General features: G+C 36.8%; 1 protein-coding gene across 1 annotated transcript; it reads right to left on the bottom strand.

Annotated features, from left to right (window-relative positions):
- Positions 1-14044: 14044 nt before the first annotated feature.
- Positions 14045-48876, bottom strand: ALDH1A1 (aldehyde dehydrogenase 1 family member A1; the record flags this gene model as incomplete). The annotated part of the gene is made up of 13 exons (XM_082012763.1): positions 48781-48876; positions 40322-40426; positions 35994-36134; positions 32691-32820; positions 31580-31641; positions 29439-29567; positions 25941-26054; positions 24177-24279; positions 23426-23610; positions 20204-20368; positions 18109-18266; positions 16465-16539; positions 14045-14117 (listed from the first exon to the last, which is right to left on the bottom strand). The coding sequence occupies exons 1-13, from the start codon at positions 48868-48870 to the stop codon at positions 14045-14047; spliced, it is 1530 nt and encodes a 509-aa protein (XP_081868889.1). The 5' UTR covers positions 48871-48876.
- Between the last annotated feature and the right edge of the window lie 23213 nt (positions 48877-72089).

The raw sequence follows: 72089 nt of genomic DNA, 5'->3' as shown, positions 1-72089 counted from the left end.
GAATGTCAGAAGTTTGCTGATGCAATATTTGGACTAATGCCAATAGCACAAGCTTTGCTGTGTTGTGGCTATGTAAAAGGAACAGAGACAAAGAACTTAACAGACCATCTGAAATAGCGCATGGGAAAATTCAGTGAAAAACCAATCTTTCAGACATTTGTGTGTTTTTCACATTTAATAACTGGCAGGATAGTATAACTGTTTTGGAGTAAGTTTGTTTCTGTTTTTAAAAGCAGCATTGCCGAGTCGTATAGTGTAACCCATAGGTATTTTGCAGGTCAAAATAGTCCATCTGTTCTCTCATTTTAAACAAGACAATATTTAATACCCCTTCAAAAAAACAGCTTTAATCATTATTTGTAAGCACATAGAAAAGGCAAACTGCAAACTCACAGGATCACAGAATAGTTTGGGTTGGAAGGGACCTTTAAAGGTCATCTAGTCCAACCCCCCTGCCATGAGCAGGCACATCTTCAACTACATCAGGTTGCTCAAAGCCCCATCCAAACTGACCTGGAATGTTTCCAGGGATGAGGCATCTACCACCTCTCTGGGCAACCTGTGCCAGTGTTTCACTACTTTCACTGTGAAAAATTTCCTTCTCTGTCTAGTCTGAATCTATCCTCTTTCAGTTTAAAACCATTACCCTTGTCCTATTGCTACAGGCCCTGCTAAAAAGTCTGTCCCCATCTTTCTTATAAGCTGCCTTCAAGTACTGAAAGGCTGCAATAAGGTCTTCCTGGAGCATTCTCTTCACCACGTGTAGGACCCCGCATTTGTCTTTGTTGAACTTCATGAGGTTCACATGGGCCCATTCCTCGAGCTTGTCCAGATCCCTCTGGATGGCATCCTGTCCCTCAGGCATGTCAACTGCACCACTCAGCTTGGTGTTGTCTGCAGACTTGTGAGGGTGCACTTGATCCCACTGTCTGTGTCATTGATGAAGATATTAAAAAGTATTTGTCCCAAAACGGCCCCTGGATGGTCACCACTTGTCACCCATGTGGACATTGAGCCATTGACCACTACCCTCTGGATGTGACCATCCTGCCAATTCCTCATCCACCCAACAGTCCACCCATCAAATCCCTACCTCTCCAATTGAGAGAGAAGGGTGTTGTGGGGGACCATGTCAAAGGCCTTTCAGAAGTCCAGACAGATGACATCCATAGCTCTTCGCTTGTCCACGGATGTAGTCACTCCACCATAGAAGGCCAGTAGATTGGTCGAGCAGGACTTGCCCTTGGGGGCCCATGCTGATTGCCTCGAGTCACCTCCCTGTCCTCCATGGGCCTTAGCATAGCTTCTAGGAGAATCTGTTCCAGGATCTTCCCAGGCACAGAGGTGAGGCTGACGCATCAGTAGTTCCAGGGTCCTCTTTGCTAGCCTTTTAAAAAATGGGTGCAATGTTTCCCTTTCCCCAGTCTCCAGGGCCTTCACCTGACTGCCATAACTTTTCAAATACCATGGAGAGTGGCTTGGCAATGACATCAGCCAATTCCCTCAGGACTCCGGGATGCATCTCATCAGGTCCTATAGACTTGTGCACGTTCAGGTTCCTCAGGTGGTCTCAAACCTGATCTTCACTTACAGTGGGAGGGACTTTGCTCCTCCAGTCCTTGTCTTGCAGGCCATACCCTTGAGAGGTGTGGGAAGAGTGACTGCCCGTGAAGACTGAGGCAAAGAAGTTGTTGAGTATCTCAGCCTTCTCCTCATCCGTTGTTATCACTCTGCCAGTCTCGCTTATCAAGTTGTCTACGCCTTCTTTGACTTTCCTTTTCTGTCTGACATACCTGTAGAAGACTTTCTTATTGTTCTTTGCATCCCTTGCCAAGTTCAGCTACAGCAACTACTTGGCCTTCCTGACTCCATGCCTAAACAACTGGGCAGCGTCCCTGTAATCATCCCAGGATACCTGTTCCTGCTTCCACCTCCCGTGCATTTCCTTCCTGTCCTTCAGTTTGACCAGCAGGTCTCAACTCATCCATGCAGGTCTCTTGCCTTTTTTTCCTGCTTCCTCATATCTGAGCATTGAGAGCTCTTGCGCTCTATGGAAAGTGCAAAGTTCATTAGAGTAAGTTTTCATTTCAGGAGCCTGTATTCGGGAGGGCAAAATAATACCCTCTGTCTTATGTGTCTTATTTAAAGCAATTGAGTAACACTTTTACGTTTTGCTGGATAAATACATAAATCTGTGTTAATATTCAGATAGAAAAGCCTTATCCAGAATAATTTGGGAAATGTTTTTGTAAAGCAAAGATATTTGGACAAGCTGTAAATTGTTATTCCCTTGGTGCAGGTAGCAAAGAGCTCTGCAAAGGATCCAGCAGTATACCATGTCATGGAGCATTTGTAATGGCCCAAACACCACAATAATGAGATATTACCTGCAGAGCTATGAGTAAAGAGAAAGTCACAGCCTTTATAATCTGCCACAGAATAAGGTGGAAGGAGAGGTGGTCCTGCCTCGTACAAACTGCCCACATAGGTAAGTGAAACACAGCTTCAAAAAATGACAGCTGTGTCATTCGTTGCAGGAAGTTACAGGTACTTCTCCCTTCTTTTCCACATCATGGGTGAACAGGATCAAGGATACCTCAGGCTACACATTTTGGTTCCCTAACACAAAACAAGCATGAAGGTGCAGGAAGGATTTTCTTTCCAATGCAATATAAGGCAGAGGGGTAGCCAAGTTCCGAGCACAGCAGTGGTATATCCAGTCCCCACTTTGTACTTCAGTTAACTATAACAAATAAATGTACAGCTGCAAACAATACTTCCCATAGACAACCTCTAGCATTGTACTAGAAAATTCAAGTATCACCTTAACTCCAGCTACCACTGTGCAATGTGGAGTAAGTTCTTTCTGTCCCCTAGGAGTCACAGGCAAACTAAAATAGTAGGGGAATCTCACAGCGAGAAATAAAGAAAGCTAATTCCAGGGAAGTATGAATATGAGAACCAGCATCATCAGGATAATTTTTTTTCACTGTATTCATAGATAGCATTATTCTATTACTTCTGCAGGATTATTTTTCTGTGATGTTTTATGATGTGCCAAAGATACATAGCAGAGTCACTCATGCTACATTTCACGTGATTGGGACTGTCTCTGTACATGTGGTGAACTTTCTGCTGTTCCACTTGCAACAAAGCATCCTTGTGCCAGAGGTTGAGTCAGAATGACTCCAGAGCCTAGTGAGTATAGGGACTATTCCCTGCAAATGCAGGAATCTGGCCCCTAGTCTGTGCTATGCTTAGTTGTCCCATTACTCTTGACTATTTTGCAACTATTAGCTCAGTGCTTAGGATACAAGATTTTGCAGAATTAATTTCAATGTTCTTAATATGTCCACTTGGATACTGAGAACTCAGGACTCCTCCTGGAAATGTTCACGGACAGCAGGTGTCTTCCAGTTAGACCGCAGCCTTGAGCAAGGTAACTTTTATGCTATTTTGTCACTCACCTAGGTGTTCACAGCTGTGTTCTAGGAGGGATTTCAATGAAGATTAAATTGAAAAAAAAAAAGTTTTTTTTTTTAAAAAAATTTAACTCAATTGTACTGTAGTTCTACACATAATTTATATGGGATTGTGGCATAAAAAGTATGATTTTCTCCCAGGCAGATAATGAAATAAAGAATATTTCAGTCCTAGGTTAAAATAGAATCCTTCCTGGTTCTGTGGTAACTATATTATTATCATTCATGTGTTTCTTATTTCACTAACAGAAGAAGCAAGTTAAAGTAATGTGCCATCACCTCCTCGAGGCTAGGAACATTTCCTTTATATAAATCTTTCTGGAGTTATTCTTGTGACAGATTATTTTTCTTCATATATAAATATATTTTTCTTTGTTGAGGAAGTGTTTGTATTGCATTATGGCAAAGGAAAAATATATTTACTGTGAAGAGACAAGACCCATCTGTCACAAATATCATAGTAGTGGGATCAGATTTCACAGATAAGCCATTGTTCAAAGCCTTCTTGAGATCCACATTAATAATTACGTCCATCAAAGATTGATCTGAATGACATCCTACCCATCAGTAGGTTATCTGTGAATGACTCCACTCTTTTACACATCTATTTCTTAAGTATTGACAGTATTGACAAGAAAAGAGAAAATATAAAGAACTGAAACATAAATTAAGTTAAATAAAGTAGTTCCTCTAATCTGGCTACATAGATTCTCAAATGGCTTCTCCTTTGCTAACTATAAGGTATCGCTGTAGAAGTTATGGGTGTCTGAGAGCCACATGGTGGCTTTTCTGCCCTATGTATCTGCATTTCTTTTAATTATAATCTTACCTGTGAATTCTCTGAATCTGTCTGAGTTTGTTCCATGTAATTTTTTTTCACAATTCTAAATTCTTCAAATATATGCTGATCTCTAGCTTTCTGGGATATGTATTCCTTAAGGAAATATATGAGTAAGAACTATAAAGCTTAGGAGCTGGACTTCTTAGAAGATGACTGAAAAATATTATGTGATAGAATGTTTAATTTATTGTCACTTTCAAATGTTGTAACCAAAAGTTCATTCTTACAAATGCTAAAATGTTGCAGCTACCTTAATTTTCCAGCCTATTACATAATATGAGACATTTTCTTTCTATCACTGCATAAGGTTCAATATGTTTTTCTGCATCAAATCCCTGTTGACTTTTCTGCTAGCATATCTTTTCCATGGGCATATGTATTTTCTCCTTACTCAGTAAAGATTCTTAATTTACTTTGCATCTTTGCTCCTGATATTTTTTTTTTGAGTTTTATTTTTAAAGATAAAATCTTGTCCACGTTATTCACTGGAGTCCCTCTACCTTCATCTGATTATTATGAACAAGAATTGACCTTAGCATTATGGATTTTGCCAGGTGGTTGTGCAAATATACATTGCCACTCACACTCACAGACTTGTGCATCGGTACTTCAGAGCAGCAAGTTTTCTCACAGAGAGCACAATGACTAAAAAGTAAACAGATATTTTCTGTTTAATCATGTAATGTCTTATTTATACAATGAGAATTTTAGTTTTAAATATTTAACTTGTTTCTGGATTCTCTCAACCGGTGTGCTCTTTTTTCTGTCTTCACATTTGTTATACATTTCCGTGGTTGAATACCATTATTAAAAGTCTCACCTTCAAAATAATTTATTCTATGAAGCATTCAAGAGAAAGACTAGTTTTAAAGGTGTCCATTTGGTTTGTTTAAAAATTGAAGAGCTAAAATGCATCTTTCAGATACGACATGCTTTTGGAAGTTAAAGCAGTAACATCATGCAAGCAGCCATGAGGCAGTAAAGCACCAGCCCGCAACGAATAACTGATTCTTCTCTTCAGAGCATAGCAATGCTCACAGGAGGTGTTTACCTGAATCACATGGATGTCCGGAGCTGTCAAAACTAATGCTAGTGGCAGCTGACATGTGTAGAAATCTTCAGTTTAACAAGGCTCTTTGTGGGTGAGACTGAAATTTTTTATAGGCTATACAGTGTTCAGGCTGGTCTCTGTCGTCGACAAGTCAGTGCCAGCATAGGCAGTGCCAAGTGCTTGATTTAACGGTCAAAAATGATATCACTCTCTGCTAGATTTGGGGCTTATGGAAAGTTTCAGTCTTTTAGGAATCGATTGCTTTAATACACAGCTAGCTTCTCCCATACAGCTCTTCATATGACGTGAAGGAACTCTTAATGAGCTGTGAATCTCTTCTTTCCAGCTGCAATAGCGACATAAAACCACAGAAAGATCTGAGTCAAACTGATTCACCCCACTCTTCTCCCAGGCAGCTGCTTGTGTACTAGGGAGGTAAGCACAAAAGGAGGCACTGAAATTGCTATGACCTTGATCTGGACAGGTATGTTTGCTGTGAAGGAGAAAGCATATATATTTTTCTTCCTATATGTCAAGTATGTAAAAGTTTTTAATTGTCATAATCTCCTTTTATGAAATAAAATTCTGCCACATTCTTGTAAATATACCTTGTGTAATAATATCTTGTAGATACACTCCATAATACAATGACTTACATATAAACTTATATTTGTGTATCAGTTGCGCAGGGCTACTACTTAAATGTTGTTTTTTGTAAGCAAAGTATTTACAGAAAAAAATAAGAATGAAGCAAATAGGAAGTAAATATGTGCAACAAATAAATCTCATAAAAAATTAGTCATTTGGCTAAATAAAGTTTGAAAAGTGTCCCAGTGTCTGTAAAACCACATACTTAAGCAGCCTTATTTCTAGCAGTGAATAAACCAGTGGAGGTTAACTATTCAGCCTACATATTCACGGAGGCAGGGAAAAGTGACAGATAAAATGTTGAAGGTTTTGCAAGGGCTCCCTTGTTTGGTGGTGACTAGTGCATCACATCCAGAAAATAAAACAATAGTATGTGATTCCTGAGAAAAAGATGTATTGTCAGACATGATCTGTCTTGTATTGGTGAATAATGTAATGCATGGACATTTTTCCTTTTGTTAAAGATAATTAAGACCTCTCTGAAGAGGAGTACAGTGACACAGTGCAGGCTGAGGAAATATATTGTGAATGAAACACACACACCTTGCTCTTCTGAGAGTAAGGTTTATGTTCCTAGGATACTTTCTCATGGAGATTAATCTCTCCTTAGTGTTAATGGCACCAATTGTTTGCTTCTGCTTGTTTGCTGAGATCTAGAGAGAAACATAATGAAACCTAACCTTTCCATCAACAAATCAGCAAAATACAAGGAATGAAACATGCTTTTTATTAGACTGTGAAGTTTCTTTAGCTCTATGGAGAGTCTTGTTATTTAAAACCCATTTCTATAGTACCATGGCTAATTGTCCATTTAAATAACTCCACAATTGTATTTTTCAATCATATTGAAATTATTTATTATGGCATTCAACATGGAAATCTCGTATTAAACACCTCCGTTATATAGGTGTTAACAGAGAGGTAGCCATGGAGCACAGGGGACTAAGTGCATCAAAGGAAGGAGGCTGAAGTAGTAGAAACCTTGCCGCTTTTCCCATTGCACATTAGATGCCCTAAGGGGAGACTAACAGAGAAGATACATGTTTTGGTTTTTCTCTGAGAATGGAATTTGGTTATGTGAGCTGGGGGTACTCCTGTTCTCTACTCCCTTACTGTTACTTTGACTGTGATTGTTCCCCCTCAAGCCTGAGAACAGGCAGCCAGCAGGTGGCATGGAGAAGGCGCTTTGTAACCAAGAGCTTTTTTGTTGTTCTGCTGTTTAACTTGCTCTTGTATAAGATTCCACCTCCTTCTAATCATGTTTTGCCTTTAGATTCCTGAAGCACAACAGCATTAATGGTGAGCGCTTGTATAGCCTTCCTCCTTCAGATTGAATCTCCCTCATGACATGTGGGTATGTGGAGCTGACTTCAGATTAATTCTGCTAGCTAAAGCTAACCTGTGCCCAAGGCCTCCCATATTCAACAAACAGGATCCCTTTATTACTCAGGACATTAAAAAATAAATATGTACATTTATTTTAGAAAATTTTGACTTAGTACACATAGAAGAAATAGAAGACTGATTTTCCCTGGAAATTCACCACTAGGAGAAAACAATAGGTTAAGAATATTGAATAATAATTAGTATATTAATATTGAATAAGTAATTTTCAATGAGTGTTTACTATATATATCCATCGTAATCCTCTGCTGGATAAATATCTGTAGACAGATTATGGTTTTCTTGTGTTAATTCATCATCCAAATGTATGCATTGTCATTTTCCCCTGTAGTTTGAACTTGACCAATGTGCAGTATGTGGGCCCATGCACTGTGTTGAAAATAAGTGCTCAGCTGATTGATGATGAGGGTTTATAGAATATAACTTGCATGGATTATTTTCCTTGAGGATTTCTGGGGATGGAGAAGGCCACAGAATCTTGTGTCTTTTAAAGATTGTCATCAACACAGTGGATAAGCAGGGTCAAACATTCTCTATGTGAGAGTCAGCTTTCTAACAGGCACAATGCTTAGCAATATGTGCTGTTTGTTCATAATAAGAGTTCTAAAATATGTGTTGATGTGTCTATGCATGGGACGTATTTATAGTCCAAATACAATGTTCACATGACACATTTCTTCCTTCAGACTCATACAAAGTCTTGGTTCTTGAATATAGTTAATTGTGGACAGTGTTACTTACTGTCACTTGGTTCACTTATTTGCCTGTCAGACATTCTTCTCCTCCAAGGGCAATAAATCTCTAATCTTGCTCAAATTTTGCCAGGCTCATTCTTACTGTCTCCACACGGTGTGCTCCTCTGTCCTAAACATGGTCACTATGTGTAATAAGGAACTTTATTCAAAATGAATGTAGAATTCATATTACTGGAGTCACCAACATGCAAGGACCCCATAGGTAATGCTTTAACAGCTTGTACCATTTGGCAAGGTATGATGATACAAAGGCATTATCCTGTTTGCCACAGCTGGGTTTGTACTATATGGATCATGCTATATTATGAAAGCTTCTTAATAGTCCATGAAAAAGGTACTGGTGGCTAAGGGATTTTTCTGCACTGACGGTAAGAGAATGGTGCCCAGTTGCAGTGGCTTGTTTAATAACTTGAAATGCTTGTCAGAGTTTGTCAAATTGCTCTTTATGTCCAGACTCATCATGGACTGGTGTGTATTAAGCATTTGTAATTGTCAAGCTATTATTCAGTTGTAATCTTATACTCCACATAAAACTATAAGCAATGTGATGATATAAACTAAAATAATAAAACAAACCCTCTCCTTGCTGCTGCCTTTTCTAGCTTGCTTGTTTCTAAACAACCCTTAGTACCAATAACTTTTCTTGGAAGAGTTAGCTACTTCTATTCTGCTCCCATCAAGGAAAATCATACTGTGTTTTGGTTAATACTTCTCCCAAATCTCTCTGCAATCCTGCTAGTCACGTGTAAAAGCAGCTGTGGTCTCTTTCTCTTGCATGGCTAGTTTATTATACTGTGTATGAATCATCTTTGTTGCTTCCCTTTGAGGACTGTTTCATGAGTTGGATTTTCAACAGTCAAACCACCCGATACTCAGTTCTGTTTATTGGATCTTTATGCCTGTCCAATTTTTTATGCAGCAAGGGATTTATGTCCTTCCTACAAGACTATGCAGCATTTTATTTAACTGAGTCAGTTTATGTTGTGCTTCCAGATCTTTAACTTTTGTTTCCAGAGCAGTATATTCATCAAGTCACTGTTTTTCTCTCAGCACAGCAAAGGTTATAATTCAGTCCTTAGGGCCTCCCACTAAGTTCACAGGGAGCTATTATTCCCAAATTTTCAGAGACACTGTTTTTGCTGCTTTATTTTAAAGTGGACTTTTCCTAATAAGGAGTTATTTACATCTCACTTTTCAGTAGGGGAATAGATGGAAGACAACATGAACACCAAGACAACTGGAGCATGACTTGAATGAGGAGAGGGAGCACAGAAGTATCAGGCAGGACAAATACAATCTGACAGCAAGCATGATGATGGAAGGGCTGGAGAAAGGACACTTCATCTATTAAAGCCCTTCATGTTAACTTTTACAGAATTATAATGAGGTCTTACAGTGAGATCTTACAGAATATCAAGGTCATCCTCAGCTTTGCTTTCATTTCTCGTCATACTCCTTATAATTCTGGTATTGCTCCCTTCCTTTCTCCTTTTTCTTGCACTTGTCTTCTCCGCTCTTGTCTTTTGTGTCCCAGTTGGAATATCCCACTCTCCTCCCCCCAAGCCCTTTGGCCTGCCAAGATCTCACATCTTTTAAATTCCTTCCTAAAACCTACTTCATCAGGGAATTTTCACTCCTTATCCATGCCAGATGCCTTTCTTGCTCTGAATATTTTTTCCATATCTTCTCTTGTCTGTCTTAAGACCTGGATATCTGGCAGTTGAGGATTATCAGTAATTTTCTTTCTTGAGACAGAATAAGAATTCCTTACCATTTTGACTGAAATAGCCTGAGGGTCCCTCTATCCCACTCTTGCCATTCAACAGCTTCCCCTCTCTTAAAAAGAAAAACAGTGGGGCAAGGGCAGGGGAGGGGCAGGGATGGCCTCCCTGACAGAAAAACAATGGCTTTAAGGACCCCAAGTTTCTTGGACTTGCTTTTCTATATGGTATAAAATTGCCTGAAAAAAACAACTTTCCAACAAAGATGAAAAACATCCCTTTGGTCATACTTTTACGAAAATTAAAGGTATGCACTCACAGAATTCAATAGTGTTAAGGGGATAGAAAGGTAGTTCACTGTAAAAAGAAATAGTCCCATTCAAATCTGCTGTGATTTTGCTGTGGATTATTTACTCAGGCACCCACTGTGTGGAGAACTATACGAAAAATATCACCGTTTCAATCCAAACATAAAGTATAAATCTAGTAATTGCTGCTGACTGTAGCAGTCAGTTTTCAGGTGCTTTGAAAGTAACTACAGCAAGTTTACTTCTCTTGTTAATTTTTATTCTCTGTAAAATGCTGACTGCTACTTCACTAACGTTATAGGCAATATTTACATAGAGATCAACTATTGCTCTTCTCATGTTTCATCCCAGTAAATTTCAATGGTGCTGTTTTGGCATGTAACAGGAGTAACATGATAGTGATTCAAGCCCAGGAAGAAAAGGCCTCCTTAATTACCTGTGCAATGTTCGCGGAGTTTAAGTCCTCTTTTTTTCCTGCCCAGACTGCATGATCTTAAGCCACCATACCCATGTGCAGGTATAACTCAAAGACATAGCAAAGATATTTTACTGTCATATGTTGTCTTTAATACTATGAGCACAGTTACAAACACTCTTAATTGTGAAAGGACATTTATTGTACTTGCACAGAGATCATATTATTACTAATACTGTGTGCGTTGTGGAGAGAAATCCATTCCTGACCTTGACTCTGAGTTACTAACCAGGTTGTTGAGGAACAAATGGGACCATGTGCTGAAATTCTTCTGGGTTGGACACTTTTGCTATGCACTGTGAACTGATGTGCTCTTATAAGGTACACCGACTATGCAATTTATTGAGCCCTCGTTTGCCTCCTTCAAACACATCTCAAGTGCTTTAGGCAAACACACATATATTGAATTCCTTAAACTTACTAGATGCCAAAAGGTGTATCTCTTTACATTGGCACTCTTGGGAACAACTTCAGTGTGTCATCAGATTAACCCAAAGCTGTACTTGGCTCTGATGAAAAAGTTGGGTGTTTCACCTTGGTTGAATAAGAGTCTTTGTTTTCTTTTGCTCTTCTCTCCCTCTCTCTCTCTCTTACTTGTATAATGTACGTATGGAAACACCTCTCTAAGCCAAGGCTTTTGAAAAAATGAGAGCTTAAAGTCACTACTAGATGCTACATATTTATCACATTGAAACACGTAAATCAACAAAACAAGACCATTGCCAGCTTTCTTGTACCTGTAAATAAGAGAAAGACACTATCAAACAAGAACTGAAATAGATTTATAATATCATTGAGAACAGTATTAAAATATTTTAGGCATTGTAAAGAAGAATACATATATGCATGCAAGCGTTGAGTTGATCCTTGTCTTATACCACTCTATGCTGGGGTTTCCCTTTCCCTGGGTTATATTTCAAAATCATTCTTTGCTTGTGCTTGCAGCAGCATAATCTGGTAGTACCGAATTTGCAGTCCTATGCTGCCAAAGGACATTGTGAGGAAATGTGAACCAACTGCCCACATAGTGCACATTCAGAGAGGAGTTGCTTCAGACTAGCCCTAGCCTGCTTCTAAGACCTGAATGGTTATTAGTATTAGTAGTTGAACCATACCAGACACAGGCCAAGTGTGTGTATTCCGGCCTAGTGTCATCGAAAAGGCACCCAGTTTTGCTCCCCTGGTTCACTCTTCCATGTGAATGAAAGCAGGTAAGTGGGGATGGTCAGGAATATAATTTCAGAAGCGCACTCCTGGTCCAAACCAAAATGCAAATACAGACTTACTGTTATTTGGCTTATTTGTTCTCCTTTGAGACTTCTACTATTGACTTCAGTAAAAGCAGAATTTGGACAGTAGAGATTTATGAAGACCCATACCTGCTCTACATACTACTTTTGGTCTCTTTTAACGTAGTTAATCTTTCATTGTATTCAGGTTTTCTCTAACACTGTATTCATTACCACTTCACGAGTATTTCTGAGTGTTTTGGCATTCTTTTCTTCTCTGCATTTTATTTCTTTAGGATTTTTGTTTTCTTTTCACTTTATTTGGCATTTAGTTTGATTTCTGTGCTTTATTCTGTACACTTTCCTCTGCTGAACAATCTCTGCTAATTATTGCCACGGTACATTTTTACTTTAGGTTTGCTCTTCCTTCTTTTCACTTTTCTATTATTTTGTTACGTGTTTCTTGATATGGGACCAGGATTGGGTTTGTTTGGCAATTATCGCTAATGAAATTATTTCAGAGGGCAAATGTATGAGATCTGTAGTTGACACCTTTCAAGAACAGGTAATGTAGAGGTTGGTGGAAAGATAGACAAATCTTATGTCCAGTTCTTAACTTCATGAAAAAAGGCATCCAGAGAAGAGTTGTAAGGTGAAAGCCTGATCTGGGTTTTGTTTTAATCATCTTATAAAAAAAAAAAAAAAAATTGACAAGCGTATCCAAATGAACAAAACCTCTTTCCTTTCAACACTGTGCAAATTCTCCATACTTGCTGCTTAAAAATATGTGGTGTGCTATGTTCTCACAAATGGGCAGAACTTGTACGTAAGGTTGTAATTAAGGCTAAACATGAGGCTGACCCTCTCTAACAAGAGATGAATTGTGACTCTGGATTCAGCCCAGAGAAAGTATGATATGTAATTACTGTACTTGGAGTCTGTAGACCACTATCTCAGAGCTTATCTGGTGGCTGCTGATGGTGAGTGGCCGTCGGAGGGTGCTGATAGCTGCTCTGGCAGAGAGTTGTGAAGCACTGAAGGTGCACAGACAGAGAGACCTGAGAGGTTGTGACCAGCTTGGGACATGTATGTCTGCAGAGTGCCTTTATGAGAATAAGCAACTTTATGAAAAAGAGAGGTTGAGGAAAAAAGATGAAAAGAAGCAATGGACTAGAGGAGGAAAGAGGAGGGAGGAAAACTTGCAAGTTACATGCAGGTATATGAGTACAGGAAAAATGGTGCAGGTATAAATCACAAAGGAGATTGCCTGCCCTCACCACCCCTTCTCTAGTTTCTCTTCAATATTTCTTGCTTGTTTTCTGTTAAGACTTTTTAATATACTTATCACCACAAAGCCAAGGGCTGGCTCTTTGCAAATTGTCCAGTGTTCTGTGTGTTCATATACTTCCATTTAGAATACTGCCAAAGAATTAGGGACTTTAGTCTCCATACGGCAAATATAGTATACTTCTGAAGACGCATTGAGACAGTAGTGCTTCTTTAAGAATATAAAATATGTGCTGCCTAGTGCCCTTGGGGTAAACCAGTGTAATAGAAAAGACTAATGAAAGGAGGAATATTAGGTTTTGAACGTGTTTTTTAATATTGTTTAATATTATCCCGATTACATTTGTGTAGAATGATGAACAAATTCAGTAGTCTAAGAAATTTATCTAGAAGTCCATTATTTTTGAAGGACACAGGAAAACATCTATTTGCTAACTACCCATAAGTGCTTTTGTTAAGGCCACAAAGAAAAGAAAATGCAAAGAGAGCTTGCCATCTAACATTTAGAAGAGCACATAAATTCAAACTGTACCTGTAGGATATACTGAAAAAGGAATACTTTCATACCACTAGAGACCTTCGATTGAAAATAAAAAATAGTTCTTTCTGAACATGAATTTCAAAATTAGTTAGCTATGTAACAGACATTAAAGTTTCCTTTTCTCAGTTAGTCATATTACAATTTTCTACATTATTCTTCATATTGTTAATGTAAGGAAGTATCTCTTATACGGTCAGAAAGCAAAAAAAGTTAATGAATAATCTGGGATATAAAACTTTTCAGAATTCAGATAACCTTTACGGATTAATTTGAAGCTGTTAAATTCTGCACCTCAAGCAGCATTATGAGTTCTTCTGTGGGATTTTGATTGTGACAGTCTTAACTTCTGTGTATTCATGAAGTCCATATTCTCCCCTAGATAAAAGAGAACCAAGAGCAATATTTATGCTAATGCTTTTTATATGAGTTATGTCCTGGATGGGATTTTCGGTGGTGCTGTGCAATTGGTCAGATATATTACAAGTATACTGGACATATTCAGAGGACATCTGTGCAGCTAGACTGCTGCTGGAAGCCTTTTGAAAAGCTACAGCAACTGTATCCTGAGAAAAGTGGTAGAGAGCATTTCATTTCTGTGCAAAAGAATGGCATTTAATCAGTTTAGTGCATTTCTAAACTGTGGTTCTGTGCAGCAAATCAGGCACGTTAGGTCTTCACAAGCATGCTCAACAAGATATTTGCAAAGACCTTCCCCTGATGTCAAGAGTTTTCTCCAGAGTCAAAGAAGAGATGTTTCATCTCAAGTAAATGGGGTACAAAATTAATCCACTATGAAATCTCCCAGACGGTGACAAGCACTTAAATCTTACTGACATGTTTTTAGCATGATTCCACCTTTATGTTTTACATGATGAGATAAACTTTGCTTGTGGGCCTAGATGTTTGACACCTGACTCAGTGAAACTATTTAGACATAATTGATTGTTTTATAGAAAAATCAGTTAGTTTTGCTAGGTTTGCCTAGCATAATGTTAGCTAGTTCTCACTGCCATCTTACTAGATACATATGTATGCAAAACAGAAATCTGTGCTCAGGATTTTCGTTCTGTGGGAAAATGTTTACTGATTCTCTTCATTTTGGAAGAGATATTCTGTTAGTACGTGACATTCAGTAGTTTAATTCATAATGGTATTATAATTCCAAGAATTATACAGGGAATTTTATTCTGGGATTCAAGGAAAACAATTACTTGACACGCTGACTTCTTGATTTTTTCAGTGCAGTTGTTTCACACATATTTCTGCCTCTCTTAAAATTGATTGACACATGTTTATAAAACTTTTTTTCCATGACAGACTTCTATCTGGTGCTAATTCCTTCCTTGCCATTTAGCACAAATATATTTATTGGTCCACTACATATGATTTTGAACAAAGCATTAGGAAAAACTTCATTTGTACAAAAGCTTAACTCCTTCAAAATGCACTGCAATAGAGAATATTAATCTTTATGATAGCCTATTATTGCTTTCCTGTTATTTCTAGCAAATAAGTCCCCAATATATTTCAGCAAAAGGCTGTAATTCAGAATTGATGATCTCCTAATTTTTGGCACTCAGCAAATGCGAAACAGTCCTTGATAGTAATGGCCTAGATTATTGTTTTTTTTTCATTTTGACATTTTCTAAAGCTCTCAGTCTTGGCATAACTCTGTTTGCTTTGAAGTCAGTGGGAACTTTGCCATCAAGAGCAGATTGAGTCCAGTGATGAGCAAGCATGAAAACCCTAGCCTTTAGCTCTTAAAAAAAAAAAGAAAAAAAAAGAGAAAATTAAGCTCTGAAGCACTTCACCTGCACATATATTTTTAATTACTTCCATTATTCATTAAAAGTACTATGCATTTGACTTAATAAAAGGGAAAAGTTACACATTTTGATTTTTATTAATTCCTTTAAAAGTAATGTTGTTTCCAGATATATGGCATTTTTAACAAAGGACTGCTTGTGATTTACGTTCCCAAAAAACCCGGAATACATAATCCTACATAATATTATGAACATGTATATATATCAAATGTTTCATGATGTAACACTTGCTAATATGATTCTCTTGCTAATATGAAGATCAGGATGAATAGAGGCAAGAAAGGACATGATTCAAACTGAAACTGGACTAAACCTTAGAAGTTTGAAAGAATTTGATTTGCTTATAACTTCTGTATACTCCTCCATATCTAGTTTGGGAAAAGACCAAAGGTCTGAAGAATACAGAACACTATTTTTGTCATAACTATTGATCAAGTTGAAACGTACTGTAAAAACATTGTTGTTACAAGACTTTTAAATGGAAAACTCTTGTTTAAATCACAGATTTTGAAACGTCTTCTGTTTTCAAAAACTTAGCATTTAAAGGGGATTACACAAACAATATACATCTATAGCTTCATGTAAATGACACTTTCTATATATACGCAAAAACTGTAAACCATAAACACAATGATCAGTTTTGCACATCAGTAGACTGCAAGATACTAAAAACTGTCATTTTGAAAAAGTGCATATCTAAGTAATTTTCTTATTTGTTTTTACAGAGGAGTTCTTTGCTTGAAATTATATCTGAAAACGTGAAGCCTCTAAACACTACATAGACCAATTTGACAAAATTTCAAACTGGACATCCTAGTTATGAATGTTTAAAGTTGTAGTTTGGAATTTCATTTTGCAATTCCTGTGAATCTACATTTTAAAAAGTATTTACTTACATTTCTCGTCCATTTCCTGACATCTTAAATCCTCCAAAAGGACACTGAGCAGATATTGCACTATAACAATTAACCCTGGAAGAATAGAAGAATTACTTCTGATAGTGTGAAATTTTTTTTTTCAATTCTGAAAAATAAGTGTTTTTTGTTGTCTGTAAAAAAACTATGGTGATATTCACAAACTATATCTGAGAAACATATTTGCAAAAATATGTAGACTTCATAGTTCAGAGAAATAAAACATTACCAGAAACTACATTTACAATCAGGGTTCTGTCACTCATCAAGGGTCTTCAAGCAGAGTGAGAGTCCTATCTTTCTCTGAGAGTTATGATAAAATTCCTTCCTAACTAGTGCATAAACTCTAAACCCAAAGACTAGTCATATTTCCAATAGGTAAATTCAGGTACATTTCCAATAGGTAAATTCAAGATCACTTCAGTATATATTTAGGAAGTTTTGTTTGGTTCTACTAAATGTTTAACCATATTCTGTATTGTGTTTGAGAACAAAAATACAATGACGAGTAAGAAAGGAATTTCACAGAGGAATTTGTAGTATGAAGAGCTTCGGCAAAATGTGCTTTCTGCTCCCTAGCTGAGAAGCTCTTTTTGTCTCACAGCATTGTCAAATCAGATATTCTCTATTTTCATATCTTATAATTTCTCCTGCTGCCAGTCTACTGATTTCAGCAAAAGAGTTTCTGCTCATAGTTACGGATTCCTAGACAAACCAGAAATCACATAAGAGTAAAACCCAAAGATTTCACTTTTATTTTAAACATTCTTCCATTTAAAGAATACCAACTGCTAAGTCAAAACTGTTAATTTATTTTAGAAAGTGTATGGTTTTAGGTCACAAGACCTGTGCACGAATTTGTGCTGCTTGCAAGTTCATTCAGATGAAATGTAAATTGGACACAGGTTTTCTGTTTGAGTAAAATCGGTTGTTCTCATTCTGATGCATTGAGGTAACTGTAGGGAAATGCAGGTCTCTGTCAGTGGTAGCCATCAGACTCAGTCTGCTTTTCCACCAAGCTTTCACTCTTGCATGTCTCAGCCTTGGCCTTTCCAGTTCCATGTTTCATGTAGGTTGCCTTTTTCCATTTCTGGAAATAGTTGTCCTTGGACTTGCAGCAGTTATCCTCCACTTGTGACTCCTTCCCTTTTTAACCACATTTTATCCACATTTTATCTTTTTTTTTTCCATCACAGGTGGTTGTTCTGCCCCGGTTAATGGCCACAGAACTTCAGATAATTAATTTGTTTACACTGTACAGAAAATGATCCCTGCAAATTAAGTATGTTTTGGGCTATTCCCAGATCCTGAATGGAAAGGAAAGTGGCATTCCCACTGTATTTCTTTTTGTCTGCTTTCCTTTTTAGCAAGTCGATTTCTTTTTTCAGGCCAAGTTTTTACAGGACAATTGTGTGAAGACTTACAAGGAGTGTTTATAATAGCACATTAAGTATGGAAAGGTGAGGAGAAGAAAGACACAGGAGGATGGTATTAGTCTACCTCTCTAAAGATGACAAGGAATAGAAGTATAAAAGTATACCACCCAAAGAAGGGTTAAAATGTCCTACAATTACTGCCTTTATCACCTGCAGTTCTGAAGGAAGAATTAAAAAAGCCGTTACTTACCATACTGTTCCAGCCTGAAGAGCAGCTGCAAACGTCAGTGCTTTATCAATGTCTTTGGTAAAAACTGCTGCTGCTAAGCCATAGGTAGTATTATTTGCCCTCTTGATAACCTCATCTATAGTTTTAAACTTCATGATTTGTTGAACAGGTCCAAATATCTGTTTCAGAGACATGTAAACATATGAAATGGACCAGTATAGTATAGTAAATATGGACTTACTATTGTAAGTAATCTATATTTTTAAAATGTATTTCTATCAAATGGCCTTATTGCTGAATTCATTCAGTCAAAAGTGTTGTAAAAAGGACTATAGATTCACATAAAGACAAGATTTTTGTAGCAAATCAAGATAACCTGTTGGGAAATTATTAATAAAACAATAAATAAATTAAATAACCTATAAATGATGAAAACAAAAAAATGAACATGAAAAGACACCCACCGTAAAAGGTAGTTAAAATGGAGTCATAGTATGTTACATATCTATACTGGTTACCAACCAACTGGTATCTTCTTGGTCAGCTCCAGTTTTAGAGTTGAGAAAGACGTTCAACTTTTCCTTCTCCTAAACTTTCTATTAGGCTTTTATCTCTGCAAGTAACGGCACAACTGGGCATGTACGCCAAGTAAAACCAAGTAATTCTGCTTTCCACATGGGTGTGATGCGAGATATTAGTCCCTCAGGCTCAGTTTTCCCACTACCGCTGCTCTGTGTTCTCGGCCAGAGGTGCCCATGCCCACCACACAGTGCCAAGGCTGTGTGGGGCAGGGGGCATTGCCATATCTCATTACTTCCATTCACACATGTCGTGAGCTTTCCACTTGATTTTCCTGGAAAGTGTTTAGTGCTAATTTCTAACTAAAGTTGCAGGGGTTGATTTACATACACCAGAATACCTCTGAACATTCCCCCACTGTTCCAGCTGTGAGTTTCAGAACCCAGAAATTCTTTTAATTGCCTTGGCTCTCTGGGGTTCCTTTATTCAATACGCTCAAAATAGTGTGAGAGAAACAGTTCTTGTACTGTTGACTCAAAGGAAACTAATAGGTCTGTGAAGAAACCCATCTCTGTGCGGTTTCCTACCTGCCTCCCAGACTGGCAGAAAGAATTCTAATTACTTCTCACACAGCTATCTCCTGTTTTACAGCTCTATCCCCTTCACAATTAACTCTAGATGCTCTGGTGTTCATTTAAGTCAGCGTGCTGGCTCTTGCTGAACGTACTAAGTAAGTTCTGCAGACTGCATCATGAGTATTGCTGGTTATATAAAGCAACACCTAGACTTGTAACAAATTTGAAGGAGCTTTCTAGTATGAAGTGTAATGGACACCAAATATAGCACAATTGCAGAAGTTGTTAATCAAGTTGAATGTAAAAAAACACAGAGAAGAGGTCATGACTGGACTTTGAGGCTGTGTTTAACAGAACTTTTTTTCTCAATGCCATAGCAGCTCTGCACTCCTCACTCTCTCCCATTCCTTTCAGATGATCACTGCTGCCCTGGCACTGCTGCCTTAGCTGGGTCAGTAAAAGCTTCCCCAGTGCTCTGTAGACACTTCTGCCAACTGATGTAGGTTAAATAACACTGCAGAGGCAAAACTCTGTTTTGCTGTAATTACCACCAACAAAATGCCTGTGGAAGCACAGTCTAACTATTTTCTCTTACTGCAGAATAGCTGCTTGGTGCATATTGTGCCCAAACACCAACTTAAGTGTCTCCTTAGACAGTGCAAAGAGTTCACAAGCTGCGTCTTCAAGGTTTTCTTCTCTATTACAGGTTGCCGTGACTCTGATACAGGCATGGGCAGTATGAGGTGATGTAAACAGTCCGAACCGCAGCATTTCTTATCTACTGCGAGCTTAAACTGGAGCCTTTGTTGGCAGGCCAGCCTCATACTCCCCTCCCTCACCTCTGCTGACTTGGTGAAACAGGCATCAGAAACCAAGAAAAACATTTTAAACACCACCAGGATGGAATAACAGTTTTACTGAGAACGTTTTTATGTATCCGCTTGACCTTCTAAATGGATATTTTGTACAGACATTTAACAGACAATCTGCAGTGAGAGTACAGACTGCAAGAATTTATTTACCTCTTCTTTGGCGATGCGCATATCGTCTGTAACTTTAGAAAAAACTGTTGGCTGGATGAAGTAACCTTTGTCTCCCCATGGACCTCCTCCACATTCCAGTTTGGCTCCTTCTTTTTTCCCACTTTCAATTAGCTCCAGGATTTTTTGAAACTGCTCTTTATCAATCTAAATGAAAATACATTACAGGGATGACAACAGCACACACTGATAACAATTGTTCTTCTAACTCATTAACCAAAACCTAACAATGTTCCAGCTTTGTTCAATTGCATATGTTGAAGTGGAACAGCTGGAGAGCCCTGCAAATTTTTTTGTCACTACCTTCTTAAAACTTTGCAGGTTTTTCTCAAATAGACAAGTAATCAGAAATTTTCACATAGGAGAATCAGCTGTAGAGGGACTGATATCTTGTTTTTCTTTAGTAAAAAAAGATGAAAAAAATCTATAAAATTAATGTATTTTATACTTATCCCAGTACTCCTGCCAACTGCAAAAGGTTCATCAAAGTAAAAAATGCTGAGCTTGATTCTGCAAAAATAAGAGGGCTTGATGTAGCCAGCAAGAGTCTTCCGTACTTCACTAGGTGCAGTAGATTGGCCATACTGTTTTCCTAAACTATTAAAGGAAGTCAAAAAGCAACAATAAAATATAACTGAAATTCAATGCTCTTTTCAGTTCATTTTTATTTATTAGTGGAATGAAGACACTTACATTTGTGGTTTGAGAGACAGAGATGGCAGATTGTTTATGGTACGGAGACAATCTCTGCCCCTCTACTCACCAAAGCCTACCAACAGATTCAACATATGCCAAATAGCAAAATATACGGCCTTTGGCTGAAAAAGGAGTTTATGGTGTCAGTACAATAGGGGCTTATATTTCTCTAGCCCCCTCCAGTTTATGGTGACAAAGTGGGTAAAAGGAAATAGTGTAAATGGGGAATAGAAAGAGATCACACATCATTTCCTCTCCTCCCCTCTCCAAATCAACCAATGACCACTTCAGGCCTGAAGGGAAATTGTACACATAATAACATTTATGTCAAGAAAAACTCAATGGTAAAACTTGTTTAATAGAGGCCTCTAACACCCTTTTTTTTTTTTTTCCATTTGTTCCATTTTCATGATTCTTTCCTTCACTATTTCAGAGTCTATCTCTTCAAGCACTGGCTCATGAAGATTCCGAGATTGCTTTTAGAGAGAGACTTGCAAAGAAGCTTCTCCTCTGTGATCATACTCAGCAGTCAGTAAAGTAAGTATGTCTCTTATTCTCTTATTTGTGCAATGAAATAGTCGTATTTTGGTTTAAGCAACAAGTATTACCATGGTTATAGAACACAACAATATTTTCAAAGGCTCTTGGGAATCCTGGATGTGTATTAGACTAAACAGCTATTCAGCTAAAGCTGTTATAAAAGCTTATATTTATAAGCATATGAATTTATAAGGATATTTATAAGGAGGTGATTTTTAGTCTGCTGAGCTCCCCTTGTCATTTTGCTTTCAAACAATTGCCTTACTGCATGCTGAAGACATAAAATTTCTGCTACCCTGGTGGCCAAATATCTCTTGTGCATAAACAACTTGAATAGAAGATGAGGTTTAGATGATACAGCTCACGTTGCTCTCAGTCATTCCTTTGTTATTATTACCATCATTAATTTTCTTAATAATGTGTGAATTAGCATATATACGATCTTTTACATTCCAGTAGGGCCTTTGGCTCTTTGGTGCCCACTGTGCGAAGTATTACCCAAACTTGCTGCCTGGGGCAGGTGTTGTCCCAGAGGACCTGTGAACTAGAGGACAAATACAGCTTTCAAGGAGTCTCTATGACAAGAGAGCACAGTTAATATGCCTGATACAGACTATCATTTTGTGTTTCTAGAAAGTGTTAGTCAAAACACAACACGGAATTTGAAGACAGAGAGATATTTAGTAATTACCACAAAAGAAATGTTCCTAAACCTCATGATTACAATTTTCCATTAAATGGGATCATACAAGTTCTAAAAAAACAAACTTTGCTAACCTGTGAAAAAGTTAAGATTTCTGTTAAAGGTTGCTAAGAAGAAAAGAGGTCAAGAAAGGCAAATGAAACTGCAGGAGGAAAGAGTCTTCATGCTCTTTGAAATGTTTTCAGTAATGCCTTTTTTACATGTTTAACCTTCCTTTTTTTTTTGCTAAAAGTTTACTTTTATATCTCATTTATATTTTTAGCATGAATTTCAAACTCAGTAAAGCCACAATAACATGAGAATGGATTCCTGTTAGTTTTGTATTAGCTGTACACCAGACACCTGGAGTTTACTTGTTTCAATCTTTCTGTCCTCTGGCATTTAAATTTATTCAGCTGAACATATTAGCTTGTTAGCAAGACACATTGCAGGACATCAAGATAGCATCTGTATTATTTTTAAATTCTCCAAAGCCTGGTGTCTCTGATTACATAAAATGACTGTTATGACCAAGGAAGAGCACGTTACATTATCAAATGTGTGAGAGTGCTTTGTCTCCAGCTTTTGCTTTGTCTGTAATACAGTTCCTTTATTCTGTGACAATCAAATAAGTGCGTAATAGCTCTGCCAAGAAAGTGTATGTCCTGTATTATAAGCCGATACGGGAGTAAGACTCTAGGTGAAAACTAATTTAACAATGCTCTCATGTGATCCACTGAATCCATAACATTGTAATAGCAATGTTTTTTAACGTTGCGTTTTAGCATTCATTTAATGGGAAACCTGTTGACATAAACTTTTAATATTAGCACGAAAAATTAAAAAATTATACATTTTAATTGTGCAATATTCTAAAATGGAGAGCAGCATAATAAAACACTAGCACTGTGAAAAAAGGAAAAAGACACTATTAAATTTTATTTCCTCAAGCTACTCACTTACAATGGCACTATTTAAATATAATGTTAGCAATCTCTGACATGGGTGATCATACTTGCACTTTTACAGCTGTTGCATTGCCGCTTTTTCAAAGCATTTCAGTCCTATATAATTGTTCCCATTCCATAATAAAAGGAACTAGAAAGATAAATAAATCTCAACTTTAGGCCTATGATAGTGGCACAAAGAAGCATCACTCCAGTTTCTTCTTCCTGGTCCTCCAGACTAACCCCTACACAACGGTATTTAGCCTTGACACTAAAGCAACTATAGGTTTAGAAGTGATGTATGTCACAGCTATATTTGAAACACATAACATTACTTACTTGAGGGCCTTGCTGTACACCAGGCAACAGAGGATTCCCAAGAGTATACTTTTTTGCTCGTTCAACGCTTCGGCGAACAAACTCATCATAAATAGGCTCTTCCACAAAAATCCTAGATCCTGCTATACAACACTGTCCCTGGTGGTAGAACAGACCAATATGTGCAAATTCCACAGCAGTGTCCACTGCAAAGAAATGCAGAGTTCATCAGATCATAAACTTGAATGTTCACATCATAAACTCTTTACAAACCTGTGTCACTCCAGCTGATTTTCCTTTTTAGCACTTTTTATTTTTATGGCCCTGTAAAACACAGATATTCATCCATTTACTTATGTCCAAAGCTACTCTTACCAAGACTAGCGTGGTACACCTACACAAACACACATTCAGCTGTTCTATGTGAAATGTAGATTCAACATTATTTGCCCTATCAGCAGTACCAAGAGGAGTATTCAGCTAGAAAGTTAATAAACCTGTATGAGATCCATCTAGCTGCTTTTGGTTCTGCATTCATGTTGCATTAGGATGATCCTTAATTACAGTAACGGTGGACAGGTTGTCAGAGGTTCATATCCATTCAGAGGCCACCAATTTTTGGTGCCAAACTAGCTTAAAACTATGGCATGACCAGAAAACGTTAAAAATTACTCTTTCATTAAACAGGTACAAATAATTCACTGACAAAGAAAAGAAAAAGAACATGGGACTTGCAAAAGTAGTAGGTTTATATAATAAAAAAGCTACTAACAGTCTGCGTCTGCAAATATTATGTTAGGACTTTTTCCTCCAAGTTCCAATGTAACTCTCTTCAGATTGCTTTTCCCTGCTGCTTCTTTAATCAGTTTGCCAACCTAAAAGGTAGGGAGAAGACAGCTTCATCTCAAAAAGTTTATTAAGACCTCAATAACACTTCTCTGAGTTCCTCAAAAGTGAAAATCAGTTCACAATTGTCTACTATCCCAGTAATTGTAGAAATGAAAAATAAATTAAAAAAAAAATTGAAAAGAAGAGTCAGGGTGCAGGTGACTCCCAGTCTACAAACGAGGAATGCTTTCTAGAAAAGTTTCTCCCTGGACACACTCATCTTAACTGCCAAAGATGTCGGGTGCTTTTTTGGTTACCAACACTCTACTTGCTTGTATCTGTAATCTGAAGTATGCACTGATTTCTGCTCTGCCAGTTACTCCCATTAGGTTGAAATTCCTCTGTTTTATACATGGGAAAGACCTTTGGTGCATAAAGTGCATGAGAGAAAAAGTAGATATCTGCACCGCCTGCCTGGCTAACTCATTCCAGTTTCTCCTGTAGAAGAAAGAAGATGACGAAATGGACACTGCGAGACAGAACCCCTACCCTGCTTCTTTCCATTGATGACATAATTAAAGACACTACTTCATATGAATTGTCCTGGAAAAAGTTGTGAAGGGAAAATATGCTTGTAGCCCTTCTGGCTTTGATCTGTAACTGTTCATGTGTAGCAATGATCAGATATGCTTCCTTCTTCGGCCAGCCTTCCTGGGTTCATTTTTCGCTGCTGAATTACACTGTCAGAAGATGACTGTCACCAAAGTCTATGAAAAGACCACCCCCTGGTCCACCTGTCTTTAGAAGGACATGGGGCACTGGGAATTGTAGTTGTTACTGTCCATTGGGAACACCTGTGGGATATTTCTCAGATGTCAGGTTTTTGGGTGTTTTTCTTTTCCTGTAACTTCAGAGCTAAAGGTTTCTAAGACTAAACATAGCTCATGCGCTCAGTGTATACTGATCCTTGAGGTGAGGCAATGATATTTATCTTTGGAGTGTACATCCAAGAAGTTAAGAGACCACTTGGCAGCATGCACACAGAGAGATAGTATACAGTACTGTGTTAAGGATATGGTTATATAGTACCTGCACTGAGAAATCTTCAATCACATCACTCACAGTTCTTCAAAGTGAAGGTTAGAGAAAATTAACAGTGACCTTTCTTTCAATTATTAAGCTGATGCATATTGAAATACACTTCTAAGACCACCCAGATGGTCATCAGTATCATTCAAATACCAAAAAGGTATCACCTCACCTAAGTGTGTGCAGAACCAGGAATACGATTCCTGAAGTACCTTCCTACCGTACTATGTTGTTAAAATTAAAGAGAACAGAGCACAGCCTGTTTAATTTTTTACATTTTTAAAAATTATTATTCTTTAAAAAAAGAAGCAAACAAAAAATTATGAAAATGTCTTCTTTTTAAAGCACAAGATTAAAAATAGCCTTGGTATAATAGAACCTATTGTATCTCATGGAGTGCCTTTGTTTGAAGGGCTTTCCTGCAATACAAACATTGTTTACATATGTTTAAAGTTAATAATAACCAACAAATCATTAAACAGACTCTGTTTAACAAACTAGCAGCCAAAAGAAAGAAAAAAGTTAAAATAGTTACATAGAACAAGTTAGACATTAAATCATTACTGGGAATCAGAGAGGCACAGTTCCTGCTTATATTTTCTTGCATTCATTATAATACCTCTGTAGAGCCTGTGAAAGCTACTTTATCTACATCCATGTGGTGAGAAATTGCTGCTCCAGCGGTGGGTCCAAAGCCTGGCACAATGTTCACAACTCCAGGTGGAAATCCTGCCTGAATTGGAAGAGAGAACCATGTAAATTTGGGGAATGATAATGACTTAAAAAATGTGTTTCATATAGTCTTACTTCCCTTTTCAGTTCTTCAGCCACGTTTTTTCAGTCATACAGTTATTCTCAGCCCTAGAGCCCCAAATGTGTTCATTCTCACATGATTTATGCACTCTTTTAGTCACCTGTCTTTTAGGCTATTGAATTGGCTCTTTTTTTAAAAACAGGAAAATTTAATTTTAGTTCTTTTTCAATGTCATTGACAAGGAATTAATTTATTTTTTCTTTTCTCCCCCATATATGTCAAGATGTCATATATGTCAAGAAAAAGATTGCTTAATTTCATGCCTGCTTCATTTAGGTTATTTGAATCATCCTGTGCGCGTGCTGACTTCTGAACATCATCCCTCACACTAGATGGAATTTAATTAATGATCTGCTGGCTTACACTGAAATCTGTTAAGAAAAATGATGGACATAGTATTTCAAACTCAATGTCTTCGCTTCTTCTTCTGGATGTGGGTTGAACGTAGAGAGTGAGTAATATGAAAGTTTATAGCACAAAAGAGGCAGATCAGCTACCAAACGTGAAAAAGCAGGCTACCAGAGGTATGCACAATTCCAGTATCTTGCAAATTTTCTATTTAAAGAGGCTTTTCCTGTGGGACAAATCAAACCTATTGTTTCCCACCAATTCTGTATTAGTTATGTTCCATTCATAGGTAAAATAAATTTTTTTGCTTCCAACAGCTTGTCAGGCAAACTTCCATGGATGGGTGAAGTGTAGCTGGATTTCCTGTCAGCTTATGAAGTAGCTGTGGGATCTCAATGGCACTTATGAAGCAGAGCGAGCATAGAATTAAATGACCAAAAAGATACATTGCCTGTATTAGCACTTAAATAAGTCTCTTTTTAGCATTAAACAGGATTTTGGAATTACAATGAATGCAAAAGTTCAATTTGCATTTGGAAAATGGTGAGTTTCAGCTGGTGAGTTGTAGCTCCTAAACCTCATGTTCTGCATTATGGACACTAGTCAATTACTTTGTTTGTGCAACTTTGGTTCCTTACAGGTTCATGCTCAGATACATTCCTTCAATGCTTTTTATGTGCATTTAATATTCCAGATTAATATTTACCCTGGAACTGATGACATAATGAGGTTCCTTCCATTTGCTTAACATTATGTTTCATACTCAATTTGTAGTGAAAAGTAAGAAGAATATTTTTTACGGGACTAATTCAGACTGTCTTACTTTGTGCATTTAATTTCCATGTCTGTGTTAGAAGTTATTCTCTACATATTAGCAAAGGAGCCTTGTGAGGACTGTTAAGGATAGTAAGGATTACCAAAAGTGACTATATACTTAGTGACTATATATTTCTCAAATGTGGACATTTGAGAAATAGAAAGTTAAATTGGATCTTCAGATAGTTTCACAACAAGTCTAAAGCAGCTACTGAAGTGATCACTGAGGTTTTGATCACTATCAGGTATCAGGCTCCAACTCTATTTGGGTAACCTGGGTGTAAATTAAAAATCAGCTAGATTTGGGTGAATAAATAGATTGCGAGTCCTCAGCACAGGAAAGACATGGACCTGTTGGAGATGCTCCAGAGGAGGGCCACAAAAATGATCAGAGGGATGGAACACCTCTGCTGTGAGGACAGGCTGAGAGAGTTGGGGTTGTTCAGCCTGGAGAAGAGAAGGCTCTGGGGAGACCTGACTGCAGCCTTAAAGGGGGTTTATAAGAAAGATGGGGACAGACTTTTTAGCAGGGCCTGTAGTGATAGAACAAGGGGTAATGGTTTTAAACTAAAAGAGGGCAGATTCAGACTGGATACAAGGAAGAAATTTTTCACCACTGTGGGTGGTGAAACACTGGTACATGTTGCCTAGAGAGGTGGTAGATGCCCCATCCCTGAAAACATTCCAGATCAGGCTGGACGGGGCTCTGAGCAACCTGGCCTAGTAGAAGATGTCCCTGTTCATTGCAAGGGCGTTGGACTACATGACCTTTAAAAGTCCCTTCCAACCCAAACTATTCTATGATTCTACACCTTGAAGGACTTGATAAGATAAATATTTGTCTTTTTTAAAGCTCCACAATATCTACCAGATAATACACCAAAGACATTTAACAATTATATACTTAAGCTTCTCATTCAGTTGAACACTGAATGAATGGGTAAAATGAGAATCATCTTGCCTTTTACCAAAAATGTTCTGGTGTTATACCAGTCATTACCAATCCATAACTCCTAAGTGTACATACAAAAGGGACCACTGATCACATTCCCACTCATGAGCTCTCCTTTCAGGAAATCAGAATATGAGAACAGATATTTCATTAGACTCAGAGCAGAACTGAGTTACTTCCCCTGTAAAGTTGTTTTTTCAGAGAAATATACTTTCTGATACTTATTGTTAAAAATTAGTAGAGCAGGTATCTTTGATATACTTTTAAACAAATCATCCTCCCCAATGTTATCTAATAACAGTTACTATGTGATGAAATAACAGCAGGATTTGTCTCCTTCCTGATAGTCATTTAGTTTCTGTGAAATATTAACACATAACCAGTCAGCGAGGTCTGCTGAGTCATTGTTTTGAAGCAGAATAATAAAATGTGCCAAGTCATTTCCATTAACACTCTGCAAGGTTACTGCACTGATGATTATTGACACCTGTGCCAACTCTTCAAACATGTTAGATTACATTTGTTGATTTTATTGGGAAGCTAGATAACTAAACTATTTAACTGTTCTTCTTTGGGTATTTGCTGGGCTGGGCACAACAGTCAACATAACTTTGGAGACACTGGAGAAACTACCACACTCCTTGTGTTCAAGAGCACAAAATGTATTCTCCCAGTTTCTCTGTAAAGAGAGTTCACAAGTCTGGCAGCAGTCACCGGTTCAACTGTATAGCTCCCTGTTAATAATAAAGCCAGGTGGATGAAAAGTTTGTTCAATTACAAATGATAATAATTAGCCGTACAAACAGGTCCTTTACTGTGATAACTACGCTAATAAAGTAATTGCCACCCAACTCTAAGTACTCTGCTCTTGACTCCTTGTTTGCTTTTGACTTGGAAAGGTACTGTGCTTTTGTAATACAAATATATTTGCCAAGGAATGAAGTTTACTAAATTGCTATTGTGGGGGTTTTTTGTGTGTGTGGACTAGACTGAAAAGATATGCATGCTTTTGCCCTGGATCTGCTTCATTGGTTTACAGTAAGATAAGTTCCATAGTACAAGGCTAGACATGCAATGAGAAGTCCTTGCAGAGGACAGCCTGGCTTATATTACCTTTGTGGCACTTCAGCTGCAGTATACTCTTACATTCCTGAGAAGGGAAGAAACCTCTGCTGTTACTTACTTACCTCTTTAATTAAGGATCCCATGTAAAGGGCAGTCAGTGGAGTTTGTTCTGCTGGTTTGACAACCACTGTGTTTCCACAACAAAGGGCAGGGGCGATCTTCCAGATGAACATAACCAATGGGAAGTTCCACTGAAAGACAGACGAGAAGGTGTATCATATTTCTAATACATCACCAAAATGCCTTTGCTTTTTCTACAATAATAGTGCAAATTGTCAACTGGGTGGTTGAACTCTTTGTTGAACTCTTTTCAGAATGAAGTTATTTTGAAAAAGCAACTGGCAAGCCCTGTTACACAAAGACCAGTGATTTTGGTATATGTGAGTCAAGGCGATCCAAGCTTTTAGTTAAATCTCAAGAAACAATAAGTGTACTCTCCTAACAAAGCCTTACAGAAAGTTGCTGGATTAGTGGTGAAATTGGGAGTTTTCCTATCTTAAACAATCACATCCATCATCAGTTCAGTTTTCCAAGGGAGACATGACAATAAGGTGTAATGCCGCCCCTGCCATCTTCCCTGGAGGTTTCACTGGCAGCTCTCTATTGTGGTCAGTCCAGTCAGACTGCAGACCAGTCAACTCCTTTGTACCCCATATTCAGCAGTATGAGGGACAATGTGGCTAGGGAAAGACGAGTTGCTCCTTTGACAGTATTTCAAATAGTTTTGGAAGCATTGAGCCCATGAGCCTCAGCAGAAAACATGCATTGTGCCTTATCTTTATGAAAATGGGGAAAAAGGCAATTAACAGTTACCAATTATGTCAGAAAGGCTTGGAGAAGTATACATGCAACTGTTCTTTATCTCTCTCCTTATCTCATTTCAATCTCACCCCACACCCAAAAATAACAAGAGCACAAATAATAAAACATAAGTGATTACAGGGTTTTCTGGATCTTCATCATTAAAGTGGAACTGTGTGAATGGAAGGGAAATGGAAATGTTGAATTAGCAAAAGTGTTTTGCAGTGTTAACACAGTCCTCAAAGTTTTTGTTTTATGTAAAAATTTCCAGCTTGGTGGGTCCACATTTCAGTGGAGAGAAAATGAAGATATACTCAGAAGTCCTTGGACATTTTATAAGGGAAGCCAGTGTTCGTACTGCTTATACTTCAAGGACGCAATTTTATTTAAAGTGGCCACATCTAGTGTGCCTACTTCTTTAGTATATCTTGACTTTGAGTGCTTTACTTGAAATATCTTGTGCCTGACCTACAAGAGACTCTAAACCAGAAGATTCCTCAGCTCTCCTAGAGGCTATTCCATCACAAGTCCCAGTGGTGGTCTAAAGAAATAGCAAATCAGTAAGCTCAACTGAAAGACGTGAGGAACATGTGCGGTACCCACATGTCTGAACAAACCTGACAGACAAGCTGACTACTTTAGAATCTAGCAGACTTTTGAGCAGGTCAGGTCAGGCTGCCCACACCTACCATGTGCAAAGAGGTAGGTGGTTTTAGGAGTGTCTAGTGCATAGAACCATTTTCACAGCAACCCATTGAAGCTCTGTAGACCTCACGAATAAATTTAAAGTTGAGTTCCTCAGTGTCTTGGAAGTTCAGACTGAAGCAGGCCTTTTGAATCTTCAGTTAAAATAAGTGACTTCAAAACTGGGAATTTAGGCACTCTGAACAGGAGCTTGGGCACATACCGCTCAATAACACTGTGCTTATTGGACACATTTTTTGTCTTGTTACTTGTACCATCAACATGGTGAGTTGAGTCTCAGACAGAAATAAAGATCCAGATGTCTAGATGCTGTACAGACCAGAACAGATATTCCAGGTCCTAAAAAGCTTGTTGCTTATAGGCTGTATATATTACCTTCTCCTACTTGTTTATTTCTAATTCTTTCAGTTCCAACAAAACACAATTCTGTCTTTCAAACTAATCCATCAGCCAAACTTTTGAAATTTATTTTCCATCCCTATGTAGGGAGAAGAGAGAGACAAGGCTGGACCTGACTGACTCATCAAAAACTCCATGTTGCAGAATTTCATGAGTTCTCAGGATAGTCTCTGTCTTTCAGGATCTGAAAATTTCTGAATGGTAATGTTTCAAAAATGCACTTGCACAAGCAAAATTTCAAAAGCATTTCCAGTTGTAACAGGAACATTTGTTCTTTACATAAATGGCTCCAACTCACAGGAATAATTTGTCCACATACACCAATAGGCTCATGTCTTGTAAATGTAAAATAGTTTCCATCTAGGGAAAGAAGAAATAAATCAGTCATTCAGACAAAACATTTGTGAGAAACAGTTAAATCAGAAAGAAGATAAAGTTGGATACCAAACTTAGCTGGAATGATATTTTCAAAATCTTAACTATGTAAAAAACCAACCATAAAGTACATCTGGATTCAATATCTACTTTCTTCATAGCTCCAAGGTTTGATTCTGCCAATCTGACTGACTTTTTGCAGTGATAACCCTGATTCTCAATATGGTATGCTCAGCACACCAATGAGCATTCCTTATTTCTTTTTTCTTTTATCACCTTTTTTTTTTTTGGAAAATGTTCTTTTAAAAGCTACTTGCAATCCTAGGTACATATCAGACATTTTTTAATATTAAATCTTAGCTTAAATCAAATCCATTAAGTATAAAATTCTCTTTGATTCAAACATGTGTTCCATTAAGCCTAGTATAGAGATCTATGCGATGCAAAAAAGTTGGAAGTATTTATCACTCTAGTTTTCCTTAATTCCTTCTTTATTACTATTCTTTTCTTTGTCTTTCTGAGAGAAGGCAGCTAGAAATAATGTTTTCATGGAGCTGCTTATTGGGAAAGGGAATGAAATGAAATTTCAGCAAAATAAAGGAATGTTTCCTCATTCCTATCTCTTCATATTCTTCCTAATGCATTAACCAATTACTTCAACTAATATTACTGTTTGTTCTAGTCTTAGATTTAATAAGAAAATTCCTAGTTTTCATTACTGTACCATCACATAAACTATATATTGCTATGCAAAAGTAACCTACCACACTTAGATGTACATACAGGCTAAAATCTTTTGGTCAATAAACAGTAATTATTAGTGGTGTATAGAACAAGAAATAAATGTGAATAAATGCACTAAATGTTTAAAACAAGTGCTATGATGATAAATATTAAATAACATATATTAAGAACTATCCAAAATATTTTCAATTTGAGATATTTTTTGTGTTGTAGAACGTTTAGAAAAAGGCAGGTTTTTACAGATCACATTGGCTTCAGTTCTGTACTTTGGTTATCTCAAAACTACTCACCCATTGGAACAGTACGCCCATGGATTTTATCAGCCCAGCCTGCACAATAGCGTAATGTTTTGATACAGGCACCTAAATCCATTAAATAAGCTGTGGAAAAGAGTTTCCCACCATCAATGGCTTCCATTGTCTGCAAACAACAGCAATTACAAAGTTAATATCAAATATTGATAATGGTTCTCATGTTTGTACTTTGTCATTTAGATTTTGGTTGTTCAGTTCAGAGGTTTTCAGCTTTAGTACAAACATTTAGATTAATTCCACTCTGAAGGATACTTAGCATTTGAAAAACCCAAGCAATGTACAAATGAGAAATTTTCTTAATTATTTATTCACACTGAGCTATGTGGATAACAATGATCATGGCACATTTGTAATGGTGAGATATTTTAAAAAAACAATAACATTTCTCCCATCTGAATCAGTCACAATGTTCTCATTTATGTTAAATATTCTACAAGTGTAGATGAAAAAATCAGGTTGGAGTCTGCGCAAATAACTGATGCAAATAAAATGAGTGGCTTCCCTCAGCCTATTCACCCTGACACCCAAGGTAGACAGTAGTTTCCTGGAAATAATGGTCACATTAACTTAGGATCCTTGCCTTTTAATTGATAATGAACTTCTTTCTAGGTGCTTAATAAATATGTGATTAGCACCTTATGTGAGCAAGAAGACTCAAAGCATGGAATAACATACCCCAAATATACCTTGAGTGTTTGATGTGCAAAAGAAAGATCTGAGTCATCAAGAGCTCTTAACTGAGAAAAATTCACTTTGGAAATAAATGTTTATACAGAAGCGACTCTCTTTTATTGGCTAACTACTAACTGAGTGAACTGATTGGTCTTATTTGAAGCCAGGTCTGACTCTCCATACCATGGATCTCCATGCCTGGCAGATATAAGCCTTGAGAATAATAATCAGCAACTATTCATTCAACATCTATAACTTTTCAATTGACCGATTCTGTTCTACCCACAGTGCTTTAATGATCCCACAGAGACAGCAACACTAAATAGGGTTGGTTTCCAGCCAAATCTAGGGAGTGTGGTTTGGATTAATGACATTTTAATACCCCTAATTTCTGGGACATCTAGTTAAAGACTATGTGCAGTTTTTAAATAGTGTTAATTTCTTGACACTGCTTGAGTTTTTTTCTCAAGTTTTCTATCACAGAGACAATGAGGATCTGCAGCTTTGTGAACAACGCTGTTAGGATGCTTACTAGTAAAACCCCAAAATACAGTTTCAAGATCTAATCAGATCTTAGAAATATTATTTTCTTTCCTAATTTTGTTAATTTTTATGTCCAAGTTTCTTCAGCATTTCAGGCTGAGTCTATAGACTGATCCTGCAAGTACAACGTTTCTCCAACAACTCCTCTGTGAAGTCTGCAGTTTTAGTTAATTAGACACATTGCAGATATCACACTTGGGAAGAGAACAGAAAAAGCACAGAAGCCAGCAACGCTTGATGGCTTTCAGCAACAAGGAACTGATTAAAGGAGTGCCCTTGTCATTCCAGGCAATATATCCAGGACTGTGTTCTGTTTGGACATGGGAGAAAATTGTTCTCTGGCCTCAATGAGTTGGGGGTCTGTTTTGACCTCTAGTGTTTTACAAGGCTAGTTCTACAGTTAGGATAAGCTCCAAGTGGAGAAAATCTCTTTTCATTTTGACAAAGTCTGGAAAGCACTTCATTTAAACACACCTTATCTAAAAGCGAATAGTAGTCAATAATGTGAGTAAGGTGTAGGAAATAAAAGCAAAGTCAGCAAAATAGAAACTTGGGAGGGGCCCCAGAGAAAAACAATACTTTCATATTATGAAAATGGCAAGTGGGAATAAAAACTAACTTAACGCTTCAGCTTTCCTGTGGAAAAAAGATTATTTCTCCATCCTCTTTGCATGTGTAATGCCTTAGGCTGTACAATAAAGAAGCAAATGCCAACTTATAGAGTATTTAACTGACAAGGGGGCATACTTTTCCTATTAAAAATGTAACTCCTAAAATTTTGTCTCTTTCAACTTCAATAAGCCTAGCATTTCTAAGGGTCCAAGTTCTAGCCACCCGAGTTTGGGTGATAGATAAACTCTCCTGATAACTGATTATCAGTCCCTGTCAAGGTGACAAGATTCTTTTAGAGAAATAATTTGGTTAAAGACAAGTGTAAATTTGACAGCTGCAAACTCTGGAGTTCAAGGAAATAACGTCAGTTCCTTTGAATTTCATTTTTCTTTTTAAAACCTCTCTGGGACACATACAAGTGTCTTGCTATACTGCAGCCGTAAGGACAATAGAATGGGCAATAGATTTTTTGTAGTTTTTACATATTTTGAAGGTTTAAATTTTATGAGCTTATCAATGGTATGGTTTGTGGCTAATGGGTAAATACTTCAAACTGTGACTAGGTCAGTCTGAGTGATGATCCTGAATGTTGGATATTCCTGCTCTCTTAAATTTTTGAAACTATTGGCAGAAAACAAGTGTTTGTCTTCAGTATAGGCAAACAATTATTCTTCCTAAATGTTAATTCCAGAAGGTGCTTGAAAGAGCAAAGAAATCATCCTAATGGTAGAATCATATGTGGGGTTTAAAGCAAGAGGCAGGGGTACTACACTTTATCAAATTAGTGGTGCATTTCTATTTTAAATGTTCTTTCTTGCCTTAGTGCACAATTGGTACGTAGTGGTGCTATAGCTTATGTGTCTGCTGTTAAGAATGGTAAAGTGGCCAATACACAGTAGTTGATAAAGACAGGACATCATTCCCCACCCCTCATGTTCTTCCTACTATAAGTAATTCATTGCTGTTTTCGGTTCTGGTTATGGTTTTTCACTCATTGCCAGTTGCAAATTGGAGTTAATGAAGGACCAGTGATGACAAAATATATAGCCATGAAATTCAAAGTTTCTCTTAGTTCTGACTTGTATCATATGTAAGCACGGAGCCAGGCTTTGAGTTTAGGCCTTGATTCAGGCTTTGGTTTAGGTAAGTGTTAAGCATGTGGTCTAGGTTATTATGTCCTTAAGAATCAACAATGGAAATTGCGTCAACTGTAGATGGCTTAAGTATCATCTCAAAGTTAATCAAATACTCAAGTACTTTGTGGATGTAGGGTGTTATTAGACCAGAGTGCAAGCCAGTTTAATGAGGTCCATTGGCAATACAGACAAAAAAACAAGTTTTGAGACAGCCTGACTTTCCAAGGATTTAGCATGTTAACGCTTGCTTATATATCTTTAAAAATAAGGACATAAGCTTTTTTCCCCAGTCTTTTTGTTCACTTATCATACTCACAGCTAAAATCAGCTGATCTCTTTCAACTAAGTCAGCTAGTTTATTCAAGAGCCTCCCTCGCTCTGAAGCATCCATTGTACGCCAGGGTGACCCAAGCTCAAAAGCTTTTCTAGCTGCTTTCACAGCCTTGTCTACATCTGCCTGTGGGGAAAACAGAGAAATAATCAATAATTGATGCTGTCATCAGTTTTGTTGGTTGTTAAACATGCAAGGTGTTTTGCAAGATAAAAAAGAGACACCAACTCGAACCTAATCAAAATTAGTACAATAATTTTAGATACATGGGTTATTTTCTTTCAAACACTTCTGCTATCATTTCAGCAATGTGAAGTCGTATGAGAAACAGATGGGTCCTCAAAGCTTCTAAAATAAAAACATATTAAGGAACTCTATTTTTAAAGTTTAGATTTTCAAACCTTCTGCCTTCCAGTGTCTGTAATTGGGGATACACCCACTAATTACACTGTTGATGCATTTTAATCTCTTAAATGTACAAAGAGATGCCCAAATCTGTAAGCTAAAATATTTAAGTACTCAACGCTATCTAAAAGTATCTGGTGGTGTGATGAAGACTGGGTTACAAAAATCTGTTTCTTAGAACATTTCATAAAATGAACACAGATTTATCACTGAGGAAGACAAACCAATTTTTGGGTTTTTTTTTTTAAGTTTTTAGGAGCATTTGTATTCAGAATAATTTTAACAGATGACAACTGACTAGTTTTAAAATGCTAAACCTAAATAATCTGAAGTCTAAACATTGTTTTTGCATTAAGCAAGCTAATTTGTCAGTCCAGTAATGTTTTTTATAGCATAATTTATTATTGACCCTTTGGCTTTCACTATAGCAAGAAAATCTGCAATGAGTAACATGAAAATCTTTTCTGTGCAAGGGTGTTCCAGGATATAAAAAACTCAATTAAAATCTCTTGAGAAAAGGCTTTTAGTATTCAGAATTCTATATTTCACAATTTTTGTAAAAGTTTTCCCAGGAAAACAATGAGAAAAAAAGGAGGTTTATTCTGTTTTTTTGTTAGAAATTAAAAACAAATTTCAAGGAAAAAAGGAAGAATCTATACATGGCACATTTCCCTGAGCAATTTGCATGCATTATTTAAAGGATTTCTTTCAAATATTTTTTTTGTACTGCTAGTTGCTCACATACTGTCTGGAGAAATCACCACCAAGGTTAGCTATGTCAGCAAAGTTGACTAAGTTAACACAAAAGTCAATTGTTCTAAATGTGAACTAGATCTTGAATCTTCAACTGATGTTGGTATCCAACAACCAATTTTTAAAAGCTAGGAGTGGGGTGCTTGGAAAGCCCAGCACAGACCTGCTAGAGAAGAGGTCCACTGAACTTTCCAAAGCTCTTTCCAGGAAGTTTGTGAAAAAGATAGGAAGGATCTCTACAAATACCACAGTCATCACTGTAGGGTAAAACTGACCAGTCACCTACACCAGGTAGCTGAAATCTACCAGATTAAAAAGAACTACTTTTCTTCAGAATCTGTCAGAATATCATCAAATACCTCATCACTTCTCTGTGACCCAGAAAACAACATTCAATAAATATTTAATTAATTCTATTTTTTTCTCATCTCTTTCTATCATGAATATTCTACAGATTTGCCTTAGCCTTTACTGGAAAATAGAAAGGGGAAACAATAAATCATATTTATGTGAATGATAAAAATGAAAACTAAATATAATGCCATGTGTTCTTTCTACTACAAATGCGGAAATAATTAAAACCAAGAAAAATTATATAAAGTTAATATATGAATGACAAGTAAGAAAAAAAAGGTATTCTTCAGCTGTATGAAATTTAATTTAGGTACATAAATCTGCACCATGAGTATAAAGACTGATTAGCTCCTTTGAGAGCTGGTTTAGACTTTTTGCAGAAGCACATTTACTTTACATCCCACTGACCATTTGTTGAGCTGTTTTATTATCAGTAGGGGACTTTAGGATTAGCGCATGCAGCTTGAAAGACCCATCAAACTGAAGGGAAAACACTTCCCACCCACATATGTGTCTGTGCTTTGTAATCTCCACTTGTTTTTTTTTTTAAATACAACTGCAAGGCAGTGTACAGCCCTTTGTCAACCCCATTGTACACACAAATTAAATTCCTAAAATCTCTTGGCTCATTATCTAAAGACTAGGCTCTACAATATTAGGTTCACAATGACTGTGTAATTTACTAGATTTGTACATTTCACTTAGCAATTTAGTTAATAGCAGTTGTCATTACACATTAGTTTGCAAAATGATTGGAGAGAAAGCAAACCTCTGCGTTGAACAGTGTTATCTCTTTACTTAGAGAACGAGTTGTAAGATTACTTGTAAGGAACGAAAGCTGGAAAAATTCTGAATGGTAAGTGAACAGTTGCAGGTCATGAGTAATTTAATTTGAGGATGATCAAATATCAGGCCAACCTGATTTGCAATGTAATTTGGCTTACAAGCACCGAATAAAGAAGAGGTAGAAGAAGTAGTGTTCTACATCAAAAGTATGCATGGTTCTAGTGGGATACAATTCAGAAGTTAACAGCATGCTTATGAAGTTCTTTGGCTGAGGACAAAAAGAGGCTGAAATAATCTCAGTGACTCTGAGCACTATACACAGGTAAATGGGAGTAAAGAAAAGCAAGAAAAAGACGTTTGAAGAACTCATGATTAGATACATGAAATTATCAAAAGCTGGATTCATACAGTCTTTCTCAGCCTTCTTTGTCTAACAAAAAGTTTACAATGTGTCTTCTCTATGACGTTCTTAATAATGTGTGGTCACTTTTGTTCATGCGCTAGACAGAAAGCATTTGAACCAAAGTTTATCAGGAGATTCATGATGAAATTACAGAACAGAGTAACTAAGATTCAGTGAGAACAAGATGTTGAAACTGGGTTCCTATGCATTTCTCAAAAGAGCATTTAATTTCAGAGTGAATCTTTGTACAGTAAATTAAAATCTTCTTCAAGAGATTGTGCTGCTTATATTAGCAGTATATTTTTGGTGAACTTATAACACAGATAAATGTTCTATATGTCTTATAATAGTTATGGTTAAAAAGGTATTTAATGGACATTTTGCCGCTAAGTTTAAAACACACTTGTTATACAAATCATTCTAGATATGTATATTTCTTGACTAAAATAAGTATCAGATGTGATTTTGTGAGAAATATGAGAAAATTCTCTCACTTTTGGATGTAAAAATTTGACTTTGAAGGGGGAAGTGTAGAAAATGAAATAAATATTTGCAAAAAGCAAAACAGTAATTATAAAACCAATTTTATTTTCAGTCATAGTCATCACTTTTTGTATACCTGTGAACTGGAAATAGAACATTCTTTTCTCATAATTACTTTCTCAGAGTTTATAAAAAAAATTCTTTGGTCATCAGTTTTAAAACTGTTTAAGCAACATTGTCTGTTCTATTTAAAAAACTAACATTCTTATTTGATAACATATATTTAAACTATAAGGTAGCACTAGGCAAATCCTTTTCAGCATAAAAATACATAATATAACAAAAAAATACAGAATTGTTTATTTGAGGGCTTAGGTGTTCATTATATCTTTGATTACATCTATAATTTTCCACTAAGAAACCTCATAGATATAAAAAACAAATTTTTTCTTACGGGTGTCAACAATCTTTATAGTCCTCTGCTTAAATTCAGCAATTCAACAAGCTGTAAGGAAACCAGCTTTGGTATAATTAGTGTCTATTTGACAGTTTGCCTTCAGCTTCAGAGTCTTTTTTAGGACTATGTTCCAACATATTCTTCATAAACCCAAATTTTTGAAGGGGGCAGTACTGAGAAGACACATTCATAGCTAAAAATGCTGATGATAATGATCATCTTTGCAGAGTCAGTGTGGGAAAATATCAGTATTTGTCCACTTCATGATATCTATAATGAAAAGCCTTGTATAAATGGGTAATGAACAGATTACATCACTGTGTAAGGAAGAGCAAGGAAAAAATAACAAAAAACCACAATTAAATGATTAGATGTCACTGATCAACGATAACAAAAAGAATAAATATTATTAACAGAACAAATTAACAAAAAATATTTCTCAGAACTTTCCTCATATGAGCAAGTTCCTAAGAGTAAAGCAGTTTTTCAGTGTCTGTTTACAAACATATTAAGGCTTAGTAAAAAAGGCTAAGAATTATGTTTGTAGAATAAGATAGAGAGGATGAATTAGATACATCTCTGAGGTGATATTTTCCATCAGCACAGATGGACACTTGCCTTCCTGCTTTTAAGACACAGAATTGAATTTAAGAGTAAGAAAGAAAAGCTTACCTTGTCACCTTCTTCAACCTCACAGATTTTCTCTTCATTTGCAGGGTTAAAGACTTCAAATTTTTTACCACTGACCGAATCATGCCACTCATTGTTTATAAATATCTGCAGAGGAAGAAACAGTGCAAAAATAATAATAACAACATATATATAGCTGTTGTCTGTTATCTGCTTTAATGAATAAATCTATTTTTCATAGCTGAGAGTTGCCTGATTGATAGGTACCTGAATTAAAAACGGAATAGCTGTTTCTACATTATTCTGAAGAATTGAGTAATCACATCTGTACATAGCCAGGAACAGCTTTTAAAAATTAACTTCTTTTGGAGAGGCAGTCTCTCTCTCTCTACCTGATATTTTCACTTTGTTTCTTATCATAAAAATACTGTCACAAAGGGGTCGTTCCTCTCTCAAACTGAAGTCTGTGATGTACAAGGAGGTACCGATCCAAATGACCTACCTGGAACGACCTGGGTTTCCTGTGCTCACCAGGTTGGTAATGATGGAGGGCCTTGCAAACCTATCTGGTTGTGGTCTTCAGCACATGCTGTGATTCCTGGTTTTGAAGGGTGAAGATACTTGCCTTGTATGACTTAAGTCTTTGATGAGATGATGCTTGGGTAACTGTTCTAGCTGTCATTGCTTTATAATCAGTATGGCTATCTTCTGTTTAAGGTGATCTGAACCATTTGATGTTATTCATTATTTTTATTTAATCTTTTTTATTTAATCTTTCTATTTCAAGCTTTTCCTAAAGTGTCAAACATATAGCTGGCTATTAACAAGCACAAAAGAGCAACAGTTGTACAGCAGCTGGCCTACACCAAAGTTAATCATAACAGCTTACCCTGCAGCAATGAAATTGATACCTAAAGTTCATTTAATAAATGTTAGGAACCGTGTCCTTACTCAAAGATTGAACTTTTATACTATCTGGAACCACATTGTGTTTGCACATATACTTTGTATGGCTGGAACTATTACCATCAACTCTTGGTTGCAACATTGCTGGTGCACTTAGAACAAGACCCACACAAAGCAAGGTGGACATTGTTGTTTCCCATATTGAACTTTTATGATCCTTAACCTTCTGTGGTATAATAACCCCAGAAACTAAAACCTAGGCCTTTTTGTATGGGAATAAGTAATTGACAAAGGTACTGTTACAGCTAAAGGAATAATTAAATGTTTCAAATCGTTATAAAGTCTAAATTACATCCGTGTCATACAAGAATACTTTCTCCAAAGACAGCACAACATTCCCACCATATCTGCTTTGCTTTTATTATTAATTTTGTTGTCTGTTTGGTATGGCACTTTCCTTCTTTTTCAGGCTCTGGTGTCCTAATTTCAGTAGTGCTATATATCCTTTAAAACTATGTCCAAAGAGGGTTTCAGGAGTGAGCAATCTTGCGTCTCTCAAGGTTTTTGGTTACTGAATATTAATAAGACTTTTGATGAAGTCTGTAGAAATTACTCTGGTTTCCCATTAAAACAAACAAACAAATGGACAAATAAACCAGTGAAATTGTTTCTGAAAAATCAATATTTTTTCAATTGTGTAGGGGAAATATGGCACCATACACACCATCCTAAAAAAGGTGAATGTTGTCTTTTAAAAGATGAACTTTATACCATTATTAAAGTAACTATAATATTTCTGAATTTTTCTCTTCTGTCATATTAAATATGATAGAAAATGAACTGATTCAGCAATTGTTAAGTGACAGAGAATAAAACAATCTACTAAAATATGATTTACTTTGGTTATAACTACTGAGATATTATATGACATTACACAGCTGTGGAAATTTAGAGGTTAAGCGGAGCGAAGGCTAAGGACCTCTGAGTGAAATTTGAGGTACTTATCTCTGTTCAAAAATGCAAAATAGAACCTGGGCCTTACCCATAGGTGCACAAGATCTGTGCTTCCCTAGAGCCTGCCATCTCAGAGCCACTGCTGATGAGATTGTCAAAGTGAGTTAACTTTTTATTGATGACTCCAGTTAGCCTTGAAACAGAAAGGAAAACCTCAGTGGAAAGATCTGATACATGGCACGGCTGTTGAAAAGAGGAGGCTACATTGCTACCAAATGTTGTGTAGGTTATTCTTTAAAGTGGACCTGATATAGTCCGATGTTAGCAGTACCTGTCATCCTCTGACTAACCATCTCTGCAATCTCTGGGTTAAGGTCAGTACTGAAATGGGGTCGCCACCCTAAGCCACCTTCCCAGTGCCTAAACCCACCTTCCTGCTGCTGATGGACTGGTGACCTCCCTTCTCACTCTCTCCCAAGTGCCACTGCATTGCTGGCAGACCATGAGATCTTGACCATGCTTGTGATCGAGACTATGGCAGGCTCTGACTGACTGTACTAGGTATTTTGTGCTCAAACCGTGCCTATCCTTAGGGTCATGGCATCTTGCCCCACCTTTAGTCCCCAGAGCTTAGCAGTGAGAACAACAAGCTGAAAAGATGTGATTCCTGTTTTTATTCCCTTAGGTTAAAGAACTCACTGTTGCTGCTCAGTGTAGCAAGAACCTTTAAATGGAAAACCAGAAAATACTTTGGGGCAGGAACATCAAAGCAAATGATGGTTTACTTAAGGCAGGAGAAAGTCAAGACACCAGAGTTGCAAAATAAATGCATTTTGTCACACTGACCTGGGTTTTAAACCCTACCACCACAACCATATTATGAAAACATGACAGCTTTCAGGGAAGAGATATTTTGCATAGTATTGAAATTGTTTACACTGACTGGGTGGTTGTTAATGATCGATGAATAGTTCGGTAATAACAAGATCAATAAAAATATTATCTCTAAACAGATATGGTAACGATTTGCTATTATTATATTCCTATATGTTTCAGCTTGTTTATATATGGGCACCATATATAAAGCGTCATTGCTGCTTCCGACCATCAGGGCTGACCAACAAACTCCTGATTTTACAAAAGCTGTCAGGGAAATAAATATGTAAGTCCCTGGAGATTTCAAATATATGATGAAGTTGATTATAGGAATATCCACACAAAATTCTGACTGTTATGAAAAGGCAAAGACAGCAGTTAAATGGTTAATATGAAAAAAGCCATCTTTAGTAACTGGCTACGTTGCCAAGAAAAGAGACAAAGTAAAAGGTAAATATTAACATAACAGTGCTATGATGTTACAGTATACCAAATTCATATCTGTCTGCGAAAGAAATAACAGCAAAACAGACCATTTTTGGAAGTTTTTAAAGTATTTGTTTAAATACTACATTTATTGCACCAACAAATATCACCCATAATCTTAGTTTAGAATATCTTTCTTATTAATGTTTCTAATACCATTCCTATATAAAATATAACTTCATTATATTAGGTATATAAACAGCATTGTATCAGGGCTGTATAAATCAAACTATCCAGATGTCTTCCGTAAGCTAGATAGCGGTCTTGCATATGCACTTATGAAAGACAGGAAAGAGAAGGAAAAAGTCAAAACTCTCCATGTAAGTGCTGTTATGTACATTGCAGGCAGCTGCACTGATAAATGTGCATGGAGCCATGCTCATTTAATGCTGTGGAGTATATGCTACAAACGAACGGGGTGTGGATCTCTCAATCCAGGCAACACTGAAGTACCAGCCAACAGCAGACTCTGGTAACTCCCCTGTCCTGCTGAAAAAAACATTTAGGATCATCTTGCAACAGGTTACAGTGGTTTGTTTTTTGTCAGTCAGAACCCCATTGGCAGCTTAGATTTCTTTCTGCTGCTTTGTCAAACATAAATGCAAAAGACCTACCCTTCTGTGGCACATGCTGTGCAGGGGACAGTCTGCGATGACTGACTATGGTCCATGAGGTTTAGAGCTGTAAATTTATTTTGCAAGGATTTAGAAATGTTGCTGCAGGCATTTTATAACTGTTCTTTCACTGGTATTTTTAGGAGAGAAGATGGTTTTTATTTCAACAACCCAAAGAAATAATGACTTTCAGACTTCTTTGCACTAGACCTGGAAATACACGTTTCTTGCAGATGAGTCTGTACCCGACTAAAGTTTAGTATTTATAATAGAGCCCAGGTAACAGGCTTTTGCAGTCAAAAAACATCTGACTAGATTTATTTCCCAGTGTCAGAGTGCAATAAAGTCTTGATTGTCTGAAATTAATGATTTTAGTTCAGATAATCTGATCCTATTCACTGTTTGGGGTTGAAGTTACCTGCAAGACTACAGTACTTCTGTCATTGTTTAGACAGTTGATTTCATCACTCAGATGACCTGAGCAGAGAATGGGGAGACAAGACCTGTTCTTTGCCTTTCTTTGTCACCCCAGTGGGTTTTTTTTCCCTTCAGTCTTTGAGCATTTTGAAAGGACCATGAGCTAATTTTATAAAGTATCTGCTAGATGGGAAGTGCCATATTTGTGTCTGTGCTTCATGAGGAGAGAAAGTATTTGACTCGGGACATCTTTGTCTCAGACGGACAACACCATGGCTCTGCTGCAATAGATTTTAGGACCTCTACATTAGATTCCATCACCTTATGAAACATAGCTTCTTGCTGCATCTTTCTTAGAAAAAGAATCCCCTTTTTGTGGGTTCAATATTGTGCAAAGTCTGTACAGGGTTTCAGGCCTTAGTGCTTCTGTAGAATGACATAAAAGTGCTGTTTAGAAGCAGAAATTAGAGAAGAAAATACTTCATTTCTAATGTTGCAAAGATGCTATACATGATCCTGTATTCGATATCTGTCTATAAACTTGTTCTTCACCAGGGAAGAATTTTTATGTAATTCACTATTGTTATAAACTATAATCTATACTACAGAGATGTAGTCAAGAGAAATAATAGAACTACTTAAAATGTGGACTATTCCAAGTTTAGTTATTAAGGGTAGCTTTATAAATATGGAATTAAATGTCTAAGCTATCTTCTCTTTAGATATCTTTGGATACCAAAAACTCTTCCAAACTTATGGTACAAGAAAAAGTATAACCTCTTACCACCATAAATCTGCTGTCAGATAGCCCACAACTCTTGCTGTGATAAAGCTTTTTTTGACAATGGTCTTCAAATGAGCCCAGCTCCTGTTTCACAGGGATACAAGTGATCACCAAATTTCAACAGCTGTTCAGCTGACTGATGTTCAGCTTTCTTGTGCAGACAGTAAACCAGGGAATGACATCACCAGCATTTTTTTAAAGACCATGAACAGTGAAGAGGCACCAGGGTTGTGGCTGGGGTCCCGCATGCTGGAGGCATTTCAGCAGCACTCAGGTGAGGTGATGCACAGTGCTGAAAAATTGTTGGCTCTTATTCACATCCACTCTTACAGATTATGAGAGTCATTCAGATATTCTTGAGTTTGATGATGGCAGTAACTCTTATAGTTATATCTAAACCTGAATGAGATTTGTGGCCCAAGAGGAGGCTCATTACAAGTGACATAACTTCTGATTTACTAATCCCAAAATATGTCATGAATCTCACTGTATTCTTCAACCAATACAGTTAAAATATGTGAAATTATCTAAGGAAATTATAAGCTTTAAAAAATACATCAATACAGAATATCTGTTGTGAAATCTCTTTTTTTCCCGCAGGTTTTTCCTTACAAGAAGTTGATATTTGGTTAATATTTCATGTTACTTTGTTTTTTTCCCTCAGAACTGTTATTATCCTTGCAAGAGTTACATTTTACTGCTGCAATGAACTAATAATCAGAGAACAGAATCTTTCTGTTCATTATTTACTTAAACTTTTTGATTTGGCAGTTAGTGGTCTTGTATTTACCAAGTCAGCTGATCTTAAAAAGAGTATGTTTCTATAGTACCTTTATAGCTGATTACCTTGCCTCAGATATTCTAATAAAATTTTTGTGTTTTTACCTCTAGTCTTTGTCTGTGAAGCTAGTGATTGCAACACATGCAATACTCAGCTACAATTTTTCTTCAGAGTGGCTTGCCCTCCCATATTTTCTGATATTCCACATGTAGCTTAGTGAGACAATGTGCTGCCATTTTCTCCCCCTCGTGTAATTTGACAACCTAAAACTAATCTGAGTTTCTCTGATTAAAGGAGCACCACAAGGCTTAGTGTATGTGAAAGCATCATGACAGAAATCATTTGTCAACAATCATTGTCTAATTCCTCGGTGTTGACTAAGTAAAATATTTACTAGTACATTTTTAGCCAGCTACCAAGACTCATTCTGCTCACTGGAATACCTTTAAAGGAGATTCAGATATGAAACCAATTCAAGATCACTTTGTGGTTCACAATCCAGACCAGTTTAACTGTTTAAAGTGCATTCCTTTTAATTCTTGAAATTCAAATTCCCTAAAGGTGCTTAGTTTTATACTATAGGTGAAAGGCAGAGTCTGAAAGGTAGCTATACCAACCTATAGATCCACAGACATATGGAAATAGTTAGTTAAATTATCTCTGTAAAAGGTCCAACATGACCCCTCTTATAGAAAATAAAATAGAGAGAGTGTTAACTGAAGAGGAAGGTCCTTGGAACATCTCCTGCACACCTTTCTTCATATCCTGGTGTGATGGCTATTGATACTATGCCATAGTAGAAAAAGAGAAAATTGAGTTTCCAGAGCTGAGGGATCTGCTGATTTCCAAGGTGCTTCAGAAAGATAGGTTAATACATCATCAGTAATTAATGCTTCCCTCATCTTGATCCCTCCAACATAACAAATCAAAACAATCCCACACCCCACAGTCTAACTTGTATGGGACAGGAGAGGAACAGGATGGGTAAGAAGACAAGAATGTAAAGGTTTTATTAAATTGTGAGATGACTGCTGGGTATGGGACGACGTTTCTATTTCCCCATCTTCTGTGGGGGTAATGGGCCACTGCTGTGGCTTTCAGATAATCCTGTGTGATGCATGAAGAGAGGAAGAAAGCATTGCAAAAATCGAAAAGGGAGTGCTGGATCTGATCACTCGTGGGAACACTTTTTCAAACAAATGCATTGCACTTCTGCACAGTTACACATTATATGCAGTTTTTAAGGAAATGGTATCTATTGTCAAGGCAAAAGAAACATATGTTTGCTATGTGACACTCTCCTTAATTGTGCACTATAGACATTTCAGCCATGCTGGCTGTCTTGTGGTTGCTTTTTGTATTAATGGAATAGGTTTTTGCTAACTAAACATTTCAGAAGGAAATGTTTACAGGAATTTGTGTCCTTGCATATGCAGTTACATCAGATTTCTGAGCTGGCATTTTGTTCATATTAGTTGTTTTCCTTTGGAAAAACAAAAAATCAAAATAATAACACCATAGTGTCCTGAACACCACTGTGACTAAAGAATTTTCTCTGAATTAAGTTTTGTTGGTTGGGTTTTTTTTTGAGACAGGAAGAGCAGTAGAGAGCTATCACATGGCAGAACTACATAGCTTTCTTTGCCTGTTAAATATTTACAAAGTAAGGTCCTGTGTGATTTATTCAAGAAAGATATGCATTGAAATTTGGCTAGGTTTTTTCCATGAAAAAATAGGATGGAATGGAATTCAAAAAGACTATTAGAGATAATTGCTGAATACCTTGCTTTTGGAAAAGAAAATAACCAGTGGTTTTAGAAAATAATATTTATTTCCATTGCAATGGTACTGAGGAAAAAAATCAACAGTAGCTGAGGAGTGTCCAAAGAGAAGAGGTCCTTTCTGATCAATTGTTCTACCTGAATGTTTCAGAGGGCAGAGTTTCAATGTTTTCTGCCGACAGTTTGTTCAAAGTTCTTGCAGACATCTGTGTACTATGATATAAAACAGGCAAAGGGTCTTTTCAAGCTGGGAACATAAGTCTGGATTCAGCCCTTCTTTATCTCTATATTTATAAGTGCATACGGAAAGAATTTGCTATTACAAAAAGTTTATGGTAATATTGAGTAATTAATGATGGCAGACCTTATCTGTTTTAGTGATAGTCACTTGTTGAAGCTGAAAAACAGATTCATTATCTCGAAGAAAAATTTGAGTAGAATGAATTTTATTTTAGTTTCATTTTCACATATCCTTTTCCACATAAGCTTAATTGGTATGATTATTTAAATCTGATTGTAATATGATGCAATAAGCTAACATTTTCATTTGTTATCACTCTTCTGAAAAATAATGTAATAATAGAAACCTTTTCTTCTTTGCTCCGTTTATACTTTCTGAGAAACTTATCACTGCAGAAAGTTTGTTTCAGGAGAAAAACACCACCCACTCCAAGTGAAATATTAAGTGAGTCTATCACGCTTGCACACTTCCTGAAATACTTAGGTCAAAGTGATCACTGAACGTTAGTTACTAATATGTATAGTATCAGAAACAGGTCATAATAAACATTTTAGGCACTGATTTACAGTTGTGTCTATGGTTCATATAAGATTAAAATGAACACATCCTACCGTCTGAGCTGAATACATAAGAAAAATTAAGAAATACCAACGCTACTAACCTTGGTGTACTTAATTTTCAGATCTTTGAGTGGTTCTGGCAGTGCTGGCAAAACTGGAGCAGGATTGCTGTCTGAACCTTGCTTCTTCATATTTTCAGTTGAGGCGTTTGAGGACGTTCCTGAAACACAGGTGAAATGAGGTATGAGGGAAGCGCAGTGATTTTTGTCCTGACTGAGCTCTTAGCTTTATTTGTGCTTTTTTATCTGTACCAGCTATGGTATATTTGCATACAGGAATATGATTGGATGAAAGAATTCATTGCAAAGAGAAAATGACACTACTTATTTTTAAGACCAAAAGCAACAGCCTTTTTATCAGGAGAGACCTCGATGAAGCAAATGCTGCTGAAACAATCTGCTTAGCCAGACACTAAGAATTTCATACTGGGGGACACAGTTTAAGGCCTCCTTGTCTTACCTGTAAAATTGCTTTCTCTCAGCAGGCAGGCCCCCAGATTTTAAGTGAAGTTCTTCACGTACTTGAAGGCAGCTCTGAAGGTAAAGACAGACTTCTTAGCTTTGGAAACAAACTAATCCCTTTTCACTGGAGAGCTGGTGAGAATAATTCTCAGAGCTGGAAAGTGTTCACTAAAAAACAAGCCACTTTGGGTTATGCTTTTATATGTTCAGAGTACATTATAATTCCTGTAATTAATACCTGCTTGTAGATCACAGAGATAAGGATGACTATGGCGATACAAAATTCTTCACGTTTTTCAAGAAATGTGAAAGTAGGATGAAATTGATCAGTCCAGAAAAAATGCTCTGTGGGTAGAACCAAGAAAAACTTGTTGCTTTTATCCAGATAGCACCACAATTTTAAGGACAATTTTTTGCTATAGTGCCCTTTGGAAAACCTATGTTTGTACCTTGCAAAAAAAATTGTTCAGTAGACCAAACTTTTCCACTCAGTGTGGAACCCACTAGTGCATATATGTCCAGTTCTGATTATTCAATGAGAAACATATCTCTGGTACTGGCAAATGATTTTATAAGGAACAAGAAACTCCTTTCTTCATTAAGTCTTACCTTTTTTGATGAATGGTATCACAGAACAAACTGGGACTGAACTAGCACTTGTTTTCATATGCTAAGCTGCTGACATATGCACAATGGATTTCTGCCATAGAAATAAAGAGAAATTATCTTATTGCTTTCATTGAAACTACACAGATGCTTGAAAAACTCACTGAGCTCGGTTAATTCATGTATCAGACATCATCTAAACCATCTGGCAATGGAGGTTTTGTTGCTTTTAACTGATGGATGATATAGGACTTATCATGAGATTAGTCTTACAATCCATTAGTTATATGTAACATACTTTCTGAATTACAGAGCATGGTATAATTATCATTGATGATTTTTGTGTTTGGACATATGGTTGGAGCAAGAGTCTCTGGCCTTTAGAAAAGTACAAGTAATTTCTCTATAAGAGAGAATACTTCTCTCACAATAAGTCATCTGTCAGCGAGAGATAAAGAGCTGTGTGGACTTGAACAAGTTTCAGCCATTCACCCTACCATGTGAATGAAGGGCGCCCTTTCCCATTGCTATGACACCATGATACCCGAGGTTACCAGCTTGGTTACTTCCTCTCGGATGCATCCTTCAGCTCATCTGCCTCAGCCGGCTGACTCAAGACATCCCAACAGAGAGTGGTATATCAGAAAGTTTTGTGAACAGCACTTTCAGACCGTAACATTTTGGGTTACAATGTGTGCTTGCTTTAGTGAATGTCTTTGAGTTTTATGAAAAAAAACAATGTCTAAATAGGGTTTGTTCACTTTTATTTGGAATACAGCATTTCAGTGCTATCTTCACATAGCAAATTTTTGTGGTTTTCTTTTTTTTTAATTTCCATGTAATTTTCTGGCTTAGAAACTGAAGTCTACTCTAATAATCTTCTTGCCACTCAATTCTCCAGTAACCCACAGAGTTCGTCTCTAGTTAATTCACCTGCTAATTGCTCGGATTTGCCTAACTTAAACAGAATTTAAGTGGAGCTGTAAGAGAAAAATCAGTGGAATTTTCTGATTTCAAGCAAAACAAAAAATCTTTCTCCCAAGCAGGAGTGTTCTAAATAAATTCTCATATTGAGGTATCATTGCATTCCGGATTTTTTTTAAAAACTGTTACTCTAGAAGAGAATTATGATAACTTATTTGGAAAATGATAACATTTATTCTCTTCCCATGCCTATAAGGACAGCCTGAAATCTGCTTAGACTTCAGAGGTACTGCCCTGGGTAAAAAGTTTCAACTTTTTCAACCATGCTGGTAATCATTGCTTTATTTTCCACACCATTCATTCATTTAACAGATACTTTACCTTCTTTTTTCCTTTCTGTTTCCCTCTTTCACTCTTGGATTGCATGAATTACCTTCACTATCCATGTTTCCTGTGAGTCCTTTCTTTTCTCTCTAAACCTTGTGTATTGTTAAACAGATCTCATCTCTTAAAAAGATTACTTGCTATCTTGAGCAATTTGATTGTCCTATCTTTGGGCCTTATCTGCTTTGACTTGGTCTAAGCATTACCATTAATGTCAATAATTCCTTTAAGTTCTCTGTGTTCTTATATCTATGAATGCCTGAGTCCCCTCCCTTTTTCTAGGAAATTCTAGCTGTTGCTTAGACTAGCTGTTCATGACCACCCCAATTGTCTCCCATTCAATAACTTTCCTATTCGCTTTCAGCCTGGGAGTCCTTTTAGCCTAGTGTAGAAATTATTTCCTTTTCATCACATCCTATGTTCCTGTTTATTTCAGCTTCCTGCTGTTTTCATTCTGTGATTTTTTCCCCTCATCCTGCATCACTACTGTTACACATTTCACCTAAATAAAGATGTACACTTCAAGGACTATAACTTCAGTAGACTGTACTATTCTTTCAAATAGTGGATTATAAAACACTTGGATATTACTGATATTGTACATGGAAGTTTACATAGTTCTGTTGTTAATATTTTCTCAGAAAATGTCAGATTCTATCTAGTTTTCTCCTCTCTTTTGGTCAATGATTTAATTGTCACTTGTTGTTATCTTTTCACTGTTAAGGAATGAATCTTAGCCACTCCACACCTTGGCAAACTACATGATATAGTAGTGGCTCTGTGTTAGTGCTTTCTGCACTTTAATGTGTAACATTTCTCCCTGTTTAAACCTATTGAGTTCCCCTATTCAATACAAGATGAAAGAGGAACAAACGAAAGGTAGTGGTTCACCATACAAGTTGCAATTAAGCTATGATGTGTCTTGCTGCATGACATTGGTAGTGCTAAACCAGAAGATCGAGGGCTGCATGAACTTTAGGTATGACATGTTATTCTATGTCAGTAAGTTAAATGAAAGTTTTATGCTGGAAGAAGCTGTAAATCATTTGTCCATGTGCTTCTTCACAAAAATTTGAAAAAATTAATAACTAACCAAACACAGCATTCCAGAGTACAAGTAACCTTTCTCCTCAAATGTGATCATACAGCAGGATATCGCCAAAGTTGTTAACAGTTACTTTTTGATTGAATTCATTGTAGTCTCGGTTGGCAAACTATTTGGCTTATGTTCTTGAGATTTGTTACAGCCCCATGTTCATTACATGAGACATGATTTAATAGGCAGCAGCACAGAGATGAAAGCAGAGCTTTTAGCTGGGCTAGCCGGCAATCCAACTGTGTGTGTTACAGGAACCAGCCAGAGGTAACCTGTGACGGGATTCACTTCCCTAAACACAGTACTAGCACTATCTGAAATGCCTAACCTTTCCTAGCTGCTCTGAGATGACAGTCCAGGAGAGTCCTGGGGAATCTACATCATCTTGCCAAAGTCATATCAGTGTCTTCAAAACCCTTGTGCAACTCAAATGGCACTTGAATGCCTGTGTCGAAGGAAATGACTTGACCAGAAGGTTTATGATTCTACTTGGTATTCTTACATTAGTGTATGCTGGGCTAATACAGTCTGAAAGCCACTTGTTATAGAAATTCCCCTTCCAGCATTTAACAGAAAAATATTTACTTTACATCATAGAAGATTCTTCTGAGAACAGAATTAACTCTTATCCAGAAATTACTTTGACTTTTCTAAAGACCAGAAACTGTTGGGTTTTTTTTCCCCATAAGTAAGCACAGGCTTGTCTTTTTTCAAAGCAGTCTCTTTTTTTTTTTTTTTTTCCTTTTTTCTGAATGACTGCCAGACTATCTTCCCAGTTCCCACAGTCTGGATGTCTCCATTCTCCAGCAATAGGGGACAGATGACTTACTCATTGTGTAATGATAAGATTGTAATCACAGTAGTAAGAAATTCTGGCCCATAGGTTTCTACAGAAATAGACTTTGCCCTTCAAAATACATATATTTGATCATGAAGAAATCTAACTATTATCTTGTAGTAGACGTGCTCAAAGCTATGTAGATCAGATAAGTCTGCATATATTTAGCTTGGACCACCTCTAATGCAGGACAGTGCAAAAATTTTATTGCAGGTAAACAGACAGTAGATGTTCTCTACTTTTGCTTTTTGTCTTTTATGGCTCTGGGAATGTTCCAAATTGCATCTCTTTGGCATCTGGTGATTTATCAAAACTACACCTTGAACTGCATAACAATTATACCTTCTAAAAGGTAGCATAATAACTTAAATAACCTCCAAATAGTTACAACTGGTATAATTCAAAACACTTAAGGTGAATAAACTTCCATGATGACTTAGAGCACTATTGTGAAAAATTCTCTGGAATAGGAGATGAGCAGAATAGGCTGCTGCACTCCACAGTTTGGTAGCTGCATTGTATCATCTGTGAAGCACTGAAGTCAAAATGACAAGATTTTCAGGGCTACTGAGCAAATTCCTTTGGCTTTTGCAGCACAATGAGTATCCTGCATTTCTGAAAATCCAAGCGTTCCTTTTGTATAAATATAGGTATCTTGGAGCACAATTAACAGTTCTTTAGTCATTATAAAATTTCCGTGAGGTATGAACCCGTGGAGTGACGCAGCTGACAGATGCATAACTATTTATTTGAGTTTGAAATTTAAACTCACTTAGTGAAAAATCTTTCCTTTTTGCTACATGGATGATAACAGTGTATGAAGAAATGTCCCAGAAGATATTTCTCCATAATGCCTCCACAAACAAGTCTGAACACACATCATAGTACTAGCTACTGTTTGGCTGATTCATGCAAACACCTTCGCTCCAGTAATGTTCAGATCTACATTGAGTTGGTTCACTACAAGGGCAGAGACAGAGCAAGAAGTAGAAAAACTAGTGCTACTAATTTTGTAATCTTGGCATCAAAAGATATTTAATAACTTCTGGATATCAGTGCTTGGGCTGACAGTGGATTCTGTCATGAGACCTATTGTCTGCTGAATCCATCCATAATGACACTTTCGTCCCAAGACACTTTCTGCAGGGAGGGACAAATAAGCGTTTCCCCTGCTCCTACACAGAAACCTGTGTAACCACAACTGGATTATTTTTCATTCATCTAGACCTGGTGGTGGAGCAAGATCGTTTCTTCTGATTTCATGCACAGATCAGACACTCTCTTCTTGACTTTATGATGGAGACAGATCGTCGCTACAAATTTCAGGATAATTTCACCTTTTCACCATAAATCCTTTCACAACAGGCAACAAGGTATGACAACAAAGCAGGAAAGAATAGAGATCCTAGGAGCTCCTAGAAAGGAATCTTGGGTCTCCGAGTGGAAAGTCCACAATGCCTACTCACTGTTGCATGGGCAGCAGTGCACTAATGCATAACCCTTGAGCGCAGGGGTACCAAGGTGGTACCTGTGGTTATTTTACCTGTGGCTCTGCAAATCCAGTTTGCTGAAGAAAACCAGTCAAAAAACACCTTTAGACAAATAGACATATCTCCAGTCTCAGATTTTAGCAGGGTGAGACAACACAATATATCATGATTAGCCCAATGGAATGGTGCACACTTCAACAAATTTATGTCGCACCCATACAGCTATCTATGTCTGAGCTAATTACACAGCAACTCTCCATAATAGGTGGTGAGGATATTTTAGAGCACAAATCCTCTCACTCCAATGGAGGTATCTAAAGGAGCTCAGTATCCCAGAAAACTGAACGGTTTCCCATAGGTGAATAATTATTGTTGGTGGCTGTAAAGGAAGTCTACTCATCTACCTCTCATACAGATATGTTACTGGAGATATGTACTGCCAGGTGAGATGACTTTCACTTTTTTTTCACCCTGCCACCACAGGGAGACGGCTTCCTATGTATCATTTATGAACTATTATACTGCTTCTGGACTGCAAATAAGCTTAACAATACTCTTCTGTGGATAACAGGCCCTCAGGAGAAGATAAACACGTCCTCTCTGTTGAAGAGTCATTGCTCTTTAAAAGATTGACTGGGAGCCCAGGAATTTTTATTTAAAATAGGTGGGCTTATCTAGAGCAAAATGCTTTATTAGAAGCCTGTACATCAGTCTAAATAAATTTTTGGAATACACGTCTCTTTTTGCTACCTGGATATTTAATCTCTGTGATCTATATTTTCTATAGCGTGTTTCATACTTTGTATTGATTTTTGGGGACAGATGTTTTATCTTTGTGTATAGCGCAATTTGCATATAAAACAATGACTAAAATGCAATCATGAAAACATCATCAAAGAAAAAAATAAAAGGAAATGTTAAAGGAACTGGATATTTTGTGGGACAATGAGAGAAAGTGTAATGTTTCAGGAATTATTAACATAATTTTAAAAAACAGTTAGCTATGGAATGTATTTTGGCCACAGGAAGACATTTTCTTTGTAATACAAATTAGAAGACTAAGTACAAGCTATTTCAGTATTACAGCATTTCCTAAAAGTTGCAAGAATATTTGGTAACATGTATTATAGTTCATTTCCTCAAATTGAAATGACTTGTAATTGCTTTTCTCTCTTGAATTTATCATCAAAAAACTCAGACAAAAGTCAAAGACATGATAGTTTCTGTGAAAAAGGTAATCAAACAAATAAAACCAAATAAAAAGAACTCATTATAGTCTGATGCATCAAAAATGTATCTACCTATCTGGAAAAGAAATACATTTTTACAAAATGGGCTATTTATGATATTGTTTATGGGATAAACCATACCAAAAAATGTAATTGAGACCTCTAAAAGTCTGTGTCTCCATTTGCCTTAAAATATAGAACATAAGCTATTGTATGTTGCTTGTATCAGTAGAATTTTTCCTACTCTACTAATTCCTCCTTACTATTCAATCATGAAATCAAATATTTGCAAAATTAAGGTCATAGAAACAGTCCATTCATAAATTAGCAACTGGCTAAAGTATGTGTTTTTCACTGAGGCTAAACTAGTTTTCATGTCAACAGGATATTATTCAATTAAAACATTAATAACGGTCTATTGCTTTTCTAACTATTTGCTGAAAGTTAACGGACATTTATATCTCTTTTGCAATAGTGTTTTGAAAAAAACTGGAAAGAATATCTGGCCTGTAAAAATGAGAACTGATAAAAGAACAGCATTATCACAACATCTTAGTTAATAAATGAGTACAGTTTTATTGACTATAGCTTCAGTCATGGCAGTCTTGGAAGCATAAGATGAATTTTATATTTAGAATACATTTTTGTGATACTGTTATTTTTGTCTCTATTCAATGCTTAAAAAGTGTGACATTAAATAAAATTTATTTTGCATGAGTCAGAACAACAAATTTATTCCTGTTTTTCCTATTAAAAATTAAACTAGCTTTTTAAAGCCTTTTTTTGTCAATACACAGATTAAATAAAAACAAGTAATAAGTAATGAAATAGCTTGAAGTTTCCTCAAATAATTGATTATGAATAAGGAGGTAGATTTTATGCCGCAGGTCACAGACAAAAGCTCTTATCAGTGAAAATCATGAATAATTTGATGCAAATCAATGGAGTTCATGCAAGTGCAAAACTAGTCAGGGTTAGATCAGAATCAGACCCAACACTAGTTATTAACCTGCATTGTTAGCAACAATTACTGCCAAGTAATTTTCAGCATTTCCTCCATGAACCTTTGTTTCAAAGCCAAGATTTAGACAGCCTCAATTGATTTTACATAATTGCTATGTGTGCTTTATAAGCTTGTGTGTAGTGATTGTGTTTGTCAGTTATGAAAGCCTCACATGTAAAAATAACCCTCTTTCTACTTTTGAAGTTTTAAAGAATGTCTAAAAAAAGTCATTACAAAGCTAAAAAAAAAAAAAATTCATTGTTATATTTATCCTAGCACTTTTTTGATACATAAAAATAATTTTCTAAATGTGTATTCCTTAATTACCTTGTATCACTTTTTATTATTCTTAATTTTAGTATTTGATATTAATAATCAGCATGATTATAACTGCAGTGTTTTTGAAATAATTACTCTTGTGTCTTCTGGTAAAGGATGTATTGGTCCCTGAGATCTCTGCCTTGAAAATAAGAAAAACCTTCTCACTTAAAAGCCAGTGTGCATTTTCCATACATCATGCTAGTAAACTTCTAGGACATGATTTGAAACTTGCTGCTAGTAGAAGAAATCAAAAGGATGTCTACTGAAGTTACAATTAAACTCATGTAAAACTAATATGAAATCAATAACAGTTCATCTGTGTCACCTTGTTCCCTCCCTGCTCCAACTTGCTTTTCCCACGATTTTTCTCAGAAAGTTCCTACAGAGTTGTCTAGAAACCACTCATACGGGTAAGTAATGTTGCGGTCAAAACTCACCTTTATAACATTTGAAGTGGAATGAGAAATGCTAGGAAAGAACCAGATTTGCAGTTGGACTATGAGTTACTAGAAACAAAAAATCACTTGGCACAGTGATTCATCATACAACATTTCCAAATTGACTGCGACACTCAAGCACTTTCCTTGTGTTGTAATGCCAATGGAGGATTTCCAACTCCTCTGTTTCCCAACTGTTTAGTTTAACTTAAACAAACAAACAACTAACACAAACCAAGACCTCTCTTTACTTTTAAATTTCAGGGAGGTTTCTGTGAGTGTTGTCAGAGGTTAGTTTTTCTAATGAAAAGTGGACTTTAACCAGATCGTAGATATGTGCATACATGTGCTCTGGAGGACTGGGGCTTAGAATCTAAATCCCAATATAGAATAAAACTTTTGCAGCACATTATGAAGAGTCTGTTTTCCTGTTAGAACCTACTCTCCTTTTAAGGTAATTAGTAAGATTAACATTATCCCCTGTCCTGTAACTTATATCTTAATTTCAAGTTTAGATGTAGTGAGTTGACCACATTAGCTTGTAATTTGTAATTCCCAGTTTTCTCTACTTTGTCATGTTTATAATCTAATTCTCTTGTGTTTGTTGATAGAAGTATTCTACTAGTGTACATACGCTACTTATTAGCATCATTGCTAAGTGAGAATTAACAGCTAAAACACTTTACTATGATTTTTAGAAAGATGATGTGATTAGTCTAGCTTCCACTGAATGCTGTCAAGAGCTTTCCCATTGTCTTGCAAAGGAGTAGTTTTAAGTCCTGTGGACCATTTAATTAAATAATTGCATTTAAAAAGGAATATGTGTTGTGACAAATTTGAAGTATATTAGTTTTTCCTGTAAGATCCCTTGAACTCAGGATTGAATAAAGATGATAACATCCTAGTACAAGAAATCATATAAATAACATACACTCCGGGAACTTATTTCCTGCTTTGTTGCAGAAATATGCTAGCCAGCAGGTTTACAAATGCAAACCCAGTAACAGTAAATCTTGGAAGGAGCCAAGCTTACAGCGGAAACCACATCCCTGCATGTGGTGTGTGACATTATTCACTTTTCTTCTAAAATTAGAAATATGTTTTGTGGATCTGTAATATGTATGTGCATTTGTGTATCTATATATAGATAGATAGATTATTGCAGACACTGACAGAACTAGATCCACTTTTTGGGATGTATTCAGTAAATATGTTTCGTGTCCCTTCTAAGAATAAAAATAGAAAAAAGAAAAAAAAATCCTTTCTCTAGCGGCTGAGAATGTTTGACCTGGGAACAGCGTAGTCCAATAAAATGCAACAGTACTTAACTACTTTATTGTAATTCTGAGAAAAAGAGAAGTTTCAAGTGTTTTCAGATTGTTACAAAATTTCTATGAGACAGGAGCAACAAAACCATTTCTCTCTCTAATTTTCATTATTTTTTTGTCGGAGAGGTGTAGGGTGTGTTCTGCTTTTCTTTCCATAAACACCTTTTGAAAAGTACCTTTCAGTCCCGCACTGCTTTTCATTTTGTTTGATTTTATGTAACTTTAGGCTAATGCTCCAAAGCTTGCTCTGATCGCCAGTGGAGCCAGGCCACTGGTAATCTATATAATTAAGAATGTAAATAAAACTCTTTTTTACACCATTTGTGTGTAACATCATCTGGTTGCTGCTGCCAAAGTGTCCCAAGAAAAGAAACAAATTCAGACCTTTAAAGTAAATCTCGGAGGATTTTAATATTTTTTTAAAGTTTTAAAATAAAATGAGGTCTATTTTGGTTTGACCGATCCATTTACTAGAGAGCAGAGTAATTAAAAAAAACTTCTTGGTTCTGTCACTTTGTGTAAGGAAAAATATGAGGGCTGAGAACATCAAGGTTCCTTATTCCCAAGAAAAATCAGTACATGTTTATAAAATTTGAGTGCATTTTTCAACATCCTGCTGAGCTTGGTATTTTGACTGACTTATTGCTTTGGTAGTGAGAATGTTAAGCTTTATGCACAATAATTACGCTTATACTAAGAACTCAAAAAATTCTAAGAATTATAAATTACCTGGGTGATAGCCCAAAGTTTTATTCTGTGGTTGTGATAATGATAGTAATAAATTGAAATTTACCTGGATGATTAGCAGATTTTGGAGAAAGCAGAGAGGCAAAAATCAGTCAAAGGCAGGAGACAGTTACTATTTATTCCTTACAACTTCTCCCTGAAAAACACGTTGCATGTAGCTGAAGTTATAAATTCGGCTTGAACAATTAAAACACTGCTACTTTTTCTTGTTTAGTTAGCTTGCCAAACTCCACTGACACAAAAATTTTGCAGACATTATTTATTCTTTCACAACCAACATAAATTCACCAGGATAACCAGGATAAGGTTTGCATGAAACTACTCCTTTCCTATCATTGCCAAGAAAGATTTACAATTTCACCTGAACACTAAGCAAAATTCTGAAGTTATCTCAAAGTTTCACCTTGATTTTTTTATTAATTCAACATAGGCAGTTATAAAAACTTTTACCAAATCAGAAGGTAAAAAAAGGGATATATTGAAAGGAGAAGCAGTGTAGAAAAGAGAGGCTTTCAAACTACATACAAGCTAAAACTTCTTAGAACACTAATGAAGATAAAGAAAAGTTTGATGAGATGAAGACTTAGCTACTTTGGTCTCAGATATGCCTTAGAATCAAAGAGAATTGTATATATCAAAATATTTAAACAAGCTGGGAAAATGTAGGCAACAGTATTAGAAAAGACCTCAATAGGAAATTTGGGTTTCTTAGTTTGCACTCCAAGTATTTTCCCACTATAGGTTAATCATGGCCAAATCCTCCTTTCACCACCTAAGTGGGAGCATAAGCAGACAATTCATGTTCTCTTTCAGTGCATAAATGTCCATACCTCTGTGACGTGCATTTTGAAGAGGAATATTCCCAAAGCCACTGTACAATTTGTCAGTTGCTAAGAGCTGGGGCTCAAGCGGCAGCAGATGCATTTTTTAAATCTGTTTTCTTCTGTTTTACTCTAGTCAGTTAATCACTGTGATTGCGGCTATACAGGGGCTCTAGAAATTCTTTTTAACACTGAAACTTCTCATTTATCTCTTTCATTTCTCTTCAGTAAATCTGCCTTTCCTCTGTCTTGTTTTAAATCACTCCATTAAACTATAAGTGGTGATGCTGGCAGCTAGAATACACTATACACTAGAATATGTTCAATTTTCTTCTCTCACAAGTAACTCTCATACACTGATGCAACTGCAGTATCAGGATGGAGTCTACCACCTGCGAACCCTTACACTTCGTGATCTGTTTTTCACAAGACTCACTTTTTCAATCTTTCATGAATACAAGCTCTTTCAGCCTTCACTTTTTCAGCAAAATCCAGGTAGATGATTTCTTGTTGGAAATCAAATGAAAAAATAATAATAAAAAAGATGTTTGTAATAATTGTGTAGTACCTGTGCAATACCTGTCTAATATCTTCCCAAGATTCTAAGTTCTTAGAAACAGAAACCTATCTTTTCATTCATTTATTTGTAAAATGTCCTGCATTGCCAAGGACATTTAATTAATAGTGGAACAGAATATTGTCATATTTTTGTGAAAAGCAGGGAAAATTCTGTTTCTGCTCAGGATCATTCTCAGGAAAGCTACAGATTATCTATTCTCTGAGGGTAAATTACATGAGGTTCAAGTGCTGTAATTTGCAATGAAGAGGAAGAACAATTGCAAGATGAGAGCAGGTTCATCTATCTAGAAAAGTCATGTAAGTTCATATTAAGTCAAAGGGGACTATTAAGATGTCACTTAGTATGTAAGTAAATTTATCGATACATTTAGTACTCACAGTTTAGTAATGTTCAGTGTTTGGAGAATTGCATTTTCAGTTCACCTAATACAATCTAAAATATTTAATCATAGACAGCAGTTTTTGGATGGAAGGATAATCAACGTAAGAAGCTCTGAAAGACAAAGTGCATTTATTGTTTTGACGATATTAGTCTCATGATGTATTTTCCTATTTCTTCTCTTTGTGACAGCATGTAAAACAAAATAACATGAACATTTTATTAGATTGGACTATAGTGCCTTGTCTGGTTTTAGTGTAGCTACAGTTGTACAAATAATGCAGTTAAATGCAAATCAACAACAAATCTGCACATTTTTGTGTGGGGTTTTTTTAATGAGGATGGAGGAATAGCTATCTGGCCATGCTACCTCTGTGGAAACTGCAAGAATGAAATTAAAAGTAGTGAAGTTTCAATAAAGCATTTAAAATCCATTCCCTTTGTGTGTTATCCAATCCCTAATTTTGTCATGAACTGAACTGTAGAGTCAGTTAAAGAATATACACTGAAACATTTTCTTAAGGCTATGTATTTTTGTACAACATTTCATTATTCAGTTTATACAAAGACTACAAAGAGTATTTCTTAAAATAAGTCATGGCAATTTGTTTTGGAAAAAGTTTTACAATTCCAAACACATGAGAATGTCATAACTTTACAAATATTTGCAAATAAATGTTCTCTGTCTTCTTTTTCATTTTCCCCCAGACCTGACCACAAAAGAAAGTAAGTTGCTTTCTTTGATCTAAAAAGATAGTACTTCTTAGGGCTTTACACTTTCTTTACTAGTTTTGGAATAATTATTAATGCTAATAGAAGTTAGAGCATAAGACAAATTGAATTCTTTTACTCAAATTCAGGTTTAAGCAACATGTTGACAATCAAGAAAAGATACTAACCTGAGTGTCAAATAGATTTGTGCCTGTAGCTGGACAGCCAATACAGAAAATTCAGCATGAATATTCATGGTAGAAAGTGCTTTATCTGATGGTGAGCATTTGTAGAAGAGGGGACTCTATGTAATGTCACACAGTAGATTAAAAAGGGAGTGTTTGTGAAAAGGGATGGTCAGAGTTCAAGAAAGGAAAGGATATTTTGTGTGGGTGACTCCATTACTGTAAGAGTCTGTCTGCTCTTTGTCCTAATAATTTCAGATATTTCTCTCCATGATTAAAACATAAAAGCACTCAAATATCTCTAGATAAAAGATGAAAAAAATCTCTTGATATATTTTTTGCTGTTGTATGAAGATGGAAAAAGAAAATACTATCCCCTGAGTTACAGACAGCATCCAAAATCTTAATGAGAATTTTAATCTAGATACCTCTATTTTTTTCAGTCAAAAAGGAGAAGAAAAAAACAAGCAAAACAAGAAAGAAACACCCCATACCCCAACAGAAAGCAAATGTCAGTTAACAGAATAATCACATTGTACTGCATAAGGTTTAAAACTAGAAATATGTCAGCCACATTATTCCTTGAAATAAGGGTTTGCTTTACGGAAACAAATCATCTTTCAGAAGACATGTGTCAGTGAGAGTAAATTATTTACAGTGGCAGAGTCTGTGCATGATGCTGTCGTCGAGCACAGCTTCCTCACCTAAAGGTGTGGCTGGTTCATGTATCTGCCTGGACCTTGCAGTCCTTTCTCAATGTTTTCCATTTCGTTTGTGAAGTTAGAAGAGGACATGCATATTTCCAGTTCTCCTCACCCAAATTCCTCACTATCTAATCCTTTTTCAGTGTCCCTATTAGCACACTAAAGTTTATAAACCATCAAATTTTTCTGCTGAAACTCTGGCCTCTGAGGAAACTAGCAATCTGATTAATATTCTGCATTTTCCTAAGATAGTACATAAGATGACTCTGTTTGACGATAGTTATTATTGTTCTATATTTAGCCTGAATAAATTCTTTGAGATCATGAATTATACTTGAACATTGTGGGCTTTATTGCCTTTATGTTTTCAGTACCTCTCTTCTGTTTTCCTGGATGTCTTTGTCTAGGTAGCAGTGTTAGTTTTTATGTATTATTTAGCAATCTGTCTAAATATATAAGCAATGCATTTTTAAATATTTCTTAGTTTGAGTTTTAGTTCTGAGGTGAATTTTAACATTATATCAACTCCAAAAATACCATTGTTTCAAATGCCCAAAATACCATTTTTTCATCCTATATGTATATTCTTTCTGAATCTATCTCTATATGTCTCAAGAATAAGGCAAAATCAGCTGCAATACAAACATAAACATTGATAACACATGATAAGCTGTCATCACACCAGAATGATTTACAGCAGTTTTTAGTACCAAAGGTATTAATGCACTTAAAGCAACGTTTCTTAAAGGATAATTTCTAAAACTATTGGCTTTATGCTTTTGCAATATTTCATGTTAGATAAACACAGGTATGAATAGCTATGTGCCACTAACTCCCACAGGACACAGCCACCCCTGCGTTACCTGTGCATTTTAAAAGATACTTTGCTCTTGGTTCTGTAGCTGTTTATTATCTGATCCTGCATTCTGCAGTTTTGTCAAAGCCTCATACCCAGTATAGCTGAAACTGAGCTTGCTGTGGAAACTCTGTCCGGACTAAAATCTCACAGATAGCAGTGAATTGAAAACACTCAGGACTCTGGATTCCTCTTTGCGTTACATAATAACCTTCTAGAGCCATTCCACCCAGCTCGTTACAAATACTTGCCCTCGTTTATGACATACGAAAGTGGTTCGTTTCAGACCACAGCACTACCTTTCTCCTGCTCTTGCCATGCCAGTATATATGTTAATGGAAGGAAGACAAGGGGTTTGTGTGCGTTGCAGGGAAAAGCGTGCTGTTACAGGCATGGAGCATTTTCAGGGGCCTGGCACATCAGTTTTCTGTGGGGAAAGCAAGAAGGGCTGACGGAAACCATCGTTCTAATCTCTGCATGTGGGGGGATAAATACGTTTACTCTTGTAAAATCACCAGTCTGTTTACTATATGTGTCATAGAAAGGCAATTATTTTCTACCTTTCTAAAAGCATGCATTTTCTAGGTATCTGTTGGATAGATGTTAGATTAATTTAGTTTTACTATTTTCCCTACTATTTTACTTTCTGACCAAACAATGGTTTTATGTGTGAGTCCGTATGTGTTTTATGGTTTCCTGAAGATGCTTCAGCATCCGTGTAGAACTAGGATTGATATAATCTCAGATGTCAAAACTGCATAAAATTATGAATGTCATTTAGTGTACAGATTTATAATGCCCTGGATTTTTATTAAATCACAGGTTTATACCTTTTTCTTACACAACTCTCACATTGTGATCTACACTGTTTATAGAAAGAAAAAGATGTGTAAAATAAACAATCTTAATCATCAATATCGAAACAGAGGTGTTACTGTAAGTTCTTTAATTACATGGAAAAAGAAAAGTATTTTTCATTTCTAGTGTAAAATACACCAACATCCATTACTGCAATTTTGCATTGCTATATAAAGCAAATATCATAAGGACCAAATCTGTCTCTCCTCAGTGGTTCTAATACAGTTTGCACATAATTGTACCAATATTTAGGGAAGGGAATAATCAATATGTTAACCATAAACTGTAGAAAACCCCTAAACTTAGTGCAACATCTCTTTATTTGGTATCATGTTTGTCCAGCTAGAAAGTCCCTCACACATCCCCAAAAGAAACTGCCAAGGATGTCTTTTTGAGGGGATATTACCTTCTCCAATGCTTTAACTTCCTTGTATGTTCTGATAATCAAGCTTATACTTTGTCTTTCATTACAAGTTCCTTTTGTGCCTCATTAGTCTGATGATTTCTCTGCCATAAAGAGATGTTTTTGGCAAAAAATAAATTATTTTTCTTAACATATATAATGACATTTTGATTGAGTACTTTCAATGTTTCTCTTTCTTCCCTTTTTTCAAATAGAAGTTTCATTCTATTTCCTGGATATCAGATTTCAAAAAGACTACTGGAATTCTTTTTATTTCAAATCATATTTGCATTAGCATTGCTAATTAATGGACAAATTATTAACACTAATTACTGCCACACATCTTCATATGCATGCAGGCACATACATACGAAATTAGCAATTTAATGTCACCACTGCCTTAAATTTGTCTGTTGATAGTTCATGAATCTTACACAGCTCTCTTTGAAGGTGTAAACTTTATGTATTTATGTATTTACTTATACATATATAAACATACAAGCACACACAAACACATACATGTTTTATACAGGCATGTATTTTTGTATTAGTTGCACAGTTACACCTATTTTTTCTGAGCATGCATTTCATCCAAACAGTACCATATGTAGTCAATCAAAAATGCAAGGCCTTACCTTTACAATCAGGGCTTGATTTCTTAGATCTGTTATATTTCACTTCCACAGCACACTCTGCCTTAAGGTCTGTGATCAGCACTACAGTCAGAGTACCAGGCATGACCTCTATATATACACAATTCAGTAATAGCAACAAGTGAATACTTAGATTCTTACTTCAGTTCCACATTTATCAAGTGATATTACTCATAGAAAGAGATCCTTCAAGCAAACACTTAATCTGCATTGAGTTGGGAGTGATCTTGATGATACACTTGGGAAAAAAAAGGAGCTTATTGTACAACACAGCAGATGAAAATACCCGCAGCCATTGCACGTACCACTCATTCTGTTAACCATGTAATATACATTGTCATTTTGACGTGTAGACTATTTCTCTTCCTCTATCACCTCCATGTCAATCCAATTCACTCATTCTTGCCAATGATGAAATGAAAAAAAAAAAAAAAGAAAAGGAAACACGGAAAGATTGTTATCCTAGATCTGCATTTGCGGAACATTTTAAAGCCAGTTAGATTAACCATTGGGAAGATGTTAGTCTAGATAAGAGAATCCCCACTGGTTTTCTGTCTCCCGTAGACAATGAAATCACATAGTTGTGTCTGTGCCTCTCTGTTTTGGATTGTTCTATTTTAACACATAACAGATTGAGGGCTGCCTACTATTCCTAATTAACTCAAGTTAAACTAATGAGAGAGAGAGGGTGGAGGGAGTGCCAAAAAGAGAAAAGAGATCATGAGTTGGAAGAGATTGAATTACAACTTAAAGGGATGGAGAAAGGAAAAGGAGGGAGGGGGAGGAGGTGCAGATACAGTTAGGCTGAAAAGTAGGGGAAAAGAAGGGCCTGAGAACAGATTTGCCCTTCATTTCCAAGAAAAGGCAAAGATGCCTTGCAAAAACGTCAAAGAAATACAAGAAATCCCACACTGTACTGAAGTCAGATTCTTGCTTCTTGTTAGGAAATACTTCAGCACCCACTGGAGAACAGCTCAGATTCCAAAATCCAGCTATTGCTCTGCTATCAACAGCTTTCTCTGGCATGTACCCACAATTTATTGATGTAGTTATTTTTGCCAACAAAATACCATGTAAACTACTCATGGAAGAAAGTGGTCTGTTCTTTCTAAGCCTCACAAAAAATGCCAGGGAAATGTCAGGTTTTGTTGTACTCTACCAAACAAATTTAAATGTAGTTTTCTTTATACTAGGAGTTAGAAATAGGCACACAGGCTCAAAGAGGCAGGTAGAACTGAATGATCCCAGCATAAAAAAAAGTGTTATCGTCTCAGCTATGAATAGAGTAATTCCTATACTTTATGTTCATGCATAAGAGGTTTTTACTCTTCACTTTTACTGTTATAAGTAATTTTGTGTGTAGACATCTTTATATAGAATATATTACAGCACACTTTCTGATTGACCTTCTGTGGAAGATTTCCTATATAAAGCAAAATCTGAATCTCTAGTGACCTTAAATACATTCAGTGCTGTCCTGATTCTGCTCTCACTCTGTTGTTACCAGTAGGTTATTTGTTGGTCTTGATAGCACAACCTGTAAAATAAAATGGCAGGGACCAACTTTAACGAAATAAGAGTTGAATTTCAGGTGTGCACATATTGTGTGTGATGTCGTATTTAGAGGGGTGCTTTTTTGCCCCAGCCCCAGGAGAAGACTTGGGCCAAGAATCCCACATCTCTTCCCCTGGGGTCTCCTCTCTCCATGTGCTGGGGTGGAGATGGAAGCTTGCTGGAGGTAGAGGGGACAATGGGGCTGTGCTTGCTCTAGCTGCAGCGAAGGTGCAGGGCTTGCCAGAAGTGAGAGCTAACCTCTTCAACACATGTCCCCACTCCAGATTCAGACTGGGCAGGAGGAAAGAGGGGTGGTAAAAGCTAGAGAAGCAACAGGAGAAGTGGGGGTGGGAGGGGAGAGCTGGAGGTGGAAGGGGAGAGCTGGTGACAGGGAGGAGGGCAGACGGGGGGTGTCACTGTGGGTCAGGTTGAAGGAAAGAAGTGCGGTGAAGAAAATGGTGCCAGATGAAGGGAGGGGAGAGGTGGAAGGAGTCACACGTTGGGGAAATTAAGGAAATACTGGGAAAGCAACAGGCAGCGAGGTGGGAGAGGTCAAAACCAGAGCGGGGCTGGATGAGGAGGAGTTTCCACAGGCAGCGTGTGTCAGGGAGAGGAAGGGGAGAAAGGGCAGCCGTGGGAGAGGCAAGGCTGGGGTTGTAGCCTGACCCCCGCCACCCTCAGCCCAAAACCAGAAGGTCTTGTGGGATCCCATGCCTGCGTGTGCCTGCACACCTGTGCGCACACGCGTGCATGTGTGCACTTGGCTCTCGACCCTGGCCTGGACTGGGGTTAACAAAAGTGCTGGCTGGTTTAACAACAGCTGAGGGGATGTGACAGGTAAGCGGGAAGGAAATAGCCGTCTCTTTTCGGATGGCTGTGGTTATTTGCGACTAACGAGGCCAGCTCGTCGCCAGGCTCTGTGCGGATGAAATGAAGCGATGGGCTGAGGCAGGGCAAAGGAGGCGCCGTGTCCTGACAGGCCGAGGTGTGACCTGACGAATCCTAACCACCCCGGACATCTTCAGGAGGGCGAGGGGAGGGACAGCGGGAGTGCGGGTGCCGGGACATGGCCCAGGCGTGGGCCCAGCGGAGAAGGAGTCGGGGAGGGAGGAAGAGAAAAGAGGGGCCCTACAACACCTCGTTTCAGCCATCACAGAAGTGAGTTTATTACAAACTCAGCCAACGGGACGTAGGCCTTTCCAACAAGTTTTTTTTTTTTTCCCAAGGGTTTTTTTGACACATCCACTTCGCATAGGGAAAAATAACCTTAAAAATTCTCACAAGTCCATCTTATTAACAGAGGGTTTGTTGGTTTTGGGGTTTTTTTTTGGCAGGGAGTGAGGTGTGGGCTGTATGAGAAAGATGAAAACATTAGCTTTCAAAATGCATTCAGTGACACAGCCAAATGATAAACAGCCTGACTTCTGGGTCCTCAGTATCTTTGCAATTACTGAGTGAATTTGGGCATCCAAAGACATTAACATATAGCCTTTGCAAAGACGTATGGCTGCAATAGATCGTAAGACGAACATGCCGTTGACTGTGTGTTTCTACAGTTACAGGAATATTCTTGCTGTAAACATGTGTGTATACCCGGGTCCACATGGGCCGGAGAATTTACTTATGTACAAATGTACCTGAAAACTTTTGTGGGAAGCTGTTGAAGTACACTTAGGGATGTCCTATTTTAACCTGTGCCTAAGGCTAGCTGTTTCACAAAGCAAAGAAAAAAGGAGAATGTGAATTATAATTTAAAAATCAAAACTAGTGGAAGGAGTATTCTGGTTAGCATTAAACAGTTCAACCCATGAGAACTACAAACCAACTGCTACTAGGGTTTAGGAGCAAGAAAAGACAGATCTGGAAGAACACATATGTAGCTACAGGGCGGTTTTGTTTTGCATCCCGTGTTACTGAAATTTCCTGAAAAAAGAAATAATAAGAGAAAATTAATACTGAAAAGAAAAAAAAAAGTGTATATATACTACAGTTTATTGCCCTTAGTAATGCAAAAGCAGTAGAATCTACTTTTGTTCCGAGTAGGGTAGATTTGACTTTCATCTTATAGTGATGTTTCAAAAACACAAGATAAATAAGTTGTAGTACTGGGTAGGTTTACGGTGCTGCATTTCACTGTGCAAACCTCACACTAGGGATTAGTATTTTACAGAAGCCATATTATGGTTAACATGCAGTGCTGCTTGGAGTCAAAGGCAGTCAAGTGGTTGCAGGATGCCAAAAAGGAAACTATTTTACTATTTTTATACTTGATTATCTAGAACATAACACATCTGTGCTCATGCCAACATTCTTTCTCTTTGCACTGGAAAACACGCAAGTTAGAAATCCGTAGTTCCAAATAATTATTAAGAACACACAGAGATTTTTAAAGACAAGAAAAAAAAAGAACAGTTAGTCTCTGTTTTTACCAGTTTTAACTGGCAGATCCTTCTGTATTGCACCTGTGTGAGCACATAAGTAAAGGAGAGAGGTCAAATTTACGATGTTGTAAATTAATATCTTTCTGAAATGGGTCTTCTACAGTGTATAATCATTTTTTTTCCCTTATCAAAGAGACTTTTACACACATTCATAAATCCACATGAATATTGTATGTCACACGAAAAATAGTACTCATGAGAAAACATCAGAAAAAGAGAGAAGTGATGGCAATTTGGCCAAAATTCCAGTACAAATAGGCAAAACTCTGTAGAGAACTGCGATTAATCCTGTTACAAACACACGTTACGCTATGTATTTACACAAAGCTAATGCAGACAGTCTTGTCTTACTAGAGTAGACTGGTGTATCACTCTTTGACTAAGTGAAGCTGTAACAGACCACTCCAGCCATGGGTATCCTGGCACAAAAGGCTGCCAGAAACATAGGTTTACAACTGCTGTGAGACTTTGGAAACCAGCATGCCATAGCATTAGGCATTGAGTGTTCAGTCTCTCCAGCCCTCAGGAAGGCTGTTAGTATGTTATCTTCTAGGTCAAGGTCAAGAAAGACAGAGGATTGAGGATATAGGAAGGGGTACAGCAACTTCTGCCAATCTGCTTGCTGGAATAACTTGCTAAAATAAGGTTTACATTAGTCTGTCCTTTTCCAAACTGACACAGTAATGACAATGAAAAATTAAAAATCAACTTCTTGGAGAACAAAAGGTTTTCCAAAATATATAGAAGCAAAGCCCAAATATCAACTGACACAAAGTTATTTCATGCCAAAAAGAGGAAAAAAAAGAAAAATGTGCACTTCTGATTTAATCCTGATGTAGGAAAAAAGGAAAGGCTTATATCACATAGTGTAAATAATAAGAAATTATATTCAGATTACAGGTATGTGTTGAAATCAAGGAAGTTACACCAGCTAAAATCTTTCTGTCACACCTGTAGCAGTCCTTCATTACAGCTCAAATTGCACTGAATAATATAGAATTACTCATTCCTCTGTTTTATATCAATTTTTTTTTTAATTGTGTAATAATCTTCAAAGTATTTAAACAAAATTAATGTTTTGAGAAGAAGCATGCTATTAGTAAAGCTATTAATAACGTTTTCTCCATAATACTTGTCACAGACTTCTTGGGAAGATCACTTCAGAATTAGATTTTGCTTTTGAAAGACAATACATATTAAAACTGTATCAAAAGTTTCTCTGGCAATCTATGACCAAAAAACCCCTGTCATAACCAAAAAACACTTTCAACATGTACCTTACTGCAGTGTAAGCAAAGTCCCATAGCTATTGTGATTAGTCATCAACCACATTTATGATGGATTGTACATTTTGCTAAAAAAAGGGTTGTTCTGAAAACCCTGTATGTGGGAAGCCGGTGGGTCTCTGTGAATAGGCACCTACCTGAGACTTCAGAGAATGTGGAAAAATCACTGTAAGTGTGCCTTATTCAATTTAGTGTTTTATAACTGCTGAGGCTATGCAGGTAACATATCTAAACTTTCTTTTTAAAATGAAGATGGCATGGAAATCAGTATCTTAAATTTTGGATTAATTACTGGATCACAAGGAATTCCATTTTGCTGCCAGAAGCCACATTTTATTTTCTACCACTGTGTGCTAGCAGCAACTTCCTAAAGCTGCTACTTTAAGAAACTTAGCAGTTTCCTGGTGCTCTTCATGTGAGAGGGAATGAATTGCCATAGTCATAGGAAGAAGGCTTTTGAGCCACTCATCCAGGCAGCTCTATAGCAGCCAATGCACTAGGAGCAGAGCCAAGGAAACAGGCAGGTACAAGCCACTAATCTGAACTTGAAAACAATCCCTCCTGAGCATCTTAATGAATTTTTGTCACCAAGGTTGTCAAGCACAGGCATTAGTGCCCAGACATGTGAACACACCAGAGCAGTCAGCCATCTTAGCAGCCATTTCTAGAAATTCTGTACATCCTGCATAAATTATGCCAGCCTTTGCCCGTACTGTGACTACCCTACCCACTCATACATGCATCGGGTACCTGAATGATGCAGCATTTGGCAACCCATCCCCAGGTTTTAGGTCTGTTCATTGCATGTAAGCCCTTTCTACATCTTTCTTTTTCTAGCCTTGGAGCATGGAAAGCTCTAAAATAGTTATCAGCACTCAAGGCAGACTTATGCCTGAAGCTAATGTCATACCAGCTTTACATCAGCACAACTCAATGAGTTTAGTCACATTACTGTTAAACTACTCCAGCAGTGGAACAAGGTCAGGCCTTTATAATGAGAGGTGATTTACATTTTAGGTGTGTTTTTTTGCTATTTGGATTGCATGTATTTTCACA

Source organism: Phaethon aethereus, assembly GCF_964289735.1.
Source record: "Phaethon aethereus genome assembly, chromosome: Z".
Lineage (NCBI taxonomy): Eukaryota > Metazoa > Chordata > Aves > Phaethontiformes > Phaethontidae > Phaethon > Phaethon aethereus.
Note: the sequence above shows the minus strand (reverse complement) of the source record. Positions and strands in the feature narration are given on the sequence as shown.